The 71,701-nt window shown below is 39.8% G+C and overlaps 4 protein-coding genes across 7 annotated transcripts; 2 read left to right on the top strand and 2 right to left on the bottom strand.

Moving 5' to 3' along the window:
- Positions 1-1,242: 1,242 nt before the first annotated feature.
- On the bottom strand, positions 1,243-2,430 carry LOC122650800. The gene has a single exon (XM_043844180.1). It carries the CDS (start codon positions 2,428-2,430, stop codon positions 1,243-1,245), a length of 1,188 nt encoding a protein of 395 aa, XP_043700115.1.
- A 14,836-nt stretch (positions 2,431-17,266) lies between these two features.
- LOC122651271 (50S ribosomal protein L22, chloroplastic-like) lies at positions 17,267-38,165 on the top strand. Its single transcript, XM_043844594.1, has 9 exons — positions 17,267-17,281; positions 24,163-24,168; positions 26,675-26,684; positions 35,528-35,706; positions 35,781-35,857; positions 36,499-36,660; positions 37,155-37,265; positions 37,439-37,505; positions 37,579-38,165. Exons 4-9 carry the CDS (start codon positions 35,586-35,588, stop codon positions 37,848-37,850), a joined length of 810 nt encoding a protein of 269 aa, XP_043700529.1. The 5' UTR covers positions 17,267-17,281; positions 24,163-24,168; positions 26,675-26,684; positions 35,528-35,585; the 3' UTR covers positions 37,851-38,165.
- Positions 27,756-34,034, top strand: LOC122650799. The gene is made up of 8 exons (XM_043844179.1): positions 27,756-27,986; positions 28,089-28,305; positions 28,598-28,668; positions 28,735-28,857; positions 32,592-32,957; positions 33,156-33,183; positions 33,373-33,692; positions 33,813-34,034. Exons 1-8 carry the CDS (start codon positions 27,756-27,758, stop codon positions 34,032-34,034), a joined length of 1,578 nt encoding a protein of 525 aa, XP_043700114.1.
- A 2,653-nt stretch (positions 38,166-40,818) lies between the features above and the next one.
- LOC122651270 (nuclear pore complex protein NUP1-like) lies at positions 40,819-59,392 on the bottom strand. 4 transcript variants are annotated; one of them, XM_043844593.1, is made up of 10 exons: positions 59,038-59,392; positions 57,975-58,024; positions 48,732-48,853; positions 46,446-46,653; positions 46,007-46,309; positions 45,797-45,883; positions 44,946-45,704; positions 43,692-44,170; positions 41,927-43,052; positions 41,703-41,865 (listed from the first exon to the last, which is right to left on the bottom strand). In XM_043844593.1, the coding sequence occupies exons 1-10, from the start codon at positions 59,285-59,287 to the stop codon at positions 41,839-41,841; spliced, it is 3,411 nt and encodes a 1,136-aa protein (XP_043700528.1). In that variant the 5' UTR covers positions 59,288-59,392; the 3' UTR covers positions 41,703-41,838. The 4 variants fall into 4 exon arrangements, with proteins under 4 accessions (XP_043700525.1, XP_043700526.1, XP_043700527.1 ...); XM_043844590.1 differs by having other exon boundaries at positions 40,819-43,052; XM_043844591.1 differs by having other exon boundaries at positions 40,819-43,052; positions 57,975-58,021.
- Between the last annotated feature and the right edge of the window lie 12,309 nt (positions 59,393-71,701).

The following is a 71,701-nucleotide window of genomic DNA, read 5'->3' as shown; positions in this document are numbered from 1 at the left end:
GGGAGGAGACCAAAGTCAAGCTCCAGTAGTCTGACAACATCAACAAGCAATTTCGAGATGAGATTAATTCCCTAAGTTCTGAGATCGCCCGTTTGGAGGTCGAACTGGCCGCAGCCCGTCGTACAAAAGAAGAAAAGGAACACCTGGCGAAGCCCTCCTTCGCAGAATTCAAATCCCTACACAAGACCGTAGAGCCCCTCAAGGCTGCCTCCATAGACACGTCTAATCTGAGGGCTGAGCAGTCTACACAGCTGGCCTCTGCCCAACAAGACGTGGCCAATCTGAGAGCCCGATGGGAAGATCTTTGGGGATCGTTTCTAAAAGACAGTTTTACTTAGGCCTGCGTGCCTGACCAAAATCTAGGGTATATCTCCCCTAGTATGAATATTCTCTTTTGTTTTGTGGTACTTTAGAATTTTTCTCCTTTTACGGCCAGATCGTTGGGTCGGTCTTCTTTGCATCTGATGGAACGTTTTCTTACCCCAACTCCCACATAGTGCGGTGGAACTTTTTGAGAAATTTCCAATTGATGGGCTTTAAGTGAACAACCCCTTTTATCTCTTTTAGCCTATAAGCCCCTCCTTTGAGTACCTGGTGAACTATGAATGGCCCTTCCCAAGTGGGGGACCACTTACCATAGACTGGATCCTTAGTCCCAACTGGTAGGATGGCCTTCAACACCAACTCCCCCTCCTGGAAGTTCTTGGCAACCACCTTCCTATTGCAGGTGGCTGCCACCTTCTCCTTTTGCATCAAAATTCGGTCAAAGGCTACAAGGCGCTCCTCATCCAAGTCCTCAAGTTCAGCCAACATGGCCTCATTGTATGTGGCCGACGTGAACCCCTGTTGGTATGCCACTCTAGCAGACCTAACACTTATCTCCATGGGCAAGACTACATCGTGTCCATATGTCAGGGCGAACGGCGTCGTCCCTGTACTTGTTCGCTGCGATGTCCTGAACGCCGACAAAACCTCAGACAACAATTCTGCCCATCTCCTTGGATTTTCCTCCACCACCTTAGCCAGGCAATTCTTTAGTATTTTATTGCTTGCCTCAGCCTGGCCATTTCCTAGGGCATAGTAAGGCGTGGAATGGGTTATGGTTATCCCCTGGCTTGCAGTAAACGCAAAGGCTTAGTCTCCAATGAATACTGAACCATTATCACAGGCGATGGTCTTGGGCAGCCCAAACTTATGGATAATTTGGGTCTTTAGGAACTAGATGACATCGATTTGGCTGACCTATCGCATGGGCACAGCCTCTACCCACTTGGTGAAATAATCGGTTGCCAAAATTATGAAGCAATGACCCTTTATAGCTGGGGGTGTCACCTTCCCAATCAAATCCATGGCCCACCCTCTGAACGGCCATGGCTTCACCACCGGGTTGAGCTCCACAGCAGGAGCCCGTTGTATTGGACCATGCCGTTGACAAGCCTGACACCCCTTGGCGTATTTTATGTAATCTGACAAGATAGTGGGCCAGTAATACCCATGCCTCCTGATTAGCCATCTCATCTTAGGACCAGCTTGGTGTGAGTCATAAATTCCTTCGTGAACTTCAGCCATAATCACCATTGACTCATTGAGGCTGACACACTTAAGCAACAGGCCGTCCTTTCCTTTCTTGAAGAGATCACCACCCACCAGGACATATCTCAAAGCTCTGTACTTAGTTTTTTTGTCCATGTTAAGGCTAGGGTCCCTTAAGAACTGGATTAATAACGTCCTCCAGTCAGGCTGGGTATCCTCCACCTGGTTCACCTCTACTAGATCTAAGTCAAGGACCGACGAGACCAATTGTTTTTGTAACACAATGGTCCTCTTAAGGCAATCCTCCATGGGACGCAGGCTTGATGCCACCTGAGCCAAACTGTTGGCCGTCTGATTCTTTAAGCGAGGGACGTATCTTATGGACACTTCGTCGAACTGAGTGATTAGGCTACACACCAGCAAGTGGTGACGAACTAAGTGCTCACTTTCACAGCGGTATTCTCCTGCCACTTGTTTGATCACCAGCTGGGAATCCCCATTTATCTCAACTGATCTGGCCCCCATTGGCAGAAGGACCTTCATTCCTATAATAAGGGCTTCATACTCGGCCTGGTTGTTTGAGCACGTAAAACCCAGATGTACCGCTAATTGGGTTTCCACTCCCTGTGGTAACCGAATTGCTATCCCTGCTCTAGCTGCCTGGCTGGTTTTGGATCTATCAAATGATAAGAACCATAGTGTAACACCGATATACGCGACTTCCCCCACCTCCTCCTGTTCTCCATCCCCGGCGACTTGGATGGGAGGATGGTCAGCCAGGAAGTCAACCAGGGTCTGACCCTTAACGGCCTTCTGGGGAACATACTGTAGGGCAAACTCTACCAACGCTAAGGCCCACTTCCCAACTCGACCTCTAGTAATTGGCCGCGTGAGCATGTATTTGATGATGTCGGTTTGGCATATGACTTCGATCGTTGTAGGTAGTAAATAATACTGTAACTTGGAACAAGACTAGAATAGTGCCAAGCACAGTTTTTCCATGGGCGTGTATCGTTGCTCGGCCTTCGTCAGGGCCCGACTGAGGTAGAAGACCGCCTGTTCCATTCCTGCCTCATTATCCTAGGCCAACAAGCTCCCAATAGAATAGTCTGTGGCCAAGATGTACAATTTCAAGGGTACCTCTCTCTGTGGTAGCACCAGCACAGGTGGCTTAGTGAGGTACTCCTTAATTGCCTCGAACGCCTTCTGATGCTCGACAGTCCATCAGAAATCCTCCCCCGTTTTTAATTTCAGCAACGAGGAAAGCCTTAGTTCGACCGGCCGAGTTAGATATGAATCGTCGGAGGAAGTTAACCTGATCGAGGAACTTCTGTAACTCCTTTTTATTCGTCGGTGGTCTCGCTTCCCTGATGGCCTTAGTTTTGTTTCTGTCCACCTCTATCCCTTTTCGGTGGACCAAAAAACCTAGGAAATTCCCGGCCGCCACCCCAAAAGCACACTTAAAGGGATTCATTTTGAGGCCATGGAGTCGCATCCTCTCAAATACCCTTCTCAAGTGGTCCAGGTGCTCCTCCTTAACCTCGGACTTAATCACCACGTCGTCAATGTAGACTTCTACAAATTTACAGATCATGTCGTGCAAGATGGAGTTCATGGCCCTTTGGTATGTCACGCCAGTGTTCTTTAGACTGAACGGCATGACAACCCATTCATAGGTCCGTAACACTCCCGAACAGCGGAACGCCATTTTTGGCACATCCTCTTCAGCTATGAATATCTGATTGTACCTTGCATGTCCATCCATGAAAGACATTATCTGGCTTCTAGACGTGGAGTCTACCAGCATATCGGCTATGGGCATCGGATACTCGTCCTTTGGGGTGACTTTATTGAGGTCCCGGAAGTCAATGCACACCCTTAACTTGCCGTTTTTCTTAACAACAGGGACGATATTTAATAACCATTCCACGTAACGGGCAGGCCTTATGAATCCTGCCTTGAGCAACCGTTCTATTTCATCCTTAACCTTTAGGATGACATCCGGGGCCATGCGCTTGGGCAGTTATTTTACTGGTCTAAAGTTATCCTTGATGGGTAATTGGTGTTCGATCAGTTTTTGGTCTAGTCCTGGCATCTCAGAATAATCCCAAGCAAAACAATCTTTATATTCCTTCAACATATTTACAAGATCATCTCAAAACGATTGACTAAGTAAACTACTAACAAAAATAGGATGTTTGTCATCCTCCCCTCCTAGGTCAATCTCCACTAATGGGTCCTGCACTTCGGCCGGGGTTTCCTCCATCTTAGGCAGCGCAGGCCGTAAGTCCTCCATTCTGATCTCTATTCTGAGCTCCTTTACCCTCTTGGCCGTCGCTTCGGCCACTAAGCCTTCTTCCTTGAACATCCTTCTTTCCAGGCGGGACACTGCCAGCTTTTGCAGGATGTTTGTTACTGCTCTGTTGTTGGCCCTAATTATGACCCCCACTGACGTCTAGTCGCCCGCCCCGGGTGGACGGCAACTCTGGCAGTCCCGGTGTCTCTTCCATTATGGTGGCTAACGTAATCAAGGATGTTGGCCGCCCGTGTTCGTCAGATCCTACGAATCTGATAGGGCCAACACGCCCCCATATAGAATGGCATCGGCATGGCTTGCTTCTACCACGAAGGGTCTACTATCAGCCGTAACCACCTTGATGTCACCTCCATCATGCAAGAAGATGAGGATCTGGTGGTGGGACGAAGGGACACACGCGTTGGCATGGATCCAATGTCGATCGAGCAATGCATTGTAATGAGCTGAAGTGTCCAGGACAAAAAAGGCTGTCATAGAGATGCATTCTCCGACCCTTAATTCAATCAGGAGTACACCCCTAGGCTTGGTAGCTCTGCCCAGGAAGTCTGTTACAGACACTTCCACTGGAATGAGCTCCGCTTCGTCCTTTTCCAGCCGCCTCATCATTTTGGCAAGGAGGATGTTCACCGCGGCCCCGTTGTCTACCAGAACTCGCGGCACAGGTTTTCCCTCCATGTGTGTCTAAACATATAAAGGCTTCAGGTTTTCCCTACCTAAGATGTCAGGTAATCTTCCTCGGACTATTGGGGTGTGGACCGTGCGTTCAGTCTCTCTGGTAATGACTGTCCGTACGCCTTCCGCCTGCTCTTCCTTTTCTTCAAGGGGAACGATCTCAATATTCATTACTCCGGGCGTCATCTCTTCCAAAACGTTACCATCAAGCTGGTTTGCCTGTCCTGGCTGATATTCAAATATCCAGGGTAGAACATAGACCACAGAGATCTGGACCTGTGCCTCGACAAACCCAAACATCATACTCATGAAGCCCACAAAGTCGGTCTCTTCTTTCGGCTATTCAGCTTGTGTAGTCGTATAATCGACCTCTCCCTGGTCGGCCTGCTCAACCAGTGTGGCTATGTGGTTGGTCTCCTGGCTTGAGGACTGCTTCTCGAGAACCTCAAAGTGCTCTCCTCAATCTTGTAGTCGAACACTTCGGATTCAAGGGCTTATTTTCCTTTCTCAAGGTTCTCAACCCTTTGCCCTGGTTGAAGGATTTCTAGGGCTGGTTGATCCCTGGGTATCGTTGAACCCATTACCCTTGATGTTTTCTGCGAGCGTCTAATTACCGCTTGTCTCCGCTACCACCTCCTTTTTTGGGTCCTGATCATGCCAAGGATACAGTGTTGGCTTTAGTAATGGCTGATGGAAAATTACAAGGGGGTCTCTAATTGTGGCCAAGGGTAATTTGCATGGTACCTTATACATGTTTAATGGTACTAATGATAATGTTGTCTCAGTAGCTTCTACAGATGAGAATACCACACTCTGGCATCACAGACTTGGACACCTGAGTGAGACAGGCATGAAGAAGCTTCACTCAAGGAACCTATTACCAAACCTGAAAAATATTGACTTTGAGTTCTGTGAGGACTGTGTGTATGGGAAACAAAAGAGAGTCAGTTTCCTCAAAGGAGGAAGATAAAAGAAATTGGAGAAGTTAGAACTGGTTCATTCAGATGTTTGGGGAGCAGCTCAGGTAAAATCTTTTGGTGTTAAATCTTACTTTGTTTCGTTTATAGATGATGCAACCAGAAAAACATGGGTTTTTGCTATCAAAAATAAATCTGATGTTTTTTATGTTTTCAAGAAATGGAAAGCCCTTGTAGAATCTGAAACAGAAAACAAAGTTAAGTGTCTTAAAACTGATAATGGTGGGGAGTACAATGATGGAGTTTTTAAAGAATACTGTGCCCTCAATGGAATCAGAAGATTGGAAACAGTACCAAGGACACCACAAGAAAATCGAGTTGCAGAAAGAATGAATAGAACCATTCTGGAACGTGCAAGGAGTATGAGAATCCATTCCGGATTGCCACTACAGTTCTGGGCAGCAGCTGTTGACACAACAGTGTTCTTGATAAATAGAAGCTCGTCTAGTGCATTGGATGGAGGTATTCCAGAGGAGGCCTGGACTGGAAAACAGGTGAATTATTCTTTTCTAAAAACTTTTGGTTGCATTGCTTATGCCCTTGTTGATAAAGAAAATAGACAGAAATTAGGTTCTAAATCTGTTAAGTATGCTTTTATTGGATATGGTGGAGATGCTTTTGGTTATCGTTTATGGGATTATGAACATAACAAAATCATCAAGAGTAGAAATGTCATATTCAATGAGAATTGCATGTACAAGGATAGGCAGCAACAAATGGGAAAGGAAGAAACAGAGTTCTCTGAACTTGATGAGATTGTAGGTGAGACTACACCTAGTGCACAAGAAATTCCAGAAAGTTTGAATGATGAATCTGGAATCTCAGGTGGTGTGGTTGGAGATTCAGATGGTGAGTCTGGGAGCAGAAATGATGATGATGATGATGATCATGACGCTGATGATGATCATGATGGTCTTCAAGAACAGAAACCAGAAACCTCGGTTCTGAGAAGATCAGTGAGGACAATCAGACCTCCCAGGAGATATACTCCCTCTCTGAACTTTATTTTGTATACTGATTCTGATGAACCAAAATGTTTTCATGAAGCAATGCAGGATAAGTCCAAGGTCAAGTGGGAGCAACCTATGAAAGAAGAGCTTGACTCATTAAAGAAGAACAAGACTTGGAATCTGGTGAAGTTGCCAGCTGGTAAGAAGGCATTGCACAATAAATGGGTATACAGAGTGAAAAGTGAAGCTGGAGGAACAAAGAGGTACAAAGCAAGGCTTGTAGTAAAGGGGTTTGCACAAAAGAAAGGTATTGATTTTCAAGAAATTTTCTCCCCTATTGTTAAGAGGATTTCAATCCGTATTATGTTGAGTATTGTAGCTATAGAAGATTTACATCTAGATCAATTAGATGTTAAAACTGCATTTCTCCATGGAGACTTGGATGAAGAGATTTACATCCATCAACCTGAAGGATTTGAAGTGAAGGGCAAGGAGAAGCTGGTGTGCAAACTGAACAGGAGCTTGTATGGCCTCAAGCAAGCTCCAAGGCAATGGTACTTGAAATTTGATAAGTTTATGCAGGACAAGAAGTTTGCAAGATGTCAATTTAACCATTGCGTTTATTTTCAGAAATCTGAAAATGGAGATTTTGTTATTCTTGCATTGTATGTAGATGATATGCTGGTTGCAGGAAACAACATGCAAAGAATAAGTGATCTCAAGAAAAATCTGTCCAAAGTTTTTGACATGAAGGATTTGGGTGAAGCAAAGCAGATTCTTGGCACGCAAATAAGGAGAGACAGAAAGAAGTTGTGGCTATCCCAAGAAGAATATGTGGAGAAGGTGTTGAAGAGGTTCAACATGGACAAGGCGAAGCCAGTGACTACTCCATTGGCGGCTCATTTCAAGCTTTCAAAGGATTTGTGTCCTTCTACAGAGGAGGAGAAAGAGTTCATGGCAAAAGTGCCATATTCATCAACAGTTGGGAGCTTGATGTATGCAATGGTGAGTACAAGGCCTGACATTGCACATTCAGTGGGAGTTGTTAGTAGGTATCTACAAAACCCAGGAAAGGAGCATTGGAAAGCAGTTTAGTGGATACTCAGGTATCTGAGAGGTACATCCAATTACTGCTTATGCTTTGGTGGTACTGATGTTGATGTACAAGGTTTTGTGGACTCAGACCATTCAGGAGACAGAGATGGTGGAAGGAGTACTACAGGATATGTTTTCACTGTAGGTGGAACTGCAGTTAGCTGGATTTCTAAGCTGCAGAAGGTGGTTGCTCTTTCAACCACAGAGGTAGAGTATGTTACTGTAACTGAAGCAAGTAAAGAGATGATTTGGCCTCAGAGGTTTATGGAGGAGTTGGGTAGGGCGCAAGAGAATAGCATATTATGGAGTGGCAACCAGAGCGCTATTCATCTAGCAAGGAACTCGCAATTCGGTCTATTTTGGTGGATGGGCTGCTGAAGCTTGACAAGATAGTTGGCAGTAAAAATCCTGCCGATATGTTGACAAAGGGTGTTGACAGGGAAAAGTTGAGACTTTGCTCAACTTTGATCAATCTTCATGGATGATGATTGGTGGTGGTGCTTGAGCAATAGGTGTTAAGGATTCTGGTTCTTCTCTGGAGTGTTTGGATCAGTCTTCAAGTGGGAGATTGTTGTTGGTGAAGCCTGATTTGGTTCAGAAAGTGCGGTTGAGACCTTCGGAGGGCCGTTTCGGCCTCGAAACGATCTCGAAATGCCAAAAATTGGTGGGGCTCCACGCCAAAGAGTGGTGTTGGGCTCGTCGAGATCTTCGAAACGAGTACTTTTTGAGCCATGTGTTATGTTTTGGTCCGGCCCAGGTTTTTGGGCATTTTTGGGCTAAGGGCATTTGTGTACTTTCTGGATTAGGGCTTTCTTATTTATTGTTCTTATCTCTTTGAGAGAGTAAGATGAGGGTTTTGTAATTTCTTCAGAGACATAGTGAAATCTGTTCTACTGTTCAGCCGTGGATGTAGCTTCCAGATTGGAGGTGAACCACGTAAAATCTCTGGGTTGTGCGTTGTGTGTTCTTTTCTATTTCGTTTTTCTTCTGCAAATCGCCATTCTGGGCATTGTTTTCGTAACAAACCCCTCCTCATCTCTTATAATCGGTTTAGAAGGTGACTGGCTGATAGGCCTGATCACATGATCAACCTAGACCAATTTCAAGAAGGGTTGGATCCCTCTACTACCAAGCTGTCCATACTGCGGCGTGTGCCTTAGACACAACAAGACAGCAAAAAGACCGCCTTACCCCCTCCTGAGTGCCTTGCCCGAGTGGGTAAAGATGGTCTTTTCCACGTTGTTGTGTGTGGGGTGCACGAAAGTAGGGGCAGCTCGGAAGTAGAGGCTCTAGATCCGTGTCAAAAACTCGTCCCAAAGCAAATACTCTGGCATACTCGTACATCCTTTAGAGTATGTAGATCATGTAATTTTGTCATACTCGTACATACCATTATTTAGGATTTTTCCCCTACTAATGTGGCAACTGGCTATTTTAAAGATTCCTCATTCTTAGAGAGATCATTCTCTAGATACATACGCACGTGGAGTATGCTGCTCTGCTTTTGATAAAAGATGAGCAGCTAGCAGACTTTCATTTCCTTGGGTCTTAGAACTGAGAGATTTTCTAGCTAGTAATTCCCTTCTTCATCTCTTCATTTCATTTCATTTTGTTTAAAAATTAATCTTTAAATCTTTGTTTAATCATAAGTGGTTTCTTAATATTCTTGCCATCCCAGAAATCAGGTCATGTTTTCTTAGTCCATGCCTAGTCTAATCCTTGTCTTGCAAACTAAGGGAGGACACAAGCAACATCCAAGTATGTATGCATAAAGCTAATTAATAACGCAAATAAACAAATTAAGCTAATCACAAAATTAAGAACACCAATTTTTTAACTTAAAAAATCTTTCAAATGTGAACGAAAAAAACTACAAAGATCTCGTCGTCTAGGTAAAACTTCCACTATGAGAACTAATAGGGGGTTACAAGTGTTCTTCAGACAATACTAGAGAAAGGGTTACAAGTGTTCTTTAAACAATTCTAGAGGATTACAAATAAATCTGATCTAATCAATGCTTGAGGCTATATAACAAAACATGAAGAAAATGATGTTCGATAACAAAATAATTCTTACCTTACAAGGTAGATTACAAGATTACAAGAGCACAATACTCTCTCACCCACCTCAAAATTAAAGTGAAAAACATTGAAAGAATTGCACACCTTTCCCAAGCAACACTCCAGTGAGTCTTTAAGCATTTCTCTATGAGAGAGAACTTCATTCCTTACACAGGATAGATCACTCTCTCTGTGATTTACCCTCACATAGCACTTCTCTCTCCATATATGGCTCCATAACATCTCTTAATAGGGACAAAGTAGCAAGTTTCATCTTTGGTATTCCCATCTGGCACGTCCACCTCAAATGACTCACTCGATCACCAGTGTCGCCGGTCTCCCATATCAATGATCTCTGGATGAAGGCTAATGATTGATGAATAGTTCTGCCAAAAAAAAAGGAAAGAAATTAAGAATTGAAAGATGATTGGACTGGTTTCGGCTGATTGCAAGAGGAAGAAAAAAAGAAATACAATTGGGGGAATGAAAAGACAACTGAAACTAATTTGCCCTCCAGTCACTATGGCATGTAACCCACATGGGAAATGATGTCAAATTAAAGGTTCATATCAAACCAGAACAAATTATAATGTTGAGTAATTTTGTTACATCTGCACTGATTCTTGTTTCAAGGAACACTAGACTACTTATTAGAGCTTCCTTTCCCTGATTTTGCATGGCAGACATGAAACAGGTTGGTTCTAAATATGTCTTCAGGAACTAACAGGAGATCAGATAATATATCCTCTGAAACATTTCTGGGACTGCTAATATTACAGTAATTAATTATCTACCAGAAAAATGAAATCGAATGCCATAATCAGTTGATAGCTACAGATTTTGGCCTACAGATCTCCTAAGTGGAAAACAACTGCATAGAAGGAAAACAGGATTTTGATCCTCTACTGCCCCCCCCCCCCCCGCCTCACCATCCTGCCTGTGTGCTTCCAAATTGAGGAAAACATTAATTGGGTGTATGACAGATTCTTCACTTCTATTTCTGACCTTCCTTCTTTGGAAAGGAAAAAAAAAATTTCACTCTGCTCAAAAACAAAAGGATACAAACAACAACAGATGAATGGAATTAAAGATAAATATTAACTTTTCCAAAGCCAATGAGAAGAATGTAGAACCGCAGACTGGTTTCAAAGACTTTTGAAGAGAGAATTTGGGTGGGGATTAGCATCCGATTCAAAGTAACATTTTAGGACCATACCAATAAATATTCCATCTCTTCTAACGGCTGAATGAAGATTATTAAAGTCACCTCAATCAGAACGAGAATTGTAAAAGGAATTCTTAAAATGGTAATGGTAAATAAGGGAAGCGAGGACTGTTCAACATATAAATTCTCATTTTCTGGGAATAACTTGCAAAGAATACTCGAAACAAATCTTGCTTCACCAAATCATAATTAAACAGAACAGATAAAAACAATGAAAAGCTTTCCACACCGTTGTAAAAACATCCCAAGGACACACTTGAGTACTTTATACATTTTCCGTAACAAGTCCAGAAACCAGTGCGCATGAAAATCATCAAAAAAAAATCACGGCAAACAACATAATCGTCCATGTAAATTCCGTAAAATCTGTTTAAAAGCGCCGACGAAATTCTTCTTGGTTGTTGACTATGATAAAGTTAACCCATTTCTAGCCTAATTTATGATCCTATTTCAAGCCAAAATTGACTTGGCAGAGGAGAAAGAACAGAGTAAAAAGCAGAGAAAAGCGCAGACCCTTAGCCTGTGATCGCCGCCGACAATCCGGATGCTGAGGATATGCTCGTTATCGTCAAGCAATTCCACCCTTTCGGTGCTGGTTGTGGCTGGGACAGTACGGATTTAACATTTACTTTTCTCTAACACTGCCAATCCCAAAGTCTCCCTGCGCAACGCACCCGCTGATAAATGGTTTATGCTTCTGCGGTTGATCGAATTTCCTTTACTGATGGCCTGGCCATAATTGTCCTTGGATGGGTGTGTGAAAACAATGGAGGATATTTTGAACCTCCAACATAAATGGAGAATGTTGGGCAACTGCATTATAGGTTGTCATTGTTGACAACTTCTGTGCGGTAATTGGTGGCATTATGGAGGTGTCCATATGATATACAGGTGATGTGGCAATGGTATTTAGTGAGTTGGAAGAATTGGAATGGTCAAACGAGTTTCTACACAATGTCAAGAGCAGTTTGATCATTTGGCAGGGTTACAGTGACATTTGAGCATAGAATATGACTTTTGGCAGTATATTGGTTCCCTAAGCAGTGTTTGGCAAAGGTCCGAAGCAGCAACTGAATGCCTCGTACATCAAAAGTTGTGATTTCATAGGATTGTGCAGTAGGGTCTACTTTGAAGTTATTTTTGGAAGCCTTAATGGTAGAACTAGACAAAGAACTCTTAACAAGAAATGCAATTTGTCGAGTCGTGGTTCCAATGCAATTTGAATCATGTCATTCCAAGTTGGGACTATACAGTTACAACTATTTCCGTGGAAGTGTGCGAAAAAGAATCAAAATGGGAGAGCTTTGTGCAAAGTTGGAGCTCCTTGGTGAGTATTCTATTGTTTTTTTTACCGCAATAGATTATGTAATCACGTTTCTATGGTTAACGAGGCCATTTTCTAATTTACTTTGGGTTGATTTGGGTATAAAATGAATGTTTTATGACCAAAATTCCATTTTGTGCGCTCTGGTTGGCTGGGAGGACTGAGTTTCAGTGTTTCAAGCACATACCGTATCAGTTATGGATGACCCATATGAAAAGATTCCATTTTAAGTGCTTCTATGAAGACGTGATTAAGAGCACAAATCGTAGCGGACGAGATGCTCGCGCTCGTGATCTCATTGGTCGAGTGCAGCAGCCCTTGTGTTTGCTTTATTGAAACCCTAGACTGTTTAGTAATCCTAATTTTGGGTCTTGTATTGGAGGGTTTTAAATTCCTCTACTCTCAAAGAGTTGGAGCTTGATTGAAGAAGGGGTTGTTGCCCTCATTTGTGCTGTTACACAAACCGAAGCAGGGATTGTTGTTCTTGGGTTGTAATTGCAACCAAAATTGAGTAGCGTATAGTACAAAATACGAAACCCTATTTAGGATATAGCACCGTGGATGTAGGCACACTGCCGAACCATGTAATATCATGTGTTGACCATTATTTACTTTCTATTGCATATATTGGAGTGTGTTTGATCTACAGAGTGGGTGTGCACTGTCTGGTAGACCTGGCCACATTGTGATAGTGATGTAGACGAGCATACGCTTGTGTGTGAGATTGGTAATTACGTGATTGCTCCGACCAATTAGATTTGCTTGAAGTCTTTTTCATCGACATCAACACATGATGGAACTTAGGGATTGTTTTTAATGAAGTTTGAAGAACACTGATTCACCCCCCCTCTCAGTGTTAACCTGAGATTCACAGATAGGACTCACAAAAAATAATGATGATGGTAGATTCTATGGTGAACCCTTCTTCAAATGTGAAGGGAAACTTTCCCCAAAAGACAAAAAACAAAGAAGCAAAGAGCCATTATGGGCAAAAGTTTTCCTTCGCCATCGAATTCACCAAGTTCTAAAACGTCCTTTCCACTATTCCAAGAATCCCACCAAAGTGTTAAATACCACAACGGGAGAGAACCGTGGATAGAGGAAAACTAGGTCCCAACTCTCGTACATAGTAAATCGTTTAAAATGCGAATTTTATGCGTTTTGTATTTTTCCTAAAAAACACATTTTCCGCACTAAAAGATGTTTGGTGCTACACTAGAGACCTATGCTCTCTTCTTCACCCTACTGATCATATGTGTCTGCCTTGGAACTTAATTAATCTTTATTTTAAATTAACTGACGAAACTGCTAACTTTACTAGTATTAAAAATAACTGGCGTAGTACCGAACTGTTTTATACCAATGACTCTCTCAACCCTCAAAGATCATTGTAATCTATCGGTCCTTAACCCTATTGGAAATTACAATCTTTAAGCAATATATTTTATTTTCCATAAAAAAAGATATAGAAAATTTTCCAACTTTACGATTGGTAGTTATCGACGTGTATAATACACTCGTTTTTTACATTGAAAGAATTTGTATTTGAATAATGGTTTTAAAAATTGGGAATCGGATTGGTGAATCGATCAATTCGGATCGAAATTGGCTGACACCGATCCCGATTTCCAATGCTCCTAAATCAGAATCAAATCAGCCAAATCGATGGATTCTTAGTCATTTTCTTTATAATCCATCTTGAAACAGACCGATTCATGGGTTGATTCTTGATTCTTGAGCCGATTCGATTTTCATCATAAAATAGCTTAGGTTCCAGATTAATGAACCAATACAGGACGATTTGGGATCGAAATCCTCTTAGACCTACAACAACAACAACAACAACAACCATAATCTTATCCCAACTAAATGGGATCGGCTACATTGATCTGATAGATGCTATTACAGTAAAATAAATAAGAGAAGTTTTTACCAAAAACATAAATAAGAGAAGTAAAAAGAAGCATAATAGAAAATAAGTAAAGGAAAAAGTCAAAGCAGTAGTCAAAACAGCATCCCAAGAACATTCCCTTAAAAGGAGTCGACTACACGGATCCTTGTCCTCTCAGACCGATTTCAAGTTTTAAAACCTTGGTTTAGATCTCAAAGCCCTTTCTCGTCTCATGTTTCAGAAATCAGAAACTCTCGTTATAGGTTCCACCCAGCTACAATCCCTTCGTCCTTCCTTCATTACCCTAGTTCTTTATAATTCATCTTGAATCAGACCGATTCATGGGCTGATTCGATTTTCATCATAAAATAGCTTAGGTTTTAGATTAATGAACCGATTCAAGACGATTCGGATCGAAATCCTCTCAGATCGTCCGAGTTTTAAAACCTTGATTTAAATCCCAAAGCCCTTCCCCGTCTCATGTTTCAGAAATCAGAAACTTTCGTTAAAAAACGGTTCCAACCAGCTGCAAACCCTTCGTCCTTCCTTCATTACCTTATTTCTCTTCCCTTCGCTGCAATGGTCGGAGTAACCAGGTATGTCTCCTTCTTCGACTCTGCTTACTCTCTTTCTCCAGCTCTACCTTCATCGTTTTGGGAGGGTAGATGAATTTTAGAGCTCTTCAAACCTCAAAGCAGCCGCCACTCACGAACCCAATTAAGTCTGAGCAGTTAGGTCTTCATTTCATGAGCTGGAGAACTCAGATGTTGGTCTCAATGTACCCTCCAGATTTCTTCAACATTAAGAATATTAGATGATTTATTTAGATCATCACTTTAAATTTTTAGTCAGCAGGGTGGATGGCGGTTCTTGATTTTGTTTTCAGACTTTCATATTCTACAGTTGAAGTTCACGTCCTCCTTGGATAGAAATATGGCAATAGTGAAATTGCAACTGATATCTAAAGATTGTTGCTTCAATCTATAGTAGTTCTTGTTTGATGGAAAAAGAGGGGGGTGGGTTGGGGTGGGTTTCGGACTGAATGTACCCAGCAGTCAAACGGTGCACTTTGATCTTAACGCAGTAGATACAAAACAAGAATTCTGGAAATACGATCTCCATAACTCGCTGTAACTGCATAGAGAATAATAATAGGAAAAAAAAAAAAAATCACTATGCAACACTGAAGTGGCAGCCAATGGAAATGTTGATACTGAGGGTCTGCCACCACAATTGACCTTGCATTGCTGTTGATCAAGAGGGCTGCTGGCCTTGCATCTGCCGTTGACTGAGGGCAAGAAGGTTGTTGGCTTGATTCTGCCCTGGCATTGATCAATAGGGTGACATTTTTGATGGAGAGGTCTGCTGCCGTGCACTTGTAGCTCAAAGCCAAGTGTGATGACCTAAGGTGAGGGGACTTAAACTATGGAGACGATATGAGGGAAACTCCAAATCATTTCCCACTCACTGAAGCCGTTCCCCTATCATATTTAATTTATTTAGCAGGCCCAAGCACAGGCCTTTCACCTCTCTCTCTCAGTATCTTGTTCCTAAAATACTAGTCGAGAAGATGCATTCATGGTCTGCTAAATCATTTTTCGTTCTTCTTCTCAGGGCGTCTGGGGTAGTTGCATATTACAGAGGGCCCTCCATTTTTTCTGTTCTGTTCCCCCTTCCCCCCCCCCCCCTCTCAGAATAAAAATCTCTATTTTGCTGTTCTGGTGTTTTGGAATTCTCATTCTACTCTGAAAATTTTCTATGTTTCTATTCAGTTGTGAGGTTTCATTTTGATAACTCATAGTTTAGATACTCTGTTTCTTAGATGATGTGCATGCTTGTTGCATAGTGAATATATGCCAGTATTTTTACTCCCGGATTTTTATAGATGAACCTTATTAACACATTAAACATGTACCGTATTATTTCTGTACACTCTCTTTTTAGCATCGGATTTTTAAAAATATTCTTGATGTCTAAATCCTTATAATGCCCTTATGTATCCATATCCATTTTTTGCCGTATCTAAACTTACTAACTATGTTCCCACATCATATGGCAGCCCAATTACCCTAACATCACTGATGTAGATCCAAGCCTCCTCGAGTTGAAGAAGCCACCCTAAGCATAGGGTCATAGTAGGAGCCGTAGTATAATCTTATACTTAGTTTATTTCAGCCTTAGATTAGTTTTATAAACTTAGTTTTATTTTTTGTGTTTTAATTGAACCAGTTCAAATTGGTTGCATCCAATTGGTTCAATTTAAGTTGGTCTAATTTAAGTGAAGTGTTCCTATTGGCTAGTAGGATCTTATATCCTATTGGTTAATTAGGAATCTCAGCTATTTAAAGCGTTTTAAGTTATTAGGGTAAATAGGTCTTTTTATTTTAAGTGTTTTATTAGTCTCATACTCCTTCCACGATTTTGGAAGAGAGAAGGATTTTAAATTATATTAGGATTTGGCCCTTAGGCCTTTATTAATAACAGAATCGTGGGAGGCTCCCCCACAATTTAGATTTTGAAAATTTTGTTTGTTGCTGCTGCTGTTGAGCTCCACGTGAGGGTGCCTTGTGAGTCATATCAAGGCGAAGGGTAGGTGGATCTCCTATGACTCCTTGCATTTGTTCATGATCAGGAGGTCTTCTTCAATCAACTTTCAAGCTACTGCTGCTGTTGATCTTCATCCCAGTAAGTTATTTACCGTTTCAACATTCCCTTCTTCTTAATCCTCCAACCTAACCCTAATTGATATCCATTAAACCTTAGGTCATCGAGAATCTGCCCAGTCTAATTCCACCAACCAAATTCAATTAGATTCCCACCACAGGTCCTCTCATCTTCTCCTCTACTCGACCTAGCTTGCAGTCCCATCCTAACACCCAAAACCCTAATTCCCCCTCATCTCTGTAAAACCCCAAAACCCTAAAATACAGATCCTATACTTCCAGCCATCAAAACCCAACCAGACTTTAGTCGAACCACCCCCTTACTGCCTAGGACACTTGATCCAAAGCCCCTCTCCAAATTGTCATCCTAAACCAAATTCTCCACTTTTCCTAAAACCCAAAACCCAAACCAAGACCCTAAATTTTCCAGAAATTCAAACTTCAACTAAACCTAATCAAACCCACATCAATACATTCCTAAATACCTGCCTACCATTATTAAATTAAGAATTACCTCCATTACCCTAACCCTATATTTTGATCTAATTTCCCAAATCAGCCCAATCGGCCAGCTGTTTGACAGGTCCTGGATTACATGGCTTCTAGTAGGACTTTACCCTATCTAGAGCTACATTAAGCACTCTGCTTGTTTCCTTTTCTTGGTCTCTGCCTGAAACCCTTGTGCTGTCGCCCTCCCAAGTGCTGGCTCGCTGCTTGCCGCTCGCCGTGGCTTTTCTTCACTGCCTTTGTCGGAAGCCCGCGCAGCCACATGCAGTCAGGTTTCTCTGTCTCTGGTGCGAGAAACAAGGGAACCTCTAAAGCATCCGAACCTTTCCTCTCTCTCAAGCTCCACCACCACACCTCTGAACCATAACCCACTCCCTGCCACCCATGCATCTATTTGTGATGCAGGCTGACATCGAACAACCAATCTAATGGGCCCAATCAAGAGATTGAAAGCTGAGAAGATCTATTGGATTACGTTGGACAAATCTGATCTTAGATCTAATGGTTAAAAGTAATGAAAAAAAATTCCAGATTTGATGATGGGAGATAACAGAAATAAATGTATGAAGTTCTAATGAAAATAAAAAATAAAAATAGTAAACTTTGATGAGTCAATGGGAGAAACAAGGGAGAGAAAATACGAGAGAGAAAATGGACATCGATGGGAAGAATTATAAGGGAGAAAAGAAGGAAAGAGATAAGACATCATGGGGGAAGGAAGAGAAGAAAAAGAAAGAAATCTCCACCCATAGGGAAGGAGAGATAGAGGAAAGAAAAAGAATCCCTTTATCAAATCAAGAGGAGGGAGAGAGAAAATCCAGCTAGGACATTGCCAAGAAAATAAACAATCCATTAACCAAAAGTCTGTCATAAATCATGTGGGTGGTTACATAAAATAAAAAGGGTGTACCCAATGCACGACCCTCTGATGTAGATCGAAGCATGAAGAAGAGAAGAGTCAGGAATTACTGTTCACATGAACAGTGTCACAGCCCATATTGCCTTGATGGGAATCCTTCTAGAAGCCCAAGTTGAAGACTACAACACTGTTCACATGAAAAGTGTCAAGGCCAAAATTTGCCTTGTTTGTGAGTGCTTTTTAGAAGTTCTTGTGGGCCCATCAAATGGAGGAAGATTCTATTTAATGCTGCCATAGTTTAGTTTCTATTTTCAGTTTATATTAGGTAGTTTCTAATTTCAGTTTGTTACTATTTCTAAAATAGGAGTTTCTATTTTGAAATAAGGCTGCTAGATTTTATAGGAATTTTCTATTTTGGTTGCAAGCTACATGGTAGCAAGTTACTTTCTATTTTCTATTTACTTGAGGGGCAAGGTATTGCTGTCTATATATACGTAATGGCTCTTAGTAGCCTGCAGACGATTTAATGAATAATTGAATGAAGTTTTGAGGCATCCTTGCACTCAGTTATGGGAGTAAATCCTTGTTTCAACAGCTGGGATAGCTGTGTGTGAGAGACATAGGGCTGAGAAAGCCCATCCCCGTACCCCCCCCTTCTTCTTTTATCTTCTCTTCTCCTCCCTTCCCTATTCGATCTATATTGCTGTGCTGCTTTTTTGACTGCAATTAACCACTGTGAGGGTACACTTTGAAGACCAGAATCAAGCCTCTGTCAAGTCCTTATCAGTTGCCACTTTAACACACCTAGAGAAGGCTTAAAGTACCTTGCGGCCTGCTGTTCCTGTTTGGATTCCCAAGCATCTTCAGGCCTTCATAACTCCTCAACCAACCATCAGAACCTGCTGGGTTTTGGAGCACAAAGTACCTGCACAAGGAACTACACTCAATTCTGACTTGGAGTCGAAAACTCCTTTTGGTTTGCAAGATCTCCATCAACCTTCTAATTTTGAATCTGTCCTATATCTCAGCAACCCTTGGTTAGAATTGACTGAGATTTGGAGGGTTTTATACTGTTGTCTGGGCCTTCACTCGACCTCAGTTTCAGCCTCTACTGCTGGATGGAATGTTCTACAGCACCACCTTCTAATTCTGAGCTTTACCTTCTATTTTTGAAACCAAGTCAGATATCCACTTCTGACCATCAGAATTGGACCAGATCTGGAGCAGGCATTCACACCACCAAGGCTAGTCTTTGATCAGATTTGGAGTCCATTCCTGTGGCTGGTTTGCTCAGATTTGATTACTTTCTAATCTCAATCTTTTCTTCTATTTTGTGTTGTTGGCTTAATTTGGGGCTAGGTTAACCTTAACCTAGTCTTACATTACCCTCCCACCACTGCGGGGTCTGGGGAGGGTCGTACGTGGTTACATATATATAGAAAACAAAAAAATCTAAACTTCCTAATAATTAGGACTTCTAAACAACTAAAAACTCTAGAATTGTATATTTTCTAAATTAACTCCTAGGTTAACAACCAGTTTTCTAACCAACTAACGAAACCAACATGGGACCCACCAAACTACATCCCTTTACTTAATTTCATGTACCCTTTAAATCTCAATATTTTGGCTTATAAAAGAGCCCCATTGCATTAATAAACACTAAATAACAAGCCCAAGACCAATAGAACTCAACCATGGGCCAAAATAAAGTATTCCAAGGCCCTATTCGCCCGATTGTCACCCTTAACTTCATCAATCCCCCAATGTTAAAAAAAACTCGTCCTCGAGTTCTATAGTAGGGGAGAATCAACACCATTAGATCGACATCCACAATCAGTAGTCTTGATTCGACGATCCAATGCTTCTCTTGAAGCACATAGACAAAACCAGTGACGACATTGAAGATCTGTTGCGTAATAATAAATTCCACATGTTCAATCTCTAAAGGTTCAATTGTGATTTCCTTCTTCAACAGAATGATTTTTTATTCTGATCATAGGCTCTCTTGAGGGTCTTCAACGTCGATGCTTCCTCAATCAACTTGCCTTTAACTTGTGGTTGAAGAACTTCAAGTGTTACTCTAATTTTTTGATTGAATTTTTCAGAGGCTTGTTTTGATACTCTCTTTAAGCACGCATACTTTCTTGAAGTGTATATAACAGGTCGTAAATATAAGGATCAACTTTCATTCTGAAAGCTTTTCAGGTTTGGCTCCAATACCAATTGATGCAGGCTGAGATTGAACAAGCAATCTAATGGATTGTTTTTTGTTGAGAAGTACTGTTCATGTGACACTGTTCACGTGAACAGTGATTTGGTTGATATGTGTATCTTCTATTTTCCTAGTCCTAGTTGGAGTCCTAGTTTCTAATTATGTCAAGTCCAATTCTACTGTGAGTTGTTAGTCTTAGTTTCAGTTTGAGTTGTTAGTTCTAGTTCTTTTCCTATTGTAGCTTGGAATCCTATCATGATTAGGAATTCCTAATCTGATTAGGAGTTCCCCTTTCTATTTGTAATTTCCCCTCTATTTATAATAGAGGGGCTTTCCTATCAATGAAAACAACAAGTTATTATTCTCTCATTCTCTCTGTTTTCTCTTCTCTCAAGTTACTGGTTACAGGTCCTAGGTTTTCTACATGGTATCAGAGCTAGGCAACCAGTGATTGATTCTCCCCAAGATTGCTGTTTTGAGAGTCGATTTTAATTTCTGGTTTGAAGAAGAAAACCCTAGTTCATAGAAAAAGAAGAACTAGGGTTTCATGTACTCAATTCATTTATTCGATTCTGAAAACTCTACATCAGATTTTGAATCTGATTTTTGCTCTTCAGATGAGTTGCATATTAAATACTGATTTGTTGATCGATTAATGAAGAACTTGGTTCCGGGCTGTAGATGCTTCTGAAGAACCTGCTTTCGTTGAAGGTGCAATCCCTTTTTTTACGGTGATCGAGGGGCTGGAGTTCGGGACCTGCCCTATTTTTGCTCAGTTTCTCTTTGCTTATTGTGAGGAAGATCTCTGATTTTCTGGTTTTCGTCTTGCTGAGTGTTGCGTGGCTTAGTTGTTGGATGGGCTCTTGTTCTCTGATGTTGGCTATTGATTTCTGGTGGTATCGATTCTTGGCTGGTATTTTGTTGCTGCTGGTTCGATTGAAGCTGTTCTTCCACGGAGTCAAATATTTATCGCTGCTGTTCCCCTACCGCCAGATTGGAGTTGCAGGTTGAAGTTACGGCTGTTGTTCCGCCTCCTCCTTTCCCTACTTTCTGATCTGAGTTTTTAGAGATTACATTAATTTTCTCCATGAGTTGCTGCTGTTTCTGATCGAAGAATCAGTTGGCTGCTGGTTCTCGTTTTCCTCTGTGGCTCGTTTTCCTCTTGTGGTTGGTTCTTTCTCCCATTGTGAGGTTAAACTGTTGAAGACAGCGTTATATTGTTTTTGGCTGGTTGCGTGAGGAAGACATCCAATATCTCAAAATGGGTTTCTTTTTATGAGTTGGTTTCCTTTTTGGGTACTCTACTTTATTCCTAGCATTTTATTTTATTCTTTAAGTTCCCTTTTATGCCCTTATCATCTTTTCTTATCTACCTTTGTCCTTATTTTACTGCTCATTCCAACATTACACTTTTGCCTCGGGTGGTATTTGAAAGTAGATTTCATCTAAATTATCTACCCAAGAGCCCCTTGACAATTCTGGTTATTTACAAGATTGCCACTCTCAATAGCCATTATTTTACTTATTGTATCCCATTGCTTTTTGTTTACCAAAAAGGCCCATGCAAAATTCTGGTTATTTACGGAACTGCCATTACCTTTTAATACATTCCCCTATTTGACTACCCAATTGACCCTTGAAAATTCTGGTTTATTACCAGTTTGCCCTTAGGCTTGGATTGTATTTAAAAGTGGATTTCCACCAAATTACAGTCATTCCATCCTTTTTTTTTCCAACACCGTTCCCTTTCAATAATTCTAATTCCCTTCATATCCCAAAACATACCTTTGGCATTTACCCATAACACCTTTGGAAACTTTTGGTAAATTACAATTTTGCCATTCCTTCCTTTTTAATTACCCATAGCACTTTTAGAAAATTCTGGAATATTATGTTTTTGCCCTAACTTTTACATTATCTCTGTTATGTCCACGTGTACTACACGTGAGGGGGGGATTATGTACAGTACACCTGCAGACATTGTAGAAGCAGAACTTGCAGGAACACTTGGTGCAAAGCATAACCATTGCCAATGGGTATCTACTTTGTTATTGGGTTGAGTTTGCCGTAAGGGGGAGATTGAAGTATTGAAATATTGAAGATATTTGGTTGTTGCCTATTTGAGGACTTTCGATTGGGTTGATACAGTTTTTTTCCACTGCCTGATTCAGTTTGTTTTCGCTACTTGCTGCTCTAGTTATTTCACTTCAAGATTCTAAGTCACTATGACAATCTGAGATTCATCACTGAATAGCTATTGAAGATCGTTGAAAGTTGCCTTTTTTGGAAGACATTCCAATCTCGGTTTGCTGATCATGTCTGTCTAAGTTTTGAAGATCTATTTTTTCAAGTTCTTGAAGGTTTATTTGGAAGCTGCATTCATATGTCAAGCTGGATTCTACTGCAACTTAGTTTTTTTCATTTTGTTCAAGTTGGGCATTAGTACCTTGTATGCGCCAACTTGAGGGGGAGTGTTAGCATTATTAGGAGTTTTTTTTTCTTTAGTTCAAGCTGGGTCTTCTTTCTTTACTTATTTGTATAATCCAGCTTGAGGGGGAGTGTTGAGAAGCACTGTTCACGTGGCACTGTTCACGCGAACAGTGATTTAGTTGATATGTGTATCTTCTATTTTCCTAGTCCTAATTGGAGTCCTAGTTTCTAATTATGTCAAGTCCTAATTCTACTGTGAGTTAAAGTCTTAGTTTCAGTTTGAGTTGTTAGTTCTAGTTCTTTTCCTATTGTAACTTGGAATCCTATCATGATTAGGAATTCCTAATCTGATTAGGAGTTCCCCTTTCTATTTGTAATTTCCCCTCTATTTTAAATAGAGGGGCTTTCCTATCAATGAAAACAACAAGTTATTATTCTCTCATTCTCTTCTCTCAAGTTACTGGTTACAGGTCTTATGTTTTCTACATTTTTTTTTTTTTTCCATTATTTTTAACCATTAGATCTAAGGTCTGATCTGTCCAATGTAATCCAACAGATCTTCTCAGTTTTCTAGAAGATAACAGAGATAATAAATATATGTATTTCTAATGAAAACCAAAAATTGAAATAGAAAACTTTTGAGGAGTTGATGGGACAAACAAGGGAAAGGAAATATGAAAAAAAAAAAAATGTACATTGATGGGAATAAATATAAGGGAGAAAAGAAGCAAAGAGAGGAGATAGTGGGGGAAGGGAGAGAAGAAAAAGAGAGAAATCTCCAGCCATGGAGAGAGAGCAATGAATCAATCCCTTAACCAAAATTCCTTCATAAATCGGGTGGGTGCTTACATATATATAGAAAATAGAAAATATCTAAACTTCCTACACTAAACTTTCTAATAATTAGGGTTCTTGAACAACTAAAAACTCTAGAATTGTATATTTCTTAACTAACTCATAGTTTAACAATTAGTCTCGTAACCAACTAATGGCACCAACATGGGACCCACCAAACCATATCCCTTTACTTAATCCTGTGTACCCCTTTAAATTTCAATTTTGGGGCTTATAAAAGAGGTCCATTCTATTAATAAACACAAAATTACTAGCCCAAGACCCATAGAACCCAACCATGGGCCAAAATAAAGTATTCCAAGGCCCAATCAGCCCGATTGGTCCCCCTTCTCTCTTTTTTTCTCTCTTTCTCTCTCTCTCTCTCCCCCTGAATTTCCCATCCTTTTTCTTTTGTGCGGGTTCTGTTTCGTTTCGATTGTTTGGCCTATGGGATACGAAAAGATCATATTTTGTTTTCCGTACTATGATTTGTATCAAATGTATACTAGGATTGCTTGTATACTAAGTATTTCTTGTTGATTCTTGATATGTGCTTTATGTTTGATAATGAGATAATGACTATTCTTTATGATACTTTTTATTTATGAAGAATTTAGTATTTAGTTATTTAATTGTGTTTATGTTAGTTTGGAGGTTTCTTTTTGATAAATATATACATGTTATATTATTATTATTAATGTAGTCCTAGATTGGTGGAGGACCAACTAGGAGCCAGTACACCAGTGATTTGAATTGGTAGGCTGATTGGGGCAGAATGTGATTTTAGGTCAAAATTAGGGTTAGGGTTTGGTGTTAGGGTTATGTCAAGTCAAGGTTGGGGAGTCTAATAGTGAAGGTCCTGAGATGTTTTAATGGAGGGAAGTATGCTGATAATAGGGGCATCTAGGGTTTAGAGTGGGAGGATGGGGCTAGGGTTTGGATCGAGTGCTATAGGGGCAGTGGTGCAGAGTTTGAACTAAAAAAGGAGGGATTTTGCTGGCTGGTTTGGTCTGGGCAGAATTTAGGTTATGGGAATGTTGTTTGTAATGGAGGAGATATTAGGGTTTGGTGGTTTAGAGGATTAGAAGGATGGGGATGGGATGCTTCCAACTTGTAATCGCAGAAAATTATTTGGAACAGCTTGTTGATGGAGGAGCTTGAATAAAAATTGGATCTTTGACTAAAACTAGAAAGTAGAACTTGAAGAGAACCACTCAGGCTTCACACCGCAGAGTGTCGATTGGATCAGACACCAATCCCACCAACGAACCACCCGGGCTTCCCACCGCAAGGTGTCAATCGGATCAAACACCGATCCCACCAGCCTTGATCAAACACAAGACACAAAATCTTCAATGGAGAAGAAGAGCAGCAAAAGCTTTTTATTAATATCAAAATTCATATTCAATGTTTGCCCCCCCCCCCCCCTTACAACCCTGTATAAAAGACTAAAAAATAGACTCCTATACTAAAAAGGAAAGGCCTAACCCAATCCTTAACCCATTAGGTAACTTCAACTGACTAGGAAACTGAAATAGACTCATGTTGCTGGACTTATAGAGTCCTAATCCAGCCTTACTTAAATATCAATTAAATAGTCACATGACCACTTATGACTTAACCAAGTCACATGATCACTTAAGTGATCACATGACCACTAACCAAATAAAAAAATCTACTAATTAATCCTGTATATAACTTTATTACCCATAGCTTAGGCCCATAAAAGTGGCCTATGACATTGAAAACCCATGGGATCAAAGGCCCAACATGTATATTACCCAACCTTAGACTTATTCCTAATAAAAGAAGCCCAGTTTGGTGATAAATCTGCATCATATGCTGTTTGTCGAATGATGTATATGCCTATTGCATTGTGAATATATATTTTCATGTTGTAATATGGGTACAAGGGTATATTTTTCCATTAGGGTTTAGTTGGTGTTGCCCTAAGGGTATTATTGTAACTTGTTCTTTGTAAGTCTTTTATAAATAAACAGGGCTTGTGTCTCATTGACACAAGTTCAATTCCCCAAATCCATCGTGGTATCAAAGCAGGGAGGTCAAGTTTTCAATTCTTGGGAAGTGCATCGGAAGAGTTTTCCCAACATTTCTTCTTCCTCGGTGTTGCACAAAGAAATGCCGCATGAGCTCCACATGCAAGGACCATGGGATCTTGGCCTACATGTGCGGGGGAATGTTGATGTATACATAGATGCTGCCCTTCCTAACAGTTCTAGCTTTTAGGTGAAACGATAGCTAACATGGGGGAGCTCAAGTTGATATCTATGCACCAACTTGAGAGGGTGTGTTGTAATATGGGTACAAGGATATATTTGTCCATTAGGGTTAAGGGTATAATTGTAATTTGTACTTCGTAAGTCTTATTATAAATAAAGAGGGCTTGAGGGCTTGTGTCTCATTGACATAAGTTCAATTCTTCAAATCCATCAACCCCTATTTTTGCTCCCAAATTTTTTATTGAGTAATCATATTAAGCATGTAACATATTATTGTCGTGCTTGTTCTTTTAAAACGAATTTTTAAAATGTTATTGAAGACTAGGACTGTGTAATACTTGTTTGTACCTATTTTTTTGCCATACCCAAACTTACATGGCATGGACTAAAATTATGGAGGCATAGGGTCGGTCTCCAGGGCCTAATTAACTCAATTTTTTCCCATCACTATTTGTGTCAAGGGGTTGGTTGATCCAAAACTTGAGATAAGGGGTGTAGGCCAAAAATTGATTCATTAATTTGGGCTTGCCTGACTCGCCAACCCCCCCCCCCAGTGTTGTCCCCCAAACCCTAGTGCCAATCAACCAGAGAGCCGACTATGGAAAGAAGTGTTAAATATATTAAATGTGTATGGGGGTCCATGACTGTACCGTGGGGGTACATAAGTCATGGATACAGCTATTCAGTCCATAGGCCAACTGTAGTGAGCTGTAGTCTACCAGCTGTAGTCTTCTTATTTTGTTCTTATTCTCTTTCCTTATTTCAGTTATTAGATGTAATTCTATTTCCTTAAATTAGGAAACATATTTAGAAACTTTATTTAATATATTTCCTGCATGAGAGGAGCATCTCTCACAACCGAGACTGCTCCATCTCTAGCAGGCTCTTCTCTCATCTTCCCTCTCCTTCATCCTCTTCTTCTGATCAGTCGTTTTCTTTTTATTTCTGTTACATGGTATCAGAGCTTGATTAAATCCTGGTTGTTCTTTCTACAATTTTGGTTTGATCAAGTTAGATTCCCTCCTCCTTCTTGGCTGTAGTAGCCTATGCTGCCTATCTACATGATGTCCTAGTTGATGATTACGCAAGCAAACTAGGACTGTACTGCTATCATATATTATGTCTGAAGATCATGTGCTGTGTAAGGATTGATTCTGCATACATTCCCTACAAGGGCTGACTGATGGTCTAAGGATCGAGTGAAGGATTCTGCATACAAGTTTTTTTTGTGGATCTCTTCATTCCACCAGATGTACTACTCCAACCTGGAGGGTTCTATTCTGCTGCATAAATGTGTCACTCGATCAGAGTTTTGAGACTTTTTTAGTTCTACTATTGCTGCTCCTGAAGGACTATAGGTTTTTTTTTTTTTGACCTGCGGTACTTTGTTTTTTTCCCAAGATTTTCTAGGACTGCTATATTCTCTATAACTGCTGAAGCTGTTGGCTTCTTGGTCTGAGCTTCTGGGCTTTTATTTATCTTCCCAAAAGCATTCTTCGATATCTATATCAGGTGATGTTATTCTGATTTTTATCAAAACCAGTTTTCATCCCTGTTTTGTGCTTCTCGATAGCTATTTTACTGGCTGCCAGTTCTACTATGTGTATTCTGCATATATACAACTTGTTGTGGATTCCATATTCCTCTTGAGCCTTGATAACTGGTCCTTCTCTTGCTGTTACTGCTTCACTGCTTGTTATTCCTTTTCTGGTTTAATATTATGGAAGAGACTAAAGCTACTGTGGACCATATTCATCTACCTATTATTGGTGTTAAGCTGGGTGGGATTTCTAATTACACTCTATGGGTACAAGCTGTACAAACCTATCTGTATGCCAAGGATAAGGTCCAGCATCTCACTGAAGATCCTCCTTCTTATGACCCTAAAGATAATACTTCCACTGCTGCCTACACTACTTGGATGCGTGATAACTCCACTGTTAAAATCTGGTTATGAAACAGTATGGAACCAGCCATTGCTTCTAATGTTATGTATCACTCCACAGCCAAAGGAGTATGGACTGATCTTCGTGAGACATATTCCCAGGCCAAGAATGTGTCTCGCATTTATGAAATATATGAGAAACTGTTTACACATAAGCAAGGGGATAGGTCTCTCAGTGAATTCTTTGGCAGTTTTAAGGGACTTATTGAGGAACTTCAAGTGTACCAGCCCTTTGCTACTGATGCCGAGGTATTAAGACAACAAAAATCTGACTTTCATGTGGCATTGTTTATGGCTAACCTTCATCCTCAGTATTAGTCCGTAAAAAGCCAGTTAATTACTGGAGAACAGGTGCTTTCCTTGAATGAGACATTTGGTCGTCTTCAGCGCCTGTCTTCTGCACCCAAGAATGATTCATCCTCTGAAAAGGATTCTTCTACATTTGTTGCTAGCCGGGGCCGAGGGTCCTTCTCCTCTGGTAAGGGTGGTAGCCAGGGCCGTGGTCGTGGCCGAGGGAATGGTGGTCGTGGATCTGTTGGTCAGTTTGTTGATAAAGCTGCTCGTCATTGTACCTTTTACAATAAGCCCAACCACACTATTGATACTTGTTGGGTTAAGCAAGGCCGTCCGGATTGGCAAATGAGGTTGCCAATGCTGCTATTGACCAGACATTGTAGGAGGAGCCCTAGGTAAAGACGAGGAGGGTGCCTCACTAGGTACCCCCTGGATTATTGATTCAGGGGCTTCCTCCCATATGACTGGTAAGTCTGGTATGTTTTCTTCTTTGTCCACACTTACTAATTCCAACCCTGTTCTTCTTGCTAATGGCTCTTCTACTGCTGTTAGTGGTCATGGTACAGTTTCTCCTACTCCTAACATTACTTTATCATCTGTCTTGCATGTTCCTCAATTACCATTAAGTTTATTATCTGTGAGTCAACATACCAAGCACCTTAACTGTTCTATAACCTTCTATCCATCTTATTGTGTGTTTTAGGATCTTCAGACCGGGTCGACGATTGGTGGCGGGCTTGAGCAGGCCGGCCTCTACTATTTGGATGGAACTGGACCTTCCAGTGCTGCTACTGCATCTACTCATCCCACTTCTCATCAGTGGCATGTTCGGCTAGGCCATTTGTCCTTACCTAAGCTGAAAATTCTGGTCCCAAGTTATTCCTCTTTAACTCATCTTTCCTGTGAAGCATGTGAATTGGGGAAGCACCATCGCCCTTCTTTTCCGCCTTGTACTGAGCCTAGGAGTAGTTCTTTATTTTCTTTAGTTCATTCCGATATTTGGGGTCCCTGTCACGTCAAAAATAGGTTAGGAGTTTCATATTTTGCTACTTTTGTTGATGATCACTCTCGTTTAACTTGGGTTTATTTATTAAAAGATCGGTCTGAATTTTTATCTGTCTTTCACAATTATGTTAATGAAGTTCAAAATCAGTTTGATGTTCGTATTAAGGTATTTCGGTCTGATAATGCTTTAGAGTATATGCAAAATGACATTTCTACCTTGTGTTCTGAACGTGGGATTATTCATCAAACCAGCTGTTCCTACACCCTCCAGCAAAACGGGGTGGCTGAACGAAAAAATAGGCATTTGTTGGAAGTCGCACGTTCTTTTATGATTCACATGCATGTGCCTAAGTAATTTTGGTGTGATGCAGTTCTTACTGCCTGTTTTCTTATTAACCGAATGCCTTCTTCTGTTCTGTCCAATAAAACTCCTTTTTCTATTTTATTTCCTACTAAATCCTTGTTTCCTCTTTCACCGCATGTCTTTGGGAGTGTTTGTTTTGTCCATATTTTGCACCAAAATATTGACAATTATCTCCTCGTGCTATCAAGTGTGTTTTTCTTGGTTATTCCAGGACTTAGAAAGGTTACCGGTGTTATGACCCTATTTCTCATAGGCACTTTGTTAATGCTGATGTTACTTTCTGTTGACTTGAACCGAGAATGGGAGAATGGCTTGAATGATCTATAAGATCAGTCAAGCTCTCTATTTATAGTAGTAAAAGAGATAACAAGGGGAAAATACTATTCACGATACTGTTCACGTGAACAGTGTCACGTCCCTAATTACATTTCTACCCTTGCTCATAAATACATAAATAAAGAATAAATAAAACACCCAAAAGACCATAATACCCCCACGGTATTCTGGATTACATATTCCAACATTCCCCCTCAAGCTGGATTATACAAATAAGAGAAGAAAGAAAAACCAACTTGAACTAAAAAGAAAAAAAATAACTCCATAATAATGCTAACACTCCCCCTCAGAGATAAGGTAAAAATATAATATTCCAAAATTTTCTAAAATGTGCTAAGGGAATGGAAGAGGAAGAAATGGCAATTTAAAGAATACCATTATCGCCCAAAGTCGTTATGGGTATATGCCAAAGGTATGTTAGGGGAGATGGTGAAGTGAAAAGAAAAGTTGTAGGATAATGAATTATGGAGAAAAATAATGCAACATAGAAATTGTCCACCATCTTCAAACGACCAAACAAACTCCTTGGATGGAAATTCCTACAGGGGACAAACACCGAACTCCAATATTCACATCTGATAAGTATACAGATCTTATTTGAAGTAAGGAAAAGCTCTAATCTTCAAGGCTTGATCAATCTTCAAACAAGGAAGAACAAGTGTGCAAAACTCCAATTTATAAACTCCCTCATGCTAAATAGGACTGACGAAGATATCTGGATAGAATTGATGTAATAAACTTCAACAAAAAACTTGAATCAGATCTGAATTAGTAAACATTGCTAGGAACAAGCTCCAAAGTAAGCCAGATATGAAGCAGTAGAAGAGCTTCACACAACTGAATAGGTTTGTAGTTGCAACCAATAACCATGGAACAATGCTATTGTAATCCCAAATAAGCTGATCTCCAAGGTAGTAAATTTGAGTCTTCAACAATGAAAGAAATTCGAACTCCAATAGTAGGATATTCAGATTCAATAATAGGGCAGCAGTAATCCTCATAAAGGCAACAGTAACATGTCAACCAGTCATGCTTACAGAAGCCAATCAATAGAGCAAGGTATGTAGTAAAGCTTGATAGAACCAGCAAGTATAAATTAATTAACCCAACAGATCCATAGGTAGTTGAAGCAGCAAGCCACATAGAAACAAGTAAAAGAATAGGTTGATAAATGATGAAATCGAGCTATAAGTATGAACCTGAATTTTTTTTCAAAATAAATCCATGAATGATGTTGAAACTTGGGTCGAGTACTCCTCTGATGGTTGCAAAACTCTCCTCAAAAAATCAGCAAGAGATGACTGCCTTAACCCTTAGATCGATTATAGTCAGGGTTTTGTAAAAAACCAGAAAGTTGAGATCGATTGTAGGGAAAGGGGGCTTCATAAAAGAGATGATGACTTGTCAAAGATTGTTGATGGTGTGTAATAGATGCTGTCCAGAGCTGCTTGAATGGATCTCCAATACGAATAACCAACATCTTTTTGTGATTGAGACTTGATCTTCAAGAGGGAGAAACACCAAAAAAATGCAGAAAAATAGGGCAGCAGCTGTCACACGAAATAGAACTTTTTCAAGCCATGAATAGTTGAAGTAGGTTGCGTCTCTTGGTGGTAGAAACACTTCCAAAAAACTCCAGCAGCAGCAAATAACCCTAACCCAAAAAATTAATTTGTGTCATGATTTTGTAAAACCCTGAAAATAAGGATTGATTGGGGTTAGGGGTCTTCAAACGCTTGGAAAGAGGCCAATATTGAGGTCGAGTGGTCCTTGTAGATGAAGTAATCAGCCCTCCAAAAATCAGCAAAAACTGAAACCTGTAACCCTAATTTCGATTGGAGTTAGGGTTTTAGCAGGTAACCAAATTAGCAGGTTAAGAAAGTTTTGCTGTAGAAACAAATCCAGCCATCAGAAAGGGTCCAAACTTAGGTCGAGTCTGGCTTGTAGTAGTAGGGAATCACCCCCAAAAAATTAGCTGCATCTGAAAAGGGAAACCCTAAAATCGATTGGAGTCAGGGTTTTGAAAAACCCTGACAAGTTGAGATCGATTAGGGTAGGGGCTGGAAAGGTTAATAAAAGATGGAGAAATAGAAAAAAGGAAAGGAGGTCAATGGAATAGGTTAGCAAGGTACTGGAAAAGAGAGCAAAGGGAGCTCCAATGGTGGAAGGTCAGCCTTCAATAGTGATAGGAAGTTGATCTCCAAAAAATTCTGGAAAGCTCCAATTAGCAAAGATGGTTCCAGCAGAATTTTAATGGAAAAAAGAGGAGGAGGGCAGCAACTAAATCATTGGTTAAGGTTTTTTACCTCATTAGTGCTGCCCCCTTACAAGGATGAGAAGAAGAAAACCAGAAGGAGGAGAAGCCGAGAAAGAGAGAAGAAGGAAGAAGTCGATTGGAGAGAAGGAGTAGGGTTTTTTCCTCTTTTTCTAACCTAGATCAGAAAATCGAGAAGGTCTTAAAACCCTAGCTTTGATACCATGTTGACTTGAACCGAGAATGGGAGAATGGCTTGAATGATCTATAAGATCAGTCAAGCTCTCTATTTATAGTAGTAAAAGAGATAACAAGGGAAAAATACTATTCACGACACTGTTCGCGTGAACAGTGTCACATCCCTAATTACATTTCTACCCTTGCTCATAAATACATAAATAAAGAATAAATAAAATACCCAAAAGACCAGAAGACCCCCACGGTATTCTGGATTACATATTGCAACACTTTCTTTAAGAGCACTCCTTATTACTCTCCTCCTTCCTCACCTAGTGAGGATATGTTTCCTAAACCCACTCCACCTATTCCATCTGTGGTTCCTCTTCCTGTTTTGGACCCTAAAGCCATACCTCCTTTATAGGTTTACAAACGGCGCAAGGCTACAGTTCCATCTGCTACAGTACCGGCTCCTGCTCTACCTTCCACCGATGTTGCACCGGCTGAAATTCTGGCTGAAGTTCCTTCACCAGACTTACCCATTGCTAAAAGGAAAGGTACTCGTTCTTGTACTACTCGTCCTGTCTATCCTATTGAGGATTGTTGGAATTTCTCCTCTTCCTTGCCCTTTCGTAATGTTGCTTTCTCCTTGTCCTCATCTTTTGTGCCCAAAACTCATAAGGAGGCACTTTCTCACCTTGGTTGGAAGGGTGCTATGGATGTGGAAATGGATGCTTTATTATCTTGTCAGACATGGACATTGGTGGATTTGCCTCCCGGTAAGGATTTGGTTCGTTGTCGCTAGGTATACACTATTAAATATAACCCAGATGGATCCGTTGAGCGCCTCAAGGCTCGTCTTGTTGCCAAAGGCTATACCCAGACCTATGGGGTTGACTACTTTGAGACCTTCTCTCCCATGGCTCTTCTCAATTCTGTTCGAGTTCTTATATCTATTGTTGTTAATCTGAATTGGCCTCTTTATCAGATGGATATCAAGAATGCACTCCTCTATGGTGATCTCTAGGAGGAAGTTTATATGGAGCAACCTCTGGGGTATGTTGCTCAGGGGGAGAATGTTGCATGTGTATGCAAGCTGGCAAAGGCTATCTATGGTTTGAAGCAATCCCCAAGGGCATGGTTTGACAAATTTAGCAATGTTATGACACAATGTGGTTTTTCCCAATGTTATTCGGTTCATTCAGTTTTCATCCGTCGCCAAGGTTCCAAGCTGGTGGTACTTGTGGTGTATGTTGATGACATTATCATATCTGGTAATGATGAGTCTGGCATTGCAGATGTCAAATCCTATCTACACAAGCAGTTTCAGATGAAGGATTTGGGTCACCTTAGTTATTTTCTTGGCATTGAAGTCCTCCGGAGTAAAAAGGGTATCAGTCTATCACAGCGAAAGTATGTGTTAGACCTACTATCTGACACTGGCATGTTAGCTTCTAAACCAGCCGATACTCCCATGGATCCTCATCAGAAGTTTGGCAAAGATGATGGGGATAACTTTGATGACGTACACCAATATAGAAGACTTGTTGGGAAGCTTATTTATTTGACTGTCACTCGCCCTGACATTTCCTTTACTGTTGGAGTAGTTAGCCAGTTTATGCATGCTCCAAAGCAAATACATTAGGAGGCAGCCTGTCGCATCTTGAGGTATTTGAAGGGTGCTCCAGGGAAAGGCCTTATCTATCAGCCACGTAACAGTGTTGATCTTGTTGGATTTTCCGATGCTGATTGGGCTGGTTTTGACAGTGATCGACGTTCTACTACTGGATATTGTACTTTTGTTGGAGGAAATCTAGTAACTTGGCGGAGTAAGAAGCAGGCTACTGTATCTAAGTCTAGTGCATAAGCTGAATATAGAGCAATGGCTCATACAACTGCCAAGTTAATGTGGCTTCGTAATCTCCTTCAGGAGATGGGTTTTTCAGTTCCTCCTATGAAGATGTTTTGTGACAATCAAGCTGCTATCTATATAGCCAAGAATCCAGTGTTTCATGAGCGTACAAAGCACATTGAAGTGGATTGCCGTTTTGTGAGAGATGCGGTTATGAAGAAGCTGATTACTACTCCATTTACTTCTTTTGCAAATCAGTTGGGTGATATGTTTACAAAGCCCTTGTTTGGGCCTACCTTTCGGAACAATCTCAACAAGCTGGGCTTGGGTGATTTGTATGCTCCAGCTTGAGGGGGAGTATTAAATATATTAAATGTGTACGGGGGTCCATGACTTAATGTACCGTGGGGGTACATAAGTCATGGATACAGCTATCCAGTCCATAGGCCAGCTGTAGTCTGCCAGCTGTAGTCTTCTTATTTTGTTCTTATTCTCTTTCCTTATTTCAGTTATTAGATGTAATTCTGTTTCCTTAAATTAGGAAACATATTTAGAAACTTTATTTAATATATTTCCTGCATGAGAGGAGCATCTCTCACAACCGAGACTGCTCCATCTCTAGCAGGCTCTTCTCTCATCTTCCCTCGCCTTCATCCTCTTCTTCTGATCATTCTTTTTCTTTTTCTTTTTGTTACAAGAAGCAAAGCTAAAATGGCTGCCTTTGCAGCCCTGTTGGCACACTGCCTCTAGTCAGGAGCTTAAATTATGTATCTTTTGGTGGGTTTATTTGATGGTCGGAGAAATCTGCACTATGTATTTCTTGCTATGATCTTTTCGTGAGGGTCTGTATTTTTCACAAACTAGGCAAAACCACTTGGTGCTATGTATTTCAAATGCGATGGGTTCTTCCAGGCAAAAGTTAGGCACAATAATGGTGGTGTGCAGTATTAGTTGTTTGTATTCCAACTGCTTATATGATTCCGATTGAAGGAGGCCTACGGATACCCCCAGTAAGGAGGAGATTCCGATTCAAGGAACTAAAAGAGCTAGGTGCAGGCCTAAAATGACCATAGGAGAAGCGGTGAGAGAGGACATACATAGTCTAGGTCTTTTACCAAGTATGACCTCGGATAGAGCCTATTGGAGGGCAATGGTCCATGTAGCAGACCCCATTTAGCTGAGATTCTCCTGACGTACTGGGCTGTGCCTCTTTCCTCTTACTATCTTTCATCTTTCATTTGTCATTTGTCATCTCTTTCCTTTCTTTTTTTTTTTGGTTAGAACTCTGTTTTTCCTACTTTGTTTTGTTTGGATCCATGTAGCGGACCCCATTAAGTTGGGATTAGGCTGAGTTTGTTGTTGTATTCCAACTGCTTATATGATTTCAATCTCCTTCCCCTTTTTTGTTTTGAGATCATTTTTTTTCTTTTGGTTGAAGATGGTGTTCTTGATATGTTGTTTATTGTTTTATATTTTATTGCTACCTGACTGTTTCCCTCATCCAATAGGTGAACAGACCCTGCTTTGCTAGGTTTGTTGAGAGGATTTCAATAAGCTTCTGTAGTCATGATGGGGTGGCAGAGGCATTTACAGTCTATACTTTGTCACGTTGGCAGAAGAAATGCCCAAATTGAGAGTGCATCCTTAAATATATCGGGTGCTCGTAAAATTTCCTCTTATTTACTAGGTAAATTAATCTGAACTCCTTGTGGTAAAGCATACTAGAAAATTGGTAGTTGAGTAAATGGACTTTTTTTGCAGGTGAATTTCCATATCAACCGAGAACACTACCATACACAAATATTCCAAGACCTCTTCATCAATATTTACAACAGTTGGTAATGATAACATGTTTCTTCTGTATTGAGATTTGCATTGGTTAATTTAACCAAGCTACTATTTTCTAGCTTCTCTTCTTACTAATCTTGTATAAAATCATTTCAAATCTTGGTGCTGCATTTGATAAATGATAGCATTACTGTTTTGTGGGGGAGAACATACCATATACATGAGGTTTATCTTTCTCAAGGATCCCCTCCCCCCCCCCCTCCGGTGTGGCCCACTAAAGTTCTAACCTACTGACAAAAACTATCAATCAGTTGCAACTTCTTGAATGAGGCAGAGCCCGAATAGCAGACAAAGGGGACATTTTATATGTCGTTGCATCTGGGTTTTCATCAGCCTCATTTACTTTTCTAGTGGCCTACCTTCTGTATTTAGATTAGAGTGCATGTCTTGTGATCAATCAAATATTTTGCCCAAACCCTTTATTTTAGCTGGCACATCAGTCGATGGTCCAAGCCAACACAGTTAGTGAGCTACTTGGAATGCAAGTTATAGGGCACATCTGTAATGGGCCTCAGGTCTATCAGATATCTCATGTGTTATGTTCCCTATCTTATGAATATGTGGAGCACATTTCTATATCCATTGTTACTTTGGTGTTAAAATCGGTTTTTTGCTATTGCTGTTGTTGCAGGGCATCTCAAGTTCGAGGAAATTACTTGCAGAGTCGTCTGATATAACACCCATTTCTTCTCCATTGATACCCATTTCAGCACCAAATAATGGAAAAACTGAAACCCAGGCTGTTGTGTCTAAACCTTCAAAAGTTCAAGCAGTTTTAAAGGGCATTAAACAGGTATTACGGATACCACTGGTTGCGTCTTTTTGCTTACCAATGTCTGTAGAAGATAACTTGTAAGCTCCATATCTGTGGTTTGAAAGCTAAATGAAGTTGAAAATCCAAATTATTATCAAACTTTGCTTGTATTTCTATTAATAAAGAAACTTTGTTGGGATCAAGTGATAAACCCATCAATCACTATTCGGATAATTTCTTTTTATTGATGTTATTCCTGTATGCCATTTTTACCCATTAAAGAGCCAAAAAAAAGAGATTTTCCTTTGGGAGAGGGTTTCCCGCATTGCCAGTGTGGGGAGGAATCTGCACGCTACACCCATAGGTGTTTTGAAAAAGGTATCATTCTATGTGGAGCCCATAATTTCAGAGTATGTGGAGCCCATAATTTCAGTGTAGAGGATTAAAATAGATCAGATGATTACACCTAGACCAGATAGGGTCTTTGGTTTATATGCTGATCTGATTGCTTCTGATGTGCACTGTTGTCTCAGAGTCCCAAGAAGGTGAATTTGGTGGCTGCATTGGTTCGTGGCATGCGTGTTGAAGATGCATTGTTGCAGTTGCAAGTAACAGTAAAACGTGCTGTGAAGACTGTCTATCAGGTGTAGTTACATTTTTCTCACATTGTTATTACCACCAGAACATCAGACTGCATGCTATTGACTTACTCTTCCCTAGAATTATCTTCAGTCCTTTTTTGTGTCTTGAGCTGTTTTGCAATCTTTCTTCATTCTCCTTCTGTAGACCTCCTGTAATATTATTTTCTATGGTATAGGTTATTCACTCAGCCCGTGCAAATGCAACCCATAATCATGGGTTGGATCCAGATCGTCTTCTCGTTGGTAATTATTAACAGATCCAAATGTTCTTCCATCAATATTGCACTACAAGACTGATTTTTGTGTCTTCTTGCAGCGGAGGCATTTGTTGGGAAGGGATTCTTTAAAAAGAGAGTGTCATACCATGCAAAAGGGAGATCTGGAATCAAAGTCAGACCAGAGTGTAGGTTGACAGTGGTAGTGAGGGAGATGACCCCTGAAGAGGAGGCTGAGATAGCTAGACTGAGAGTCAGCAATTTCCGCAAACTCTCGAAGAGGGAAAGTCGGCTTGTACCACATAAACTTATTGAGACCACTCCAATATGGAACCGCAAAAGCAAAGCTAGTAAACCAAATGTTATAGCTTGAGGGAGGAGGGGGGGGGGGGGGGGAGAGGGGTTACCCTTTCGGAGTTTTATGCCCAGAGTAGAAAATAATGTCTTTACTTGGTTTCAAAGTTGTTTGCATTTCAGGTTCAAATATTATGAGATGTTATTTCCAATGCTTCTCTATTCAACCATTCTTCATATTTTTCCATTGTAGCAGAACTTATGTCGAGGTTCAAACTAAAATATCAGTTGATATCAAACTGGAGTGGCATCTGCAAGCCTCGCATATGCAGCTAGAAGCATTTTTTACTGTTGTAATTTTTTCTTTAATTTATTTTCTTTAGTTTGTGCTTTACTGTTTCCTCCTAAAGTCAAGTACCATAGTTTTAATTGGCTAGTTGCTTATCATCTACTTTCCATTGACTCCGAGCCAGACTCCACCATCTGAGATCAATCCGCCATTGGAGAGCTTTCTTGAGCTCATACACCCTGACCATCTATTAATTATTTGTGATGACAGTTTCTGAAAGGAAACACGCAAAGCTGGTTGAGCTTTTTGTATGGATTCTGGTTATGCAGGGAGTGCAGAAGAGGCAGAAACTTGGGGACTGCTCATGGGACTATTAACGGCAAAATCCATAGGTATCGATAGAATGGACATTTGGATTGATTGTGAGGAGCTGGTACCGTAGGATCCTCATTGGCCATGGGAAGTATTCACTTTGTTGTTGAATGTCAGATCTGTAATGAACTGTTCTTCAAATGTCTGTATTGTTAAGCTCTCGTTGGTCTAGCTCATAGGTTAGCTATACATGCTACATCTGCCGGCATCAAATCTGATAGTTTGGATTTATTATTCTTTTATCTTAACGCTTACTTTATTTCCTAATTACGGAGAGAAAAAAAATGTCCAGTACTATAGTGTGACTCAGGTTCAACCATGTAGGATCTGGGTATCATGTTCTATTATTCATATTGCTTCTTGTCAAATGCAGGTTGTTCCTGGAGATTAAGTGTATCAACGATATCGACGACCTTGACAGCCTAGTCATCCACACCCTCATCCATGGCAGGTCACATACCTCATCAGGAGACTGAAGCTACTGCCCCCATTTTGAACACACTGTCCAAAATGCAAAACCGTGGTCTTTGAAGCATCTAATGCCTTTCCATAATTTCTCTCTTGCGTGCCTTAGAATTGGAAATTGAGAATTAGAGAATTAGGTCAGTTCCTAATTTGACAGAATGATAAGAATTGTGGCCTCTAGAATTGGAACCAAACATGCAAGTGACATAGAGGAGCATATTAACCAGATGTGGTGGTAAGGTGTTGTACTTAGGAGGGCAGTGAGGTCATTTCATGTGAGGAGGAGGGAGATAGACAGAGGTTTTGGGGCCATGTGTAGGTAAGGGCCACGCTCTCCCCACAGGAAACACTAACGCAAATTACAAATAGGATTTGATAAGTATCTAATATTTAATTAGGAGAATGTTCTCTGTGCCACAGCGCAGCCTGCGCTCTGGCACATAGGCAGCCTGTGCAAGGGGGTAGGATGATCATTGTGTCCACCCCCATGTGCCTGGACGCATTCTGTGCTGCGGCACAGAGAACAGCGCCCCTATTTAATCTGTAGAAAAAGTACAATTTCTGAAAATTTTACTCAGAATGTGGCTGTTCTGGCTACGGGTGGTAGCGGATAAAGATTAGATTAGTCATGTGTCAAATTTCAAGCAAATAAATATCCATTGTGTATTTTCATGTTGTATGTCTATGCACTAAGGTTCGCAGCACCTGCAGATGTAGCGTGCGTGCGTGCATGGATCTTAACTGACTATGATGTATTGTCATACAATTCGCCTTCCTTGATTGAAGATCAGAAAGGGGAGTTGCCATCTAGGATAAAGGCCTAGGACCCGTAGATAGCCCATTTCCTATAGAGAAGAATGATAAACTCTATACTCCTGGTCTTGTCAGAGGTCTGGTAAAGGTCATCGGGTTACGGAAATAGAAAGTGTTAGACACCTACTTTGCCCGGTGAGAGCCGATCTATCTTCCCTGTACCCAAAACAGAAAGAGTAATTCGTCTTGAAGAAACTTGTTGGCAATTTCTTTCAGAACTATAGTTTTTTCCCTACCCGACTAGCGCGGCTACCGGAAGGATGAAATGCTTAAAGTTCAAGCACTCTCCAAGGGTTTACCTCCAAACTCACATGTATTTCTAAGTTAGACCTACTAATGTACATCACGCAATAAAACAATGTGAACTACATATATCTACTCACAACATAATGCGATTCCTTTTCCCTCTTTATTTCATTTATCAACCACGACAACTCCTTTTGGTGGGAAAATAAAGGGAAAAGAAGTGAAAATTTCAATTTAAAAAAGAAACCGCATAATTATATTACTAATTTCATATCATTCCACAATTGGATATAAAAATTCACTTTATTTACATTTAAATCCCTTAGGATTTGAAAAATAGAATAAAATTTACATCAAAAAAACATCATTACTAAATATGATAAAATAAAAAAAAATAAGTAATCTATGAATCATGATGGGTAATGATTATAAAAATTCACTTCCCTTCCCTTCCCTTCAATTTTTCAGCCAGTTGAAATTCAATATCCACCAATTAATAAATCATCACCCATCCGTTGGACAAGTTTCAATTTGGCAGCAATTTTTCACATGGCAGAACAGCATTGAAACTGAACAGGAGGAGGTCCATCAATATACAAGGATTAAAGCTCAACACATGATCGCAAGGCAATGTAACATGTACAACAATCCTGAATACAAGGAGAAAAGAATGCTATCTAGTCGCCACGTCGCATGGCTCCTGTGCCTAGATACAGAAGGGATGCAAAATGACTACACGGACCCCATTGGCCTCTGCATTGTCACAAGGGCTACATGACTAGATAGCGTTCTCTTGCCCAATAAACAAATAACAATCCTGAATATATCAGTGCAATTTGCTGGGATAAAAAAACACACCAAATTCACTCGTAGCAACCATTTTGAACCATTTGCCATTTTAATGCTTAGCAAAAATGTACATTGCCACGGTATCCGAACATCAGCTGAAATATTCCTCTACCGCATTCATTACAATCAATTGGTAAATCATCTTGCCCAACAATAGACAGCAAGATTGATTATCAAATAAGAAGAGCGTATGGAGGGCTACTGACAGGCAACTGTTTTTCACAGATATAAGCATTTTTTCTTCCTATGTTACACCAAAAGTACACTAGGAATGAACAGCAGTGCCTCAACCTGGACCTAGAAAAGTAACTAAGACCAACAGCAAACATTCAATGGTATCACTACTGACTTACCCAAAATTGAAACATTATATAAGCCCGCACTGGAAAAGACCAAGTACAAGGGCCACCAGACTTCCAGGTCTGCGAGAGGTCAATTAACCTTACCAGGACCAAAAATCTGAGGAATAACATCAGAAACAGCCTGCAGGTTGTTCATCTTGCACCAAGAAATGATCAGGTGTTCCTCCCAAGTCACTGATTCATCCAAATCAGTGGATGAACAACCAAGGTTTACTTCTTCCGCGTCTTATCACGTTTTGCTCGGAAAATTCTCCGGTTAGACTTATCAGCAGTTCCTAATGAGAAGCTTCCCCCAGGAGCAAAATCAAAATTACCAGAAGTAGCCTGAAATGGAGATGAGTTCTGTGGAGTAGCCGGATTCTGTTGGGCACCAAACTGGAATGGAGCTCCTGATGGAGCAGAAGTAAACATGAAACCAGGTGAAGGGGTAGTAGCTGGCTGGCCAAATGTCGGAACAGCAGGTGTTGATGCTTGTACTGTGTCCTCTGCCATGCTATCTTCCATGTTCATCTGGTCGTTAGCCGGACATGATGAACCAAATGTGATGCTTGGATTCGGCACACCAAACACAGGCTGTGATGAGGTAAGAGAGGCTGAGGAGGTGGCTGCAGAAGCTGAAGTGAATGAGAAAACTGACCCTGATGAGGCACCAATACCAGAGCCAAATCCCATCAGTACACTACCAGTAGCAGCACCAGCTGTCGAGGATCCTCCAAATGAAAACCCTGTTGTCGCCGGAGATGCAATAACAGTAGTTGCACCAGCAGTCGAGGATCCTCCAAATGAAAACCCTGTTGATGGAGATGCACTACCAGTAGCAGCACTAGCAGTTGAGGATCCTCCAAAAGAAAACCCTGTCGCTGGAGATGATGCACTACCACTAGCAGCACCAGCGGTTGAGGACCCTCCAAAAGAAAACCCTGACGCTGGAGAAGATGCAGAGCTAAACGCCGAATTGATTACTGATGATTCTGGCGGCGAACTAGAACTGAATAGACTGGCAGTGCTAAAATGATTAGCCCCCGTAGAGAAGGTAGTTAAAGAATTCTGTCCAAAGCCAGAACCTGAACTGAACAGTTTAGAAGCTGAGGTTGAGGAGCCAAATAAAGAACTACCAGAGCTGAAAGTAGAAGATGCACTCAGGCCAAATGTAGGTGATGCGGCAGATAAGCCCAACTGGCTTGGAATGCTCTGAGTAAAAGAGGAAGTAACAGTTCCGGATGCTGTCTGCAAACCAAACACAGGCCCAGTACCAGCACCAAAAGGGTTAGAACTCAGATGATTGGCAGACGAAGAGGAATTTGTAGTGCTTGCAGGGGTTACATTGGAGAGCCCAAAGATGCCACTGCCTGTACTAGTAAGGGGAGAAGATGTGGTACCAAACGGAAGGGGGCTTACACTGGCAAAAGGTGGAGCCGTCTCGACCTTTTGCTCCAAATCTGTTGACTCTGCACCAGAAGTTGATGGCTGCGACACTGAACTTGGAGCCACTGCCATAGTGGTGCCGGATCCAAACTGGAATATGGGCACTGAAGAAAATGCCGGGGATGCAGCTGAGGCAGAGAGGCTGCCAGTGGTGGTGATAGCAGTGGTTGCAGAACCACTCATGAAACTCATATTTGAAGAAATAGTGGAAGCTGGCACTGAAGGAGCAGGGACTGAGAATAACAAAGTTGATGGTGCAACTGAACCATTGCTTAGATTTGAATTTTTCATCGAATTGCTAAAAGAGAATGGAGTGGGTGATGTCGACACACTTGAAAAAGTGGCATTCTCATGTTTCCTGAACAAGTCTCCAGTCTTCGGAGCATTTTCTTTACCACCTGTATCTGATAATGCAGCTTTGGTAATAATTCCTGTCGATGTAGCACCAATTGTGGCAGGGCTGTAAATGGGAAGGGAAAAGGAGAGTCAACAAAAGGTATGCTAGAGTATTACAACAAGCCATGGACAATATTCAGCCATAAACTTCAGAAAGATATGTTCATTTTTCATTAAAATTTAACAGCGAATAATTTGGACAATTAAACAGTAGATTTCAACTTATGGTTATCACCAGAATAAGTTATATGCCTGACCAACCAGGTTATCCTACAAGTCTCATTACTCACAAGTTCAAAAAATAACTACTATGGAATTTAGAGCATATTCAAGAATTTATGTTATGTTGGTTGGTTAGTCGGACAAAAACCAAGCCTAACAGCAGGTTGAATCACCATAGTTTTGAACCAGAGAGAACTGCATATTGCATTTTCAAGATAACTCCACATTCATACATCAAGAATGAGTTCCTTTCCCACATACAAATACACAGGAATAAGCAGATATTTTGGAATGAATTTCTTCAATTTACAACTGAATGAAATGCAAAGAATATGACAGAGGAACAAAAAAAAAAAAGCACAACCAAGGTTTCAACCATAAAAAATGCAGAAGAACATTATTCAAGTTGTCAGAGAGAGAAAGAAATCAACACAGCAGGTCACCCCTAAGAGGCAAATAATTCCAGGCAGTGAAGACTGACCTGCTTGATGTCCCCAGCACTGAGCCTGACCGAGCATCAAATTTCAGTCCTGATGATTCACTGAAACTGGAAACTGATGAAAATGTAAAAGGTGGTGCATTGCCAATGACTTTGGACCCAAAGTTGAATACCGGAGAAGAAGCTGGTCCCTTTGTTGGAACTACATTACCAAACAATGGAGGTGACTGACAGAGGGGGGCCGGCTGAGTAACTGTGCTCGACACGGATGTCAACGGAGCGCCAAAACCAGGGTTCTTTTGATTAACCCTGGGACCATCAGAAGCTCCTGTACCACTGGATTTGTTCAATATCAAACTAGCAGGGGTATTGATTTCAGAAACTGGAGGCTTCTCCACAGTAACTGTTTTTGCTGCAACAGCTTTGTTCTCCTCCACAGTTGAATTATCTAGTTTTTCTTTTCCATTAACTGAATGTACACCTTTGGTACCGCAACAATTATCATCCAGCTCCAGAGATTCCTTCAAAATGAGGGAAAGAAAAATCAACAAAAAAAAAGGCGAGGGGAGTACATATGAAGTTGACAAAAATAGACCAAACCTAGGTTCTATAGAGAAGACAGTAATCCAGTTCTCCGTTCCCTCCACCAAATGATGGACATACAAAAGATTAAGCACACAGACTTCAGAAGTACCAGCTAGGAATTGGAGGGTTTCTAAATTTCAAAACCAATGTTCACTAGAACAGGCTCATAGTTGTCAAGGAGACTAGGCGAACCCAGCATTCAGTATAGGCAATATAGCAGTGATAATTTTATATAATTATATGCTTATATGGAACATAGAAGCCATATCAATGCAATATGATATAATAATGCTAGTAACGACCTAATATGAGAAAACCAACATATCATAAACAAAGCCTAGGCTATAATAAAAGCATATTCATTAAAAAAAAAAAACAAACCAATACACATAAATCAATGTAAACTCATAAAGTGTCAAAAAGGATGTAATATATGCATGCTGTCACAAGGCCACAAGGTGACGACTAGGCATCCAAGATGGTTGCCTTGACAACTATGATCAGGAACATCACATAGTAGTTCCAAAGACTGGAAGCTCTGGATATCAAGAATATGTCACATCAAATATTTGGCATTAGGAGGCAAATAATAGTTGGGTAAATCAAAGAATAGATAAAGCAACAACAACAAAAGATATGTTCTTGAAGACTTAGTTAAAAAGGGCATTATTCTTGACGGTCTAATCAGAATATGTAAGAGGAATCACAAACCTTATGTGCATTCATCTGGTAGGCTTGTTTTTTCTGTGGAGGGGTGACAACAGAGTTCGAAATAGCTGAATCTGCAGTCCTGAAAATAGGGACAGTGTCTTTATTCAACGTATTTCTTTCTGTGCCATTAGCCTCAGGAGCCAATTTGTTTCCAGAAGCAGCAATCTTCAACCAGCCATTTTCTTCAACTTTGTCCAGCTTTCGATAGGCAGAATCTTGAATAACAGGTAGAGGTGTACCACCAACGGCATCCAAAGTACAAGTACCTTGTATATTATTCAAAAACTTTGATGAATCTACTTCCTCCACCCTCCGAAAAGCCTGGCCATGTAACATACTAAGTGACAGTTTTGCACATGATTTCTCCCCAGCAGTAGCTAGCTTGAGCTCAGATGATTTCTCCTTGGGAGAAGGCACCAGCTTATCAAGCTGCTGCAAAATTTTTTGGGCCATCTCACTTGACTGAGAAGGAACAGAAGCAAAACTCGTGCTGGGGATGCAATTGCTCCCATTTTCTGCAATTCTCATCTTTAGGCTGCGATGCCTGTGTTCTTCCAGCAGAAGTGGCTTCTGAGTCAAAGAAACAGAACCTTGAGCAACATCAGAACCAAATGCAGTTCCACGAGTAGGAATATGAGTCTCAGGAGCCAGTGAGCCAATACTTTTAGGAGACATCAGATTGGTCTTTTGACGGATCCTGCGTATGGGGCCAACAGATCCAATATCATTATCTAAAACTAAACTCCTTCGCTTTGAGACCTGGAAAGCGCATTGGGATGAGCCCAATAATCAGATCATGACAGTGAATTTCAATAAGAATAGCATGCAATGGCTTCCAATGAAATACTGACCTGCTTTCCAGTAGAAACCATGTTGTTGTCCAATGTCCAGGGAGATGTTGATGGGCCAGCATACCAATCATCTGTATCCCCAATACCCTGGAAAATAAGAAAAATAAGATTTTGCATCCTATGAGATCAGATAAGATGTGTGTATGTGTGTGTGTGTGTGTGTGAAAGAGAGAGAGAGAGAGAGAGAGAGAGTGAGTAGATCATATATACCTTGGCAGTAAGATGAATTCTGGAATACGGTGTACGAGCCATACTGTAGATGGCAGATCTCCCTCGAGATCTTGGGGTCTGATAACCATTTTCAGAAACCCCAGGGATGCCAGCAGAGCGAACTGATGATCTTGGTACAAGTGACATACCGGATGATTTCCTTGGAAATGGGACATTACTTGGCAAAGGTAACTCTTCTCTGAGACTATGCAAACCTAATGTTGATGGGGACACTTTTGAAGTTCTATTACCCATGTAGGCCTTTGCAAGCTCTGCAGGCGATGCAATGTCTTCTTCAAGGATCTAAAAGACCATAAAAGAAAATGGAAAATTAGTATCTTATATGCAAACTTTCAGGCTAGAACGATGTACAAACCACCATCAAGCATTTGCAACTATGTTAAACAGATGGGAAAAAGAACTGAATTTGTTTTCCTACACGTGAACTAACAGCAGGGGTTGAAGCCTCTCCCAGCAATCTTCGGGAATCCACTCCATTTTCTTGCACCGGAACATTTGCCAGTTCCACTTTGTGATTATAAGCTACTGGCTGCAATGTACTAGGTTCAGATCTTTTCTTCTCATCCTCGGCAGGTATATCAACAGTTCTTGAACGGAGTAGTTCAGTCAAGCGGTCAATCTCAGCTCTGCAGGTAATGTTACTTCAGAAACAAACTCTAGAAATGTTCAAAGAAAAATGAATATTATTTTAAGAATGCATGCAAGTACCTGAAGAAAGAGAGTGCCAAAAGATTACTCGAAGGATATGTATCCTAACCAATGCAGACATCTATAGAGTAGACAGTAACTATTAAATAATCAGGACTTATATTGGTCCAAGGGATTTCCAAGGTACAAGATCCCAAGAATAGAGGATCCGATTCAGGAGCACTTCCGCGGACTGGACCGAACCTGTTTGAGAGCCCCAACCGAGAACCAGGCCCGAATTGGGATGCAGACATCTATAGACTAGACAGTTAAAATCAAATAATCAGTAGTTATATTGGTCCAAGGGATCTCCAAGGTACAAGATCCAGAGAATAGAGGATCTGATGCATGAGCACTTCTGTGAACCAGACCGACCTGTTCGAGAGCCTTGACCGAGAACCAGGCCTGAATTGGGATTTGGGTCTAGTAGGATAATTTAGGATTTTATTAATTTCTAATTGGGATTCTTTGTATTTTTTAATTATGGGGTTTGGATAAGAGTTAGATACTAGGAGATAGTTTCCTATTTCAAGTTTCCTAGTTGCTTTAATTCCCTGTTGAGTTGGTTTCTATTTGTAGGAGTCTTTTATTTTTCGTTATGGGAAAAGGTTCTCTGAGCCACTGGTGTATAGGAAAAAGTTCTCTGAGCCACTGGTATTGGGTACGCTAGCATCTCTGTGTCTATCTATCTCCTCCTCGATGAAATGACCCCACTGCCCTCCAATATATGATGCCATTTTGTAGTACCTCATTGGTGCACTCATCTATGCTGCTTGCTTAGAGAATCCTCTCCCTTTCTTGATATGTACTTGTAATCCCATCATGGGAGTAGACTTGATAATGGAATGAAACTGGGTTTTGTTTGAGTGCCTACGTGGCTGGTGCAACCTCCCCTCTCCCTCCTCCCTTCCTCCTACTTTGATTCTTGTTTTCATCTCTCATTTCCTATCTCAGGTACAATTCCTCTTCCATCTTCCCTTTCTTCTCTTGCTGTACTGTTATTGCTGTCCCTACTCTGTTGGACGGTAGTTTACAGCCATAAACCTTGATCTCGATCTCCTTGATACTCAATCTGTTTACCCTGAAATTTTGGGCACAAGTTTCTTTACTATAGGTGATCCTAATCCTAGGGTTTTGTTTCCAAAGACCACCCCTATCGTGCGAATCATAACCTGCGATCAGATTTGCTTGAACACTTCTGCCAGTTGTGATTTCAGCAGTCTATATTTAGAGAAATCATTGGTTGCTGTGGCTGGTAATTGTTGGATTCAGCAGTGTTGAGTGTAACGATCTGTCACCTAAATTTTCAGGTCAAGCAATGGCCATAGGAGAGAGCCCTTTCACTCGAAATCATCTTCTTCTCTTCCGTTGGTTTGTTGGCCTTTTTGAAGAAGCTGGTGACATTTTTTGTTTGTCACCATACTGCCCTTTCCATTAATACTGCTCCCAGTAATTTCTAATTCAGCCCTAATCCTTGTTTTGTGTTATTACCTAATCTGTCCCGGAACAATTAATACTAATCCTTTTTGTGTCCCTGACTCTTTTAGTCTACCTAGCAGTCCCTTAAAACTTCTGGCTATTCACAAAACTACCATTCCCTTTAAAACTTGAAGTCTTGTTGATTGGGTGGGCCCATAAGCGATTCAAACCGAGTTTTGGAACCCCGGATTGCCAGATCAGAGATCATACTGCAAACACGCCATGTAAATACAGAAATGAATGTGCATAGCTTCTTCAGGATTCCCATTCTGAGGTAGGTATTTGTCAGAGGGTAGAGATTTAAAATAATCAGAGAGGATGGTGAATCAATTCCAGTTCAGGGAGGCAACGGAAGCCAAAACAACCACATGCATAATAGGCTGCACTGATAACTAGATATAGTTAAGAATTATGAAAAGATCGACATCAAAATTTAATGATGTTGGAAAAAACAAAAAGCAACCTGTAAGGCAGCTAAAAATGACTTGCATTATTTATTACAGATTCATCATAAAATCTCATTGTTGTAAATACTTGCCTGGTAAAGGTCTTCTGCTTCAGAATCTGCTCAAGTTCACCAACCCCACTATTGTCAGAATGATTATTCAGGTCATCACTTCCATTGACAACTGGTTCTTGTACCCCAAAAGGATTCTGTGACAGAAAGTTTTGCATAGAACATATCAAATTTAAGATACAGAACCAACATTATATGGAAGAAAAAGAGTTTATTACAAAATGCTGAAACTAACAAGAGCAGGAATATAACTTCAAGTTTCAGGCAAATTGGGAAAACAAAAGTAAACTGATAACAGGATAAAGAAACCATTGATTCAAAGACTTAACAAGTCGTGATTTTCATATTTTTGGAGGGAGTAAAATCTATAGAACTAAAAATGTAAGAATTGGTGAACAGCAATCACCTAATCAATTAAGTGCTCCTAGGGGTATGTAGACACGTATTTTATCAAAACTCAGGCTACAAGGCATTAAGAACCCAGTTGTGGTCATAAATTTTCACGTCAATAATTCTGTGAAGCTGTGACCATGGTGCTTTGTGAAGTTCATCCGTTCAGCTTCAAAAAGAAGCCAAGGTCGTGAAGTAGAGGCATGCTTTGACCAAGTCATGGCCAATTGGATAAGATGCACAAATATATTATTGGTTTTATATGTTTAGAATATTTATTTGAGATCTCACAATGTACAATGATCGGCATTCCCTAGCTCATCAGACATAAATCATATAAATCAAAAACAACATCTGTTCAATAGGTCATGGGGGATCTATAAAACCTAATAGCACATCAAATCATAGCTCAGGGCATCTAAATTGAAGGGGAAAGAGTTCTTTTTTTGTGGTAACAAATGATCCTAATAGGCTAAAAATGAAGCACCATTTATTGAAGAAGGAACTACACCACTGCTCACAGATTAGATGAAACATGTGAAGAGTACCTATGAACGATTTCAAGAAATTATAAAAAAATCCCTAGTTTGTTTAATATTTCCTGGTCTATTTTAGGGTTCTTTTGCTTTTATGTAGCATTCACTCAAATTCATCTGCAGTTTAGTTAAACATACCAATTATCTTATTCATCGTTTACTGGATTAGATCATACTACATATATGTTATTTACTCAGATTTTTTAATCTATTTTTCAAGAGAAGTCCCCATTATAGTCATTCAAAACCTATCTAATCGTTTCATAATCCTGCCTCTTTCTGTTTTCTTTATTGCATTTGCAGACCAACCATGTAATCTGCATGCAATTTAGTTACTTTAATATGTATAGGACCCTGGTAGGAAGGATAAGAACAGCATCCCACTAATACAAACCAAGATTCCAACTTCCAAGAACCCGATTCAGATTGCTTATGGGCCCACCCGGATATTACAATACTCAAATAGTGAGTAGATGGCAATTCCGTTTATTATTAAATTTCAAACCAACAAGAGAATGAACAAAATAGGCATTGTACGTAGGTAGAAGTAGAGTTATAACTGAGAGGGGCAACCTTGGAATCAAAAGTAAATTAAAGACTAAAGGGAATAAAATGAGAAATTAAGGGTAATATGGAAAAGTGGGGATATAATATAAGAAAGAAGATGTTTTGTCATTGTTTGTTTTGAATGGGTTACATAGGAATATGAAATAGAAAGATGGAGTTTGGATGCAAGTTAATTTCAGTTTTAATTTCCAATTAGTAGTCTTGTTTGCTTCTCTTTACATACTTGTAACCAACATACGTACGTAAGTAGATTGGAATGGGAAAGTTGGATTTGAATGCACAGTGGTGCGTGTGTGCAACAGTGGTCGTGTAGTGCTGGTTTCTTCCCTGCAAATCTGAGCACCATCTCATATATCCCTCTGGTTCTTCTTGGGCTCCCCATCAAAACTGCCCCTACATCAATTCGCCCCTACATCAATTCCCCAGTGCTGAGAAAAACTCGCCCACAAATTTTAAAGAAGGGCAGGAATAAAAAGTACTTGAACAGGGGCAAGATGCTCCTTGTCTGCAACTTGGATAAGATCCAAAATATGAATCTTTGGGGTTGCACCCAACAACAACAACTAACTACTACTCAGCCTTATCCCAACTAAATGGGGTTGGCTACACGGATCCTTGCGAAGACAAAATGTTACAAAAAAAAAAAAAAGGTAAAAGAAAAGAAACCCAACACCACAGCTACAATTGAGTCTTAAACAAACTAACTCAGGTCGGCTACACAGATCCTTGCCCTCCAATCAACTCTATTCGACGTCATATTAACAAGACCTAAACTATGCATGTCTTTCCCCATCACTTCTCATAGGGTCATTTTAGGCCTGCCCCTAGCTCTTATGGTACCTTCAATCTGAATCAAGTCACTCCTCAGAAACTGGAGCGAACGAAGGCCTCCATTGAACATGGCCATGCCATTTGGGGTTGCATCCAGGTCTGGAAAATTGTGGGGAAGAACGAACTCATGGTGGGATATGGCTTTCACTTCACTGGCTTTTGTTGTTACTTGATCCACAATCTTCAGCTTTGATGGGGTGATGGTCCAACACATCTCATGATCAAACGCTACAATATCCTGATGATCATTGGCAAACGATATCCCCCCGATTGGAATCTGATCATGGGGTTTCACATCTGCAATTAGACCGTCAATCAGCTGCTCAACTTCAATCTTGATCTGTCTTTTGAAGCTTTTATCATGCTTGACATCTCATCACAGAAGCGGTCAGTATTATCAACAATCGTTCGACAACCTAACTTGAGATAAAGAAGCCCTGTTTAAAGATCACGAAGTCCCATTCGTAGACTTTCTTGGAGCGTACATATTTCATCAATAATCAAACAACGATAATGCAATCCAAGGTTGCAATAACCCAATTCGGATTGCCCACCCAAATATTACAAACTGAAACAGTGAGGGGATGGCAATTTTATAAATTAATAAAGTTCAAACTAACAAGAGAAGGAACAAAATAGGCATTGTATGTAGGCAGACCTAGAGTTATAAGTAAGAGGGGCAATCTTCAAACAACACCTCAACCTTATCCCAACTAAATGGGGTGGGGGCAATCTTGAAATCAAAAGTAAATTAAGGATTAAAGAGAATAAAAGGAGAAAGGAGGGGTAGTATTGGAAAGTGGGGACATAATATATGAAAGAACATGTCATCGGGGAATGGTTTCATCTTCAACCTTAAGACGGAGAACAGTACGCACGGAAGTCACAACAAAAACTCAACCTCATTTCAGATAAGGTAACTCATCCTGTACATCTCCAATCAACTTGAAATTTAGAGGTGATATTGCTAATCCACTAACTTTGAAATCCCATCCAACATTCGATCACATCAAGGACTAGAGTTAACAAGAAAAAAAATCTGAAACAAGCTTGGCGGAAAGAGGGAAGATCAGAATTGCATCTGATTCGAAGCTCTCAAATCCAACAGACTTCTGGGCTGGAACTATGTCAGGTAAAAAAAAGGCGTACCCAGAGCACAAGGCTCCCACCACTACGGGGTCTGGGGAGGGTCATAATGTACGCAGCCTTAACCCTTGCTTTCGCAGAGAGGCTGTTTCGAGACTCAAACCCGTGACCACTTGGTCACAATGGAGCAACCTTAAATGTTGAGTACAAGCCAAGGTTTGATGTTGGGAGGGAAGGACGCGAGAGAAAGAGTTCTCTTTTTTTTTGGATCTCAACTCTCGGCAGAACAGGGTACCGGCAACTAATCAAACAAGAAAAACAGGAAATAGAAATAAAGAAAAATAACAGGGAGGAAGGAGAAGAAGAGGGGAACCAGATAGCTGGAAAAAGGGGGAGAGAATGAAGAGAGAGGAGAGAGAAGAGAGACCGCACTGGCCACACAGGCTTCACCCAAAACAAATTCACAATTTCATTCTCAAATCTGTCCAATGAATTGGGTTACAAGCATATTCATAAAAAAAAATTGAAAGTTTCCTAATGGTAGTCTAGTGCAGAAATAGAAGTCAAATCTAACCCTATCTCCTAATTATTAAACCCAATCTAAATCTATAATAGAATCAAATTCTAAAATGAAAAAGGAATGGAACTCTAGCCTAAGTAAAAGATTACAAGATAAATCCAAATAAGTAAATAAATAAAATACTAATATCCTACTAAACCCAAATCCCAATTTAGGCCGGTTCTCGGTCGGAACTTTCAAACAGTTTTGGCCCTGTCCAAAGAACTGTTCCTGGACCACCCACCCTAGCAGCATGACTTCGTAGGCCCTTATCTGGATCGATTTGAGTTCCCTCTTGCTTTGGGTTGGGTTTGATAATCTTTCCCAAAGTTTTGCCCACAATGTAGGATTTTTGTCCTCCCCCAACTCTTCATGTAGGAACTGACTTTCTAGTAGAAGATATAGTTCTTTTCTCTATAACCAACAGGATCCCCCAAAAAAATCAGACTTTATCATATATAACCTAATCCCCTCATCAATAATCAATGCAATGATATACAAAGCTCAAGGCAAACCTTAAAGTCAAACCTAGAATGATTGGAAGCCACATGTCTCTCTTAGTGATTGTAACATTCAACTCAACTCAGCTCAACTCAACTTAGCTAAGCCCTTTCCCAACCCAGTGGGAAGGCCACACAAACTCTGCTCAACCATTCACCTCTACTCAAGTTCATGTTAGTTGTCAAGCCTAGGTTATTCATGTACTTCATTTTTCCTTCTCCAAGGCCCACTAAATGACTTCTATACATACTCATTCCAAGCTTTCTCTGATGCAGGTCCAAGCAGCCGCAAGAAGAAGAGACAGCCCTAAGCTTAGGACCGATTGAGGAGCCTTAGTTTTTATTCTATGCTTAGCTTCTTTTGTAAAACTTAGTTTGAACCAGGTTCAACCTTTGGTTCAATTTAAGTGATTCACTCCTATTGGCTAGGAGTTAATCTATTTCTAGTTTGAACCAGGTTTATTTTGTAAACTTAAATTTAACCAGGTTCAACCTTTGGTTCAATTTAAGTGATTCACTCCTATTGGCTAGGAGTTAACCTATTTCTATTGGTCCTTAGAGGACCTTGTATTCCTATTGGTCCCTAGAGGATCTTGTATTAGGCTTTGGGCTTTCAGCCTTATATAGCTAAGTAAATCGTGGGAGGCTCCCCACTACTCATTTTGCTAAAATTTGATTCAAAGTTCGCTGCCATAGTTGCTGCTGCCCAGCTCCCTTGTGAGCTTGCCTTGTGGATTCAAGGGAGGGATTGGTAAGACTCCAGTTGACTCCCTGCATCTGTTCAGATCGGGAGGTTCTCTTCTACGGCTTCTAGTTGCTGTTCTACAAATCCAATTAGTATTTCTAATTGCTGCAATTACTTTCCATCTTATTCCTCCATTAGAATCCATCTAACTTTCAGTCACAGCATCCCTAGACCATTCCCCTCACTCGATCCTAAGTTCTGTCTTATTTATTACCTCAAACCCCCACATCCCTCCTCATATCCATTAAACCCTAAATAACCTAGAACCTGTCCAGACCTAACCTACCCTCAAAACCCCTCCATATTAGGATCGAACTTTCCTCTCCCTATTTGGGAAATTCGATCCAAACCTTGGACCAAACCCCCCATTATAAACCCAAAATCACCACCTTCTCCTTCCCAAAATCACCACCTTCTCCTTCCCAAAATTCACCACCTTCTCCTTCCCCAAAACCAAACCCGAAACCTTAATTTTTCTGATTTTGAAACTCTCATTCAAAACTCACCAAACCAGGTTCTTTAGATTCCCCTAAACCTGCCCTGCTTTACCCTATAAAATTCAAACCCAACCATAGTTGTCACGTCGTCACGGCGATCCAAGTCGGTGGAGGGGTGTCATGTCGATATATCGACATGTCGCCCGCCATGGCGTTGCCATGGCGATCATATCGACCATGTTTTATTTTTTATTTTCTCTATTTTTTATGTCGTTTAGTATGCTATAATATATACCATCTAACATAAAAAATTAACATGAAAGTGTACTAATCTACTATGGTTTAATTCATGAAAGTGTAATATCCATTAGTGTATATGAAATCATGGATTATCAAATAATTGATAGCAATAGGCTTGCTGATAATAAAGTTGAAAAATCATGAGAGTTGAGATATGATTCATATGAAAGTGACTACAAAAGTAACAAAACAAAAAAACAATTACAAGAACGCGATTTATATTGAATGAATAAAGCTAATAAACAACCCATCTAAATAAATAAAAAAAATTGCTGATGTGAATATGTGATTGTGTATTAGTCAATAGTGTATTAGTGTTTTCTGTTTGATGTTTTTTTAATTTTTTTTATGTTAAGGAAAAAGCATTAAAATAAAAAATGGTTAAAAAAAATTATTGTTAAAAAATTAAGTTTTATAATTTGAAACAACCATGTCGCCCGATATGGCCATATGTCGTGGTATGGCGTCCATGGCGGCGCCATGGCGACGACATGGAGGCCATATCGGTCGATATTCTTACATCATCCATATCGGTGGTCGATATGCCCACTTCTCCAGCGACATGGATATGGCGACGCCATGACAACTATGAACCCAACACCCCAAGTCTAACCCTTGCCTTGAACAAGTTCATCAAAATCTGCCCTCTAGTCCAGTAGCTTAACAGAATTTTGTTTGACCTGGTTCCTAGTAGATCTAACATCTAGCTAGGACGACATTATTCTCTGAACTCAACAAAGATCATGTGACTGCAAACAAAGTATAAGCTTTTACATAATCATTTAAGTAAAAGAAAACCTAGCAGTCACCCTAGTGAAAACCCACATCGATTTATAAAACCCAACCATATCTTGGTTTGGGCTCAGTTAGTCTCCCCTAAAGTTCCATAAAATGGTTGAAAGTTTGATCCTGCGGACCGTGCTAACTGGTTTGACTCCAAATATAGCTCTTCTTCATGTAAATAGGAACCACAGTATTTTTCCTACATTAATCCACCATTTATTAATTCTAATAATTTTATTCATCCAACATCTAACATAATATGACTCTCAATGTCCTCTCTCATTCTAGTATGTTTATACATGCATCTTTCCAGCATCCCCAATTCTAAAATTCTGATAATGGTTATGGTGACTACTGACCTTAAATTTAGCCTCACTTAGATGCAAACCACTTTCCTAGTATCCCACTAATCATAAAATATAAATTTCTATACTTTTTCTCATCCCTAGTCTGTTGCACTCCTTTAAACAAGGAATGTCAACCCTGACCTACGCTTGTATGCCAAGCCATACTAGTTTTTCTCTCCCCCCCACACAAAAAAAAAAAAACAATCTCTTCTAGAAAATTCTCAAATGAACACTTATCATAGCATTTTAATTCAATCAGCCATTTTACTCCACATAAAACAAGTGACTCCTTCGAAAGTTCATTAACAGGCGTACTGATGCAGATTCATCATCAAATAGGGCTTGTTTCATTGGGAATAAGTGTAGGGTTGGGATATATATATATGTTGGGCCTTTGTTCCCAAGGGTTTTCTATGTATTAGGCCACTTTAATGGGCCTGAAATAGGGGTATATAGGTTGCATACGGGATTAGCCCAATACTTAGTTTTTATTTTGTGTTTTTAATTGAACCGGTTTAAATTGGTTGCATCCAATTGGTTCAATTGATCTAATTTAAGTGAAGTGATCCTATTAGCTAAGAGGTTCTTATATCCTATTGGCTACTAGGGAATCTTCTTTATTTTAAGTAGTTTAAGTTGTTTTTAAGTCATTAGGACTCTATTTTGAGTCTATTTCAGTTTCCTAGTCAGTTTAAGTTAGCTAATAGGTTAAGGATAAGGTTAGGCCATTCCTTTTTAGTGTCTAAGTCTATTTTTGAGTCTTCTATATAAGTTTGTAAGGGAGGCCAGCATTGAATACGAATTTGATTAATAAAAATTAGCTTTATGCTTGCTGCCTTTGTTGCTGTCTTTGCTCCATCGTGAGTGTGCCTTGTGAGTAATATCAAGGTTGAAGGGATTCGTGGACTCCAATCGACTCCTTGCATCTTGTAGATCGGGAGGTCTTTCTTCTTATTCAATCGAGCTTCTTCAAGCTGCTGCTGCTGCCTTTGAAGGAGATCAAACTAGTAGGTAATCTTAGTTTTTTACATATATCCTTCCCCTCTTCAACCTCTAACCTAATCCACACCCCCCTCCATCCATCAAACCCTAGGAATTGACCTAAATCCTAGTGTTGTCCATTCGAACCAGCAGCCCCTTTTGTTATTTGATCCTGTTGTTTGGCTCCTAGTAGGTCTCCTACCTATCTAGGACTACATTACGTACCCAGTGCACAGGGCTCCCGCCGCTGCAGGGTCTGGGGAGAATCATGATGTACGCAGCCTAACTCCCACTTTGTGGAGAGACTTTCCCGTTTGAAAGTTCATTAACATCCAGTTTTTTCCTTTATAGGTCCCAATATTAATTTCTTCAGCAACCACTTCCTTTCCATCTATTCCATCTCCTGATACAAACATCTAAAGCTATTAAGTTTTTTTGTGTCATCATTTTCATTAGATATAATTCCAATTCTCCCTTTCTAAAGAATGCATTCTCCACTCAAAACTCACCCTGCCTATGTTGCATAATCTGAGCATCCATCATGTCACTCCATTCCTCCCCTACCCCACCCCCACCCTCGCTCTCTCTCCCCTCTTCTATGTGTGTATAATTCCCTGAATTAATTAAAGAATAGAAGATATTCATGCAAAGTAATAGTAAGTTGGATTTTAGCCATCACTTGCTTTTCAATACTGGTAGATAGATACCGAATCATATTCAATTTGGTATGAGTATGTTGTTAAGGATTCACATTTGGTGGAAAGTTCATTGATAACTTCAGCCAATCAAATTCATAACTTATGATGTTGCTATTTGAATGTTACACTAAATTATAAGATGTTCCTATAAACAAGGGTAGCATTACTTCAGAATTGACACTAACAAATCCTAAGATGACTCCAATCTTGGGAACATTTAACATGAAGTCTAACTCCCAAATCAAATGCTACTGGAGTTGGACAAATGAAACAATTTAGTTCAGTAGAAGGTTCATCAACAGGACATCAAAACCACACCTCAAGGTAGAAAGTGGGGTGGATAATTTGTCCATCTTGACCAAGAATGTAGTTAAGAATTACTGCAGATATATCTAAATCTAACTTCATCAATGAAACTGAGATCAATCTGAAGATAAATAGAATCAAGCAGAATGAATGAGCCGCACTAACTACACAATAATAAGAAGATAGATTCTGACTTACAGCAGAAACAGCTTCAGAAGGTTCATTACTCAGTTTACGGTCTGCCTCTGCTAAATAACAGTTGCGTAAAGAACAACATTAAAATAATGAAGATTCAAAAATTCATACTGCCGCTTCAAATCAATACAGCAATAAAAAGATAAAGATTAGAAAATCTACCCCAAGAACCCATCAAAGAAAGTAAATAGAACACATGAAAAAGGAGGACTTTCAATTAGGGAGAAGAATCAGCAATGGATTAAATAGAAAATGCATTACATGCACAATCTCAAGGTAATGACACTTCTTTTTTTTTTTTTCTGTAGATACTCAAAGTAGCAACGTCTGATATTCAGAAATGCAATGTTTCAAATTATGTGGAGTGAATGATGGCACAAATGTTCACTTCAAATGTTAATATTGGCTTACTTCATTTTCACTTTTCTTTTTTACTCCCCTTTTTCTTGTAGAATGAGTTAAGAGCAGCTCCAATTTCAGGCCCAGTATTGTGGTACTAGCATTCACAGACCAAATAATAAAAAGTTAAAAAAAAAAAAAAAAAAAAAAAAAAAAAAAACTTCTTTACTGGAATAAACTTAATTGAGAAAATAGGAACATAAAAGCAAAACCTGATTTTGGGGTTTTATGGGAAGGGGGAGCGGGATGAGGCTCCTTTACTAAAAGGCATGAAATGCTCATATACTAAGTCAAAGACATCCAACAATATCCCAGTGAACTTAAGAAGTGCATTTCTTCTTATTACAATGATTTATTCCAACTTACAGACTCAAATTGTGGGAAATCCATCCAATTCAAAGTAAGCACTTGTTCTCATCGGTGGCATTGAACTCATCAGTCTCCAACAATATCCGAATTAAAAAGGGGAAATTTTCTTATGCTCATTAATGGTATATCAAACCTAGGAAGCATCAACTACAACATTTTCTAACCAATTAGCCCAATCAAACAAACCCTATAACCAAAACCCAAAAAATGGAGCAAACTTAACGTCCCCCAATAAAAAGAGAACAAACCCTAAATAGCAACCAAAATATCAATCAAATGCACAGGAAAGAAAAAAAACCTGAAACCGTCTCTGCAGCGGTAAGACGCTTCCGGAATACAGAAGAGAAAAATATCTGAGCACTTCGGGTGATAATTCTGGAAGCTGGATCCACAATCTTCGAAAGCCACCCATTGTTGTTCCCTCCTTCCACAGGGTTCCTCAGTGCGCTCACTGGTCGATCATACGGCGTTGCCTGTTTTCGGAACGGTCGTTTTCGAAATTTCCCACCTGCTCCTCCTTCATATCCGCCTGCCGCCGCGGTAGACATGAAAGAAAGCTCAAACTTTGCAGCTTGGAGCGTCGGGCAAAAAGTTGACGAAACAGACCGAGCGAGAGCTAGAAAATAATAGGGTTTTTATTCGGCGCAGAGAAGAGAAATTATAAAACGATGTGGTCCCTTGGCAAACAGCCAATATAGGGAGAAACGAGAGATTCGTATTTCTATACGCTGCCAGTATAGTAGACATTCCTCCTATACATTATGATGGATTGGAACTGCATACGATGTAGATGCTTAACGGACGGTTTCAGCCCCATCGGTGAGAATATTCGCATATTGCGGTGTTTCTTTTCATGGTGTCTGAAGTGGGCCCGATGTCAATGCTGATTGTCAAATCGATTCCAATCTGATGATGTAGAGAGACGCCTCAGGCCCTCACGTGAGGAACATTACTGATCCACGTCGGATACCCCTCCTGTCTCCAAAAAAAAAAAATTACTAATCCACATGTCCTTGCTGTTTTTGTTTCTGACTTTTAAGTATGGAGCATGATTTTACCCAAAAAAAAAATATTTAAGTATGGAGCATGAAGGCTTGTGGCAGGCTACTTAAATTGAAGCACGTGTCGTATTAGGTGGCGGTTAACGTTTGAAAATCTACGCGGGTTTGTGGTTGGAGAGCGAACAAATTAATTCGTTTGTGTACGCTTCAACGTAACAATTGTGTGGGCCCCACTGCTCGTGGGAGGAAGAGCGCCGACAAAATATAGTGGGCGTACGCGGCGAGGGAAGGTGGCCAAGTGGGGGATGATTCTAAGCCTAATGCCTGGCTTGACAGTTGACATCTCTTCTAAATCTATGCCGTTGTTGGTACTTACTTTGAAAGGAAAACTTATGACTTGTTTTTGGAGGGCGGAAAGTATTTTTATCAACTCCATTTCTTGTTCGCCCCATGTCTCGAATTAGAAGAATATGAGGGTAGATCTCATCCGCGCAATGTGTTTGGATAGGAGTAGAATAGTAATTTCTGTCTCTTATTAGAGTAATTTAAGAAAATAAAGTAGATTAAGGTTCAGACGGAGTAAACCTTTTTTTTATTTTTTAGCTAAGAAAATTCCTCGTCCTTCTGGCCATTAAAAATTCACCTCGTCCAACTCTTTTGGCATAGTTTATATTAATATTTATGATCTATTTATAGATAATCAATTATGATAATATGTTATAGGTTATAAATTAACAATAATTGTTTGGTTACTACAAGACATAATAGATTATATAACGAAAAATAGGTTTGGTATACTTAAGTGAAGAATATATTATGTATTATATATAGACAACAAAAGCCTTCTTTTTATATTATACTATATAATATTATAATATATAATATTATATTATATTATAATATACTAAATGATAATATATAGGCCAATGATTTCATACACGGCCGTGCAAGCATGCACGGCCGTGTCCCCTCTCACAAAAAGTAGGAAAAGTCATAAACCCCCCACCCATACTTAATGCCTCGAAACTCCTACCCTTTCACATGCACGGCTTACACAGCCGTGTATGAAAACTTTCCCCTAATATATATTATATTTATATATTATATCATATCATATTATAATATACTATATGATAATATATATATATATATATATATATATATATATATATATATATATAATATTTATATATTTTGTAATATATAATATATAATATAATATATATCATGTATAATATGATATTTGTGAGGGGTGTCTATCGATCAGTTTGGACTATATTTGGTTTGGTTTCATCGATTTTGGTGTGAGAATGATCCAAGACATGATCCAATAAGGGTGCACCGGTGTCAGTTTCTCTTATCGGTTTGGTTTCGAGTTGGTTTTGATTTGCCTTGTAAATGTAATTAAAAGCGTGAAAAAAAAATATATTTATAATGAATTTTAAGCTGGTATCGATTTTTTACCGTGTTATATTGGTTTTGATCCGGTTTTTTAAGTTCGTTTCGGTGTCTTATTGGCTTCGGTGCAGTCTGGTTTGGTTTTAGTTTCACAAAACTGTAATCCGAAACATGATCCAATAAGTTCATAACAGTTCAATTCGCTTTTGATCGGTTCACCTCAATTTTGGTTGATTTGGCTTGGTTTCGACGATTCAGGCTAGGTTTTGACACCCCTAACATATGTTAAGAGAGAGGTTGTGGGTTGGGTGGGGTGGGGTGGGGTGGGGTGGGGTTGGGGTTGGAGAGAGAGAAAAGAGAGGATTTGTTCTAATTTTTCTTTATCTTACCATTTTACCCCTACTTAAGTTGCAATTATGCACATGTTCATTAATGGTACCCGCATAAACAAATATTAACAGTTTATGATAATAATCATAAAAAACTTTCTTGCTGTTTATGAATTTATGCTTATATTGATTTATTTTAATGAAATAGGGGTTGTAAATCATAGCAAAAATATCTATTTATGTTTATGTGTCAAATAAACATAAATTTAAACTATACCAAGGAGAGCCGGAGATTGTTGCGTTAAGATGTTGCAATGACCATGAAAGCAAGGCCTTACCAAAAAAAAAGACCATGAAAGCAAGGGTGTGAAATGCAAACCCATATCCTCTGAATTGGATTTGATAAATTATTTACTAATTAGTTTGGTTCTAGATTTAAAAAGTTAAACCGATTACAAAATGGTGCGGTTCAATTTTAGACCGATGCGACCGGATTTGAATTGGATAAAATCGATTTGAACTAGTATGCTATTGATCTGATTATGCACACAAAACCGGTTAAAAAAAACCATGTAGTTTTGACATTTTATATAAGCTTTTTAGCAATTTATAGCAATGTATAGTGGGTTTACAATATTAAATTAGGGAGTGCCAAAATGACAACCTTTATAAGTGTATTTAGAACTTGTCATCTTCTTTTAAGGCTGCGTCTAGAGGTTACAAACAAACTCTGTAACCGAAGAATTTTTGTCCTTTTAAGATGATGCTTTGCTTATCTAAGAGGGTTAGAGATGTAAATTTGTAAGAACCCACCCCATCCTCGGACCTCCATCCACCTCATCCCTCCTCTGCCCTCCTGCCCTCCCCATCAAAAAAATGCTAGAGTGAGTGAGGGAAAGACGCGACTTAAGAAGCCATTCGAGCAGCTCTTTACGACGGTTTGAGAGGGTATTACATAGTGGGGTATCCATCACTTCATTAATATTCAATTACATTGAATCTGGACTCTCCTCTTGTCCCTATATATACTACCTGTTACGTCACTAAGGGTGTTAAACGGTCCTATTTGGGTTAAACGATTTGGTTCGGTTTAAATCGTTTAATTAAACTGTCTCAATTTTAAAATCATAACTAAACCATTTATTAAACGGTTTCCTAGCTTGGTTTCGATAAACGGTATCAACTTGCTTTTGGTACATTTATGTACATTTAAGAGAGTTAATTAAAATAGTTTATTCGGTTAAACAGTCCAGTTCGATTTGAACAAATTAATTAAACGGTCTCAATTTTGAAACCATAACTGAATCATTTATTAAACGTTTTCATGGTTTTGATTTAAATGATTTGATTGATTTCGATAAACGGTTTCGATTTTATTTTGACACGCTTACCTGTTACATCCTTTGGAGGGAGTGAGTGAGGGACAGACAACCTTCTGTAGAGGAAAAATAGATTTGAGCAGTTTCAAACGCATTGTTTTCAAGGAAGCCGTGAATATGATATATTGAGAAAGAAAATAACAGAATATTGGGGTCCTCCTCACATGGAGGGACCCATGTATCTCTTCTCTCCATCTTGGCTCTCTACCATCCAAAAGATGGTAAGAACAAAAGTCTAAAATGAAGAGAGAGAGAGAGAGAGAGAGGAAAGTCAAAGCAAAAGGAATTGACTCGTACAAGGCCAAAATTGAATACAAAAAAAAAGGGGGGGGGGGGGGTGCCTACCCCTTCACCATTTGTCAACAAACCAACAATTTGGTGTTTTATATATGGGGAGTGCAAGGCCGGTGCTACAAGAAGCACCTTAGTCTTCCTCTCAATTGGTTCTTCCTATAAATAGGGAAGAAGAGAGGAACTCACTGAACATTATAAAGTTCAAGAGGTGAACAAGTGAATTGTGAGTGGGTTAGCTTGTGGAGTATTGGGCATTCTCTTCAAGGGTTTGAGAGTGTGAGTTGAGTGAAGGTGTACAAGGGGTATCCGATGTTGGATATAGGGTTGGGTTTGGGTCCAAATCCAAAGTGTTGTTACTTGTACTGCTATTCTCTCCATTCTCTTATAGTGAAGAACTCCCATTTACACCCGTAGATGTAGGCATAGCCGAACCACGTAAATACTTGTGTCTGAGTTTGTTTTTCCCATTTTGTATGTCATCATTTTTATGCACATGTGGGCCCCACAAAGTTACTATTCATAACTACTGTTTGCAATATATTGTGTTGTTGTATTTCCTCCAATAACGTACACATAGGTGGGAAACCGGTTCACCGTTTTTCCCCCAACACAGAATTGAAGGAGAATGGAGGGAGAGAGAGGGAGAGAGAGAGAAGATGTGTAACCCAGAGTGGGCGAGTATCGACGATAATGGGAGATGCTTTTCCTCTGCCACTACTCATGAAACAATGAATGGAACGACAAAGAGAAGAACCTTATCATATCCTTCGACTCCATTAGCATCGTCTGCGATGCTCCCTACTACTCATAAACAAAAATGAATGAAATCTCAACCATTGATCATCTTACCTACAACTACATGTGATGAATATCATGATATTAATGCATCCATCCTTCAGATGCCGCAAAATAGAGCCTGAAGAAGAAGTTACGCTAGAATTCCACATCACCGTTCTCAAAATCGTTGCTTTGTGATCCCAAGTCCAAGAAATGGCGGGGAAATCACTGCTCTATTAGCTTGAGTAGGGGTAGCGGGAAGTGAACTTTGAAGCCAAGAGACAGAGGAAAAGGGGGGAGTTGCAGGAGGCAAGGGCAGGCAAAGGTGCGGGTGGGTGGGGGAATATAGAGGGGATGGGGAGGGCAAGAGAACGGACGTGGGGGTGAGGCGGGTAGCCGGAGGTTGGAGGAGGGGGTGGGTTCGGGAAATACAGGGATGATTAATCTCCAACGACAAGGGAAAGATGGTGGGGAGGGGAAGATAAATGGAAACACAAGGATGATGAATCTCCGTCAACCCTCGTGTACATCTAGCAAGAGTTGATTAGGCCCTCTATTGGGTCTGCCTCTATCGAGTATCGATGGTGATGATAGATATCTTCTATGGGGTTTAGTCCAGAAGTCGAGAAGAAGAAGGTGTTGCACAGGGGAGATGGAGAGGGAGAGGGAGGGTAAAAGTGCAAAAAAGCTCTCACCTAGGAAGAGAGAGCGAAATATAGGCAAGGGCAAAAAAGAAAAATAAAAAATGGTTTCAACAACTTGTTGTAAGTTGTAAGTGGGTTGGTTACAAACAATTTTACCCTTCTTTTAATTGCCTATTGCTTTATTCCCAAAAGTATTGAATGCAGTTTTTTCATTGAGATTAAATATGTCATTTCACATAGGAATTGCATTAAATGATTTTCAATTTTTTGAAAATCTTATTTTTCCCCTAATTGTTAAATAACTTTTGGGAATAAAACAAAGGGTAAGAAAGAAAGTAAGATTACAAATCTATTGACATTTTAAATTGTTTTTATTCCTTAAGTCATAATTTGGGCTTATATGTTGGGATTCAAACTCAAAAACATCAAAGTTTTTTATTGGGCTTCAAAAATAGATTTGTTACTGTTGATCTATGGCTATCACTGAGAGGTGAATCAGTGACAAAAAATTTCATTCTTTTCTACCCATTCAAATTTTACTCACTGTACTGCTAGCACTAACCACTTATAATCACAAACTCGTATGACACACCTAGCACAGGCACACTCAACCCTATAGCAAGGTATTCCTGATGTGCTCACCCATCCTACAACAAACACACTTCATATCTCCACAAATATAAGCAACAGACAACCACAAAAACATGTAATTTTAAGAGGTTCGACAAGATGCCACGTCTCTGGAGTAGTGCCTCTAAGGGCTTCGTATCTACTTAATATACTATTTTTTGCTGCTACTATAGTTGGGAGCCACTACACCCAAGTTTTGACAGCAAAAAACTGAGAGAGCACTACAATGTCAATAGTTTTGGGCAGCTACAACTACTAATGTTCAGCACCCATTGAACACCATTTTTAGAAAATAAAGTTGGGCTTCTAAACAATGCCCTACAATGATGCTCAGAGTATTTTGGAAGTTCAACATAGACATTCTAGATAACATACGATAGGTACAGGGAAAATGCAGTGAAACAGCAAATGGTGAGAAACCTTACAACCCTTGCATCTGTTTCAATTTCCAGGTACCTATTATATCCCTAAGATCCTCCAATACTCAATGCAACCTTCAAATCCCCTTCAGTTTGTTGAACTGGACTATTCAAGTGAATCTTGAAATTGGAGACCACCTTTGCTCACTTTTTGTTCCCTTTTCTTCTTCCTACTTTGCTTGCCTTCAATGTATGGCCATTAATACACAATCAACAAGTTGAACCTCCATTAATGAATCCTTTAAACCTCACTCAAGGCGGATGAAGGGCATTCAATACAATGGAAAGCTTCAAAGAAGCATTTCCATCAATTTTAGACCCATTCTTGCCTTTTTCTCTTCCATCTTTCACTTGTAGTAGGTAGAGCATTTCATTATGTGAATTTTGGATTTTGGGTGATCTAAATCTGAGCTGTGGTTAGGGAGATATGGTGCTTTGAAGTTGGGTCAATGACAGACCTCTATTTGGAATCTTCTAACTAATAACGTGCACCTAATTTATGACTCATGACCCGATTTATGGACTATGGTTTGTAATTAAATTAAATTAAAGCATTAAGGTGACATAAGCTTAAATGGTTTATTGAGGGTTCAAGGAATTCTTGGGTTCAATTGAGGTAATGGTTCAACATGGTTCAATGTTGGTTTAAAGAATTGGTTCAATTTAAGTTGTTTTTGTCTATTTTATTATCAGGCTTAGAACCCAAGGACATTATGGTTATGGGAGAGGTTGAGGTTAAATTCTTTTATATGAGTCTTTTATTAGTTAAGTGGACAAAGAAAATGAAATTTGGAATGGGTTTATTGGTATTTCATGAGAAGATTGAGAGTACAACAAAATTGCCACTCAATATATGTATCTTTAGTGTTGAGGGTATTTCTCAACAAAGGCTTATTTCAACTTTATCAAATTGAGGATAGAAGAGGTTATGGAGAGAAGAGAATGAGCTGAGGAAGAAATCCTGTTGTAATCAAAGGTTATAAGGAGTTTTGTGTTGGATTTGAGTTCTACTTGAAGGATTGAAGGATTAAGCCATTTGCAAGGGGTTTGAGGTAAGAACATCAAGTTTTGAGTTTGGTTTTTGGTAGGAACATCAAACCATGAAATGGAAGGTTGGATAATGATTGTTGGTTGATGTTTCCATTAGGTTTTTAGTTATTTGTAAGCTTGAAGCTTGGATTGATGAAGATTTGAGAAATGGAAGAGAGTTTCTTCAAGAACAAGATATATTTCCCCATTCTTGAATGGTTTTGTAACAGCCTGAACCCAAATAGGGTTCAAGGCACTGTTTTTGTAAGCGCTGACCCAATAGGTTACAATCTTACATTAATAGTAATAAATAAATCTCAGTCTCGCTTACAACACTGGCAGAATGTTGTGGAAAACTCATATCAAGGTTGTGATCGTTAAGTATTCAAAGAGGATTCTTGTCTTCTTAATTATTAACCATCAATATACGAACAATGCAAGATACCCATAATCTCTTCTCTGTATATTGTTATATCGTGTTCTAAGTTCATTGCATGGTTTACGATCAGGATTTCATCCCAAAATTATTTTCTAACAGGATCACCTCCTACTCCTACTCCTACTCTCCTCTTTCCACATCTGTGTTTTAATTCCTAAAGGCTCTCCTTGTCCTTCTATCTCTTCTTTCTGTATTTTAATTCCTAAAAACTCTCCCTCTCCTCTCTCCACTCTCCTCATTATTGCACACACACTCTCACACGTTTCTTAACTCTCTCTTTTTATTTCCAATATCTCCTTCCCTTTTTACTTCCTAAAAACACACCCTCTCCTCTCTCCACTCTCCTCATTATTGCACACACACTCTCACACGTTTCTTAATTCTCTTTTTATTTCCTATATCTCCATGCCTTGCTCAAAAGATGGTTCTCTCGCACCTTGAAAATACCATATGGGGATGGTCCTTCAAAATATTTGGGGCTTCCTACTGACTTTGGAATTTCTAAAAAGATTCTCTTTCAAAATACAAAGGATTGAACTCTTTCAAAGCTTCAAGGCTGGATGAAGTCACTACTCTCTTCAGCTAGAAAAGAAGTATTACTTAAGTCCTCTGCTCTTCCAATGGTAAATTTTGCTTCTTTGCATTTCAAGCTTCCTATTTCTCTTACTGATGAGATTTTCAAAACTGCTTCCAATTTTTTTCTAGGAAGAATGATTTTGATAAAAGTAAAATTCATTGGGTTTCTTGGGAGAGGATGTGTAGATCGAAACAGAAAGGTGGTCTTGGATTAAGGGATCCTCACTTACACAACCAAGCTCTGCTGGAGCGTAAGGCCTAGAGGATTTTGAATAATCCTTCTTCTGTGTGGGCAACAATGATGAAAAATATTTATTTTCCTAATGCTGATTTCCTGCAGGCTAAATCGGGTCATCAACCTTCTTGGGGTTGGCGTAGCTTGTTGGAAGGTAGGGATCATCTCCTTCTTGGACTTATTTGGATTGTTGGTAGAGGTGATAAAATTTCAGTTTGGAATGATAATTGGATTTCCTCTTCTCCAAATTTTAAAGTCCGTTCTTTGAAGCCCCAAAATTGCAATATTGAAAAAGTCTCTGATCTCATTGATGCCCAATCAAGATGCTGGAGATTAGACTTAATCAATGAAATATTTTTACTAGTGGATAGGAATGCTATTCTGAAAATTCAGTTAAGCCTGTATCCTCATGATGATAAACTTGTGTGGGGTGCTGCCAAGTCGAGGAAATTTTCAGTCAGATCTATGTACCATCTCCTAAATAATAGGAGAGCAGCTTCTATTGTGGACTGCCCTAATTTTTCCTCAGATCCTAAAGCAAACCACTTGATAAAAGAATCTTTTTGGCAACGCATTTGGCATGTTCATACTCTTCCTAAAATTTTTATGGAAGTGTTGTGCGGATGGGATTGCTGTTGGTGCCGACCTAATTTCTAGAAACATTCCTATTAATCCTTCTTGTCAAAGATGTGGAGCAGAAATGGAATCAGTGGGTCATATTTTCCTCAATTGCCCTTTTTCAAAAGCTGTTTGGTTTGGCTCGTCTCTTTCTCAAAAGGTCAATTTTCCATTGCAAGCTACTATGAGCAATTGGTTTCAAGCATGGGATCCTTTGTTTTCTACGGTTAAGAAGATGGCTCAAGATTTATTTTCTCAAGCTTCATTTTTATTATGGTATATCTGGAGAGCTAGAAATGATATTATCTTTAAAAATAGATCTTGGTCGCCGGTGGAGGTTATTCAAATGGCGGAAAAAGCTTTCGCAGAATTCCAGCTTGCAAATAATCCAGCTTACTCTTCTACTCATACTCTGGAGCCAATTCATATTTAGGATTCTATTTCTACTCATAGTTGGATTCCCCCTACACCTTCTTGGGTTAAATTGAATGTTGATGCAGCTTGGAGTAAAGGATCTAAGAAAGGTGGTCTTGGAAACGTTATAAGAGATCACTTTGGCCTTCCTCTCTTGGCTTATTCGGTTGGTGTTAATTATGACTCTACTTTCATTGCCGAGGCTCTTGCTATTCGGTCTGGCCTTCTGCTTGCTGCTAGGGGTGGTTTCAGGAAAGTCTTGGTGGAATTAGATTGTTATTCGTTAATTCAACAGCTATCCTCTTCTGATCTGGAGCTTGCCATTCAGAGTATTCATCATGATATTGTTCAGCTTCAGAAATCTTTTGATGATTGCGCTTTTTCTTTTGTTCCAAGGTCTGCCAATAGTGTGGCTGATGCCTTGGCTAGGTCGGCCCTTTCGGATGAGTCTCCGATTGATTGGCCTATTACCACTCCTTGGCTTCTTCATCTTTGTGAGAATGAATCCACTGTTTGTAATGACTCTCTAGCTCAATAAATTTTCTTCTTACCAAAAAAATATATATATATCTCCTTCCCTTTTTACTTCCTAAAAACACTCCTTAATTCTCCTTAAGCACATCCTCAAGGTCTTTGTGCCTCTCCAAATTCCTCTAGTCACACTTCTGTTCTGGTTCTACCTATAGGATCAGGCAAGAGGGTGTTCAAACCTTGCACGCTTCCAGATGCTAGATTGTGTCCCGAGGAAAAGCACAAGTTTCACAAGAACAACTTCTTGCCTTGGGATTCATTAACCAACATGCAATCTCCACAACAAGCCAATCATTGATCTTCCCCGATAGAGAGGGCATACAAGTTTTACATATGAGTGCCTTGCAGAAGGGAGGATGACAAGCTCCTTCTACCTAGTCATTTTGGACTTGTATTCCTAGCATGCTCATGACTTGGACTGCTGGTGACTTTATGGTAACTATACTAAGATTTATGAGCAAGTAATCACAAAGTTTCTTAAATCTAATAGGATTCTTTCTCATGGTTTCCTATTGAGATCCAATTACCATTGAAGGAGCTTCAATTTTGCAAAAATGCCGGCCGCTCGGTGGGCACGAGCCGCACTACCCCTTGGTAATGCAAGTTGTGCTGACGGCCCCATTGGTCACGCGAGGTCTACACTGTGTCCTCCTTTATCCCCTTCAATCCATGCTCTCTCTCTCTCTCAAAATGGTAACCCCATGAATGGGGTTGCACTCTTCTTAGTTCAAAATAGAAAAAAATAAAAGAGGAGGAAGAAGACTGGGAGGAAAATTGAGATCTAATCTCCACCCAAAACAGATTTTAATGTTACAAAAATGTACCAGATCCATGTTTTCATCGAAGAATGCGACTCTGATACTTGTTAGTAGCGGCCGAAGTGATACGATATGAATACCATTACAAAATTTTAGTAGAGATAATATCTTGATGAGCACATGCAATAATATGAATTAATGCTAGGTTGAAGGTTACCTAGATCGTACTATTGGAATTTTCCATCAAATGATTGCAACACGAGCATTAAATCAATCGTCTATAGATTCCTTCAAGCCCAAATCTCCTTTGGTCTAGCCCTTGTGGAAGAACAAGAAGAATCTCTTTCTCTTGTTCTCAAGTTTTTAATTTAAAAACAAGGGTAAATTACATGTCACCCTATTTTTCAAACGAAACTCAAATCACCCCCTGGTTCCGTTAGTCTTATGCTATTAAGTAATGATGTCAGCCAGTTAAATAAATTTAAATTCATAAACTACCCTTGACCAATATTGATTTACAATTTTACCCTTAAAACGAAGAATCTCAAAAGCAGTCATCTTCCTCATATGACCTGCAATCCACTGCCACTAGTCCTTGCAACTCTTCCCCCTCTTCTTGCATCAACCATGGATCGAACCTGCAAAAAGCAACCTAAACCCACCGTTAAGTTTCTTTTAAGTTCCTTTTAATGGTGGGTTCATTCCTCGTTACTTAACTTGATCTCTGGGTTTTCTAGGGTTTCGTTGCCGTTGCCGGATGATGGGGATGGTTGAAAACGAAAAATCAGAAATTGGTGTCCCTGCTTAAGTTCATCTTACTGGCTAAAATATCTTTGATGTTTTTATTTTGTACATGTATTGAAGTGCTCGTGTTCTTCGAAGATTCTCAAAATAGAGCAGAGTACTTACCTACTAAAGCTTCAACTATTCTTCCTCGGCCATTATCTATCCTTCAACTTACCCAATTCACGATGGTTCCCACTCTTCGTCTTGATCAAATCTGCCAGTCAATTTAGTGTTTTTTAGAGATTGGATGGTTGTTGATAAACTGATCCAACTTTACAAAAGGTTCTGAAGTGTCTAGTTTGTCTTTAAGGAAGGAGATAATTCATCTTTTTCTGATTCCTCTGTTTGCTTTTTATCTCAGTATTTTCCTTAATGAATCTCCTTTCCTTACAAAAGCATTTTAATTTGTCATGGAAGAATTTATGAGACGATAACCTATGTTATAGCCCTCCTCTTCTATTTAGTGAATAGAGAGGTGGCATTATCTGTGACTTTTGTGTCCAAGGGCAGATGCTTTTTTTAAAGGGTAAAATACACATACCCCCTAAGTGGACCAAATAAGACACATGCACCCCTAATTTTCTGACAATTTCACCTGGACCTCCCAAAATTCCAGTATACACCCCTACTTTACAACATAAGGCCATTTCAGTCCATTCCGTTAAATTCAGACAGAAACTGCTAAAAACTTTTTTTTTGTTGACC

The sequence above is a fragment of the Telopea speciosissima genome, chromosome 2, assembly GCF_018873765.1.
Source record: "Telopea speciosissima isolate NSW1024214 ecotype Mountain lineage chromosome 2, Tspe_v1, whole genome shotgun sequence".
Classification (NCBI taxonomy): domain Eukaryota; kingdom Viridiplantae; phylum Streptophyta; class Magnoliopsida; order Proteales; family Proteaceae; genus Telopea; species Telopea speciosissima.
The sequence above is the reverse complement of the archived record's forward strand: the minus strand, read 5'-3'. Positions and strand labels throughout refer to the sequence as shown.

Excerpts from the sequence above, each read along its gene's own strand:
- LOC122650800 (XM_043844180.1), bottom strand. The coding sequence starts at position 2,430 with ATGCTCACGCGGCCAATTACTAGAGGTCGAGTTGGGAAGTGGGCCTTA.
- LOC122650799 (XM_043844179.1), top strand. The coding sequence starts at position 27,756 with ATGGAACCAGCCATTGCTTCTAATGTTATGTATCACTCCACAGCCAAA. Across the intron at positions 28,669-28,734 it reads TACCATTAAGTTTATTATCT|GATCTTCAGACCGGGTCGAC; the intron begins GTGAGTCAACAT and ends TGTGTGTTTTAG. Across the intron at positions 33,184-33,372 it reads CAAGAATGCACTCCTCTATG|TTTTCATCCGTCGCCAAGGT; the intron begins GTGATCTCTAGG and ends CGGTTCATTCAG.
- LOC122651271 (XM_043844594.1), top strand. The coding sequence starts at position 35,586 with ATGATGGGGTGGCAGAGGCATTTACAGTCTATACTTTGTCACGTTGGC. Across the intron at positions 35,858-36,498 it reads ATCAATATTTACAACAGTTG|GGCATCTCAAGTTCGAGGAA; the intron begins GTAATGATAACA and ends CTGTTGTTGCAG. Across the intron at positions 37,266-37,438 it reads CTGTGAAGACTGTCTATCAG|GTTATTCACTCAGCCCGTGC; the intron begins GTGTAGTTACAT and ends TCTATGGTATAG.
- LOC122651270 (XM_043844590.1), bottom strand. The coding sequence starts at position 59,287 with ATGTCTACCGCGGCGGCAGGCGGATATGAAGGAGGAGCAGGTGGGAAA. Across the intron at positions 48,854-57,974 it reads CTTCTGAAGCTGTTTCTGCT|TCACAGAATCCTTTTGGGGT; the intron begins GTAAGTCAGAAT and ends CAAAACTTTCTG. Across the intron at positions 45,705-45,796 it reads TGGTTTCTACTGGAAAGCAG|GTCTCAAAGCGAAGGAGTTT; the intron begins GTCAGTATTTCA and ends TGCGCTTTCCAG.